Genomic DNA, 68,665 nt, shown 5'->3' with positions numbered 1-68,665 from the left:
TGTCCAGTTCCCAAAAATTTCATTCAAAATGCTATATACTGATGCCAAAATGCCTGAAATAGAAAATTTCACATGTAATTTCAGGGAAGTTATAGAGCTGTAATAACCTGGCTATAGGAATACAACTACATATTTAGGTAGCTGTAGAATAAGAGTTAATTATTGTTCTTAGGAATATGGGGGTTTTCCATTTGCAGAAATTTAAAGGATAAGTTCTTACGACTCTGTATGTGCCAAGCAAAAAGTTACAGCGCTATTAATATAATAGGTTTCCTCCAGCATACACACTTCCCTATGATTGCAAAAACATACTGCAACTTTTTAATTAAATGCTATTTTTGGTTATGTGTCAATGTAGAGCTTAAAAAAGGCTCTGGATTGCTAGCCTAGTGCACTGAAATCCTTATTTAGCCACAAAAACAAACAGTGCAGGAATAATGATTATAGCAAACTTCCTGGTGCTGTTTCACGGGTGAACCCCAGAGGGACCCAGAAGGTTATAATGTAGTTCAATTTCTTACATATTTCTCTGGAATATGTGGACTCTCCACCTATATCATGTTACCACAGTATTACTGCTCATACTGCTCAGCTGTTACTTAGGAGTAATTAGGCAGACAAGAAATCTTCTTATAAACAACACAGAAGAAAATACGTTACAAAAATTAATTTGGCTTCCCGCAGACAATGTAACTCCTATTCACTTATTTTATGCTCCAAATTTGTTTATTCTCTGTGGGTTTGGTCTGCTTTTAAGTTTCATAGTTTCTCAGAGGAAGTGGGCTTGGCATTTTATAGTTGCCTGGGAAGCATTGCCCATGCCTGTGATTCCGCAGAAATATTTTTAGTATGATGGAAGGCTCTCCTATGTTTATCACTAATAGCTGCTCATAAACCAGCTCCTTCATAACACTTGAAGTGTCCTCAGTTTCCTCCTGTCTAGGCACAGACCTAAGAACCCAGTTCCTCGCTTTCTTGAGAAACTCTTATCGTTAATGGGAAAAAAAAAAAAAAAAAGTCTGAGGTGTTTTTTTTCCCTACACTAACGTACTAAATCGATCCTAAAGAACACAGTCAAAGTCTCTAAGACACTCCAAAACACTGGTGTGAGCAGATGCCCAAGGACGCCCTCAGCCCGTTCCCGAACCTCCTGGGGCGTATCTCAGCGCCGGCTCCCTAACACCGCCTCTGATATACGGCCGAGTTACTGGGCGTTTATGCTTAGGACTCCCAAGCCTGTTTGCCACACCTCTTCCACGGGGCTCGGCACGACAGATTATATTATTATTATTTGCACCACAGAAAGCCACTGACCCCCTGACCGAGCAGCACCCCGGGCTGCCCCGGCCGCTTCCCGCGCCTTTGTCACCTCAGAACCCTCCTGCCGTCACCGCTCCCCCGCCCGCCCTTCCTCCTCTCCTCCCAGTCCTGCTCAGGCAAACGAGGCCTGTTACAAGCAGCCGGTGAGGAGAACAGCTCTTGTGATGCTGGAAGGAGAAATTAAAGTGTATCTAAAACTCCTAAAGCGCCCTGCGAGCCCCAAACACGCTACCGGGGTGCCGCCTCGCCTCCTCCCTCAGACCGGGCTGAGCGCAACTTGCCCACGCAGGAGAATGGACAGAAGTGCCTTCAGGATTTTACCTCAGGTCCACTCCTTTTACTTCGCAAACCTGCTTCTAGTGCTTTATAATGACCGCTTGCTGCTCTCCTTTTGGAGTATTGGCATTATTTTATAAAGAATAATTAACAACGTATAAGTGGGTTCCCCCTCGCCAGGCAATGGAACCGCCCGCCGGGTTCCTGGAGCCGAGGCTCCGAGTTTAACCCGTTTCCTGCCGAATCCCAAAGGCTCTGCCTGGTGGACGAAGGTGGGATCCTGCCTCGGGTTCTGCTGCCCTGGAACACCGCGGGCAGGTTCGGGTGGTGAGGACTGCTGCATACAGGCGTTGTGAAACGGGAGAGCGACCACCACATCCTCAAAACGGACTTAAATGCCATCAGGTAAAGTCATCTCACATGTTTTCTTTGTAGTGTTTGGAAACGTGTGACAATGCTCAAATAGTGATTGGGGAAACTGTTGTTTGTTTGTTTGTTTTTGGGTTTCGTGGGGGTTTTTTAATGATTGCCAGTGGAGAACTCTGTAGCCCCTGCACGGCACCTACCTGTCCCCCAGGTGAGCAATCTCCTCACCCCTGGAGATGGAGCATTGTCAGCCAGAGCAGCTGCTCCCATCAGGTGGGCTCAGTCACCTTTCAGAAACTTTTCTTTTTAGCAATATCTGCAGAAATTGAGGTGTCCTGGCCCTGAGACCTTATTGTCTTGACCTGCAGTCCTGGCCTGCATTTCTCAATTTAATGTCTAAGGTACGGATTTTGATATACAGTCTTTCCCAGTTGCAGTTGCTGAGAGACTACAGAAAATTGTAATAAATTACTTCTTAAAATAGTGTAATGCAAGGAGTCATTTAGCTCAAATTTCTCTTTCTTTGACTATTCCTCCATTTCTCTATTCCTTCTTCTCCTCAGTTTCAAGTGGCCATTCAATTCCTCAAAAATCTTCAGTTATACCAAACAAAAGTAAAAAAACTCTTTCAGTTCTTAGTCTCTTCGGTTTCTTGACTCTATTAAACACTAGAAACCCCATTTCCCTTCCTCAGTTTGTCTTCTAGGTTCATATCATTGGATCCTTTGGGAGTTTTCCCTGACCCTAATGCCTGCAATTAAATGTTTTTCTTTCAGTATCTTCCATCTTTGACATATTTTCCAGATGAAGGTTCCTTCTCAGAACCATGTTTTTTCTTTCCATTGTTTTATTCTCTGATTCCCACAGGATAATGCTCTGAACCGTAATGAACTGTATGGTAAGAGCCATTTACATATTTTAGGAAAAAGGGAGGTATATAGCATAAAGTAAATGCAGAAGAAAAATTGTTACTTTTACTCCAAGTTATTAAGGTTATTAGGCATGTATTGGTAGCAGGGAACATGTGGAAAGACTTAGGTCAGAAGAACTTCTGAAAGCAGCACTAGTGCAGGAGAACTTTTTCCAGAAGCTTCCCAAGTGATATGATAGATCTATGAATTACAGTTCCTTGTCTGCTTAAGGCCAAGCAAGGTCAGTTACTTGTGCTGGTGTTGGACAAATCATGAACATTGGTGTCATATTTCCTTTAACATACTAGGCATTAGAATATTTAAATTTACTGCAGTTGCATTGCCTGAAAAATGTTTTGTGCATTGGCTTGTATTTCGACATCAGGCCTACCTTTCTAATCTAGAAAGCACACATGGTGTACAACTGCAACCACAGCCTTCAAAAGTAAAAGGAGAAGGAAACGCATTTTGCAAAGTAACAACAGTAAATTGCAAGATTTTGTTTACACATTGCATATGAGAAATGTCTGCTTTTACTTACGGAACTTGGATGAGTTTTTAAAAAAAGGATAAACCAGGGGACTGTATTCACTCTGAATTTGCAGCACTGGGAACTTTTGAAGTGGTGTTGGATTCTGTTGACCTCCTGATCCACTGTCAAGTTAGAAAGGTCCTCTAACACTACAGTCATGCAAGATGGCTATGATTCTTTGTTGGTTTGAGTTTTGTTTTTTGTTTTGGGGTCTTTGAGTATGCTGGTTTTGGCTGGGGTAAAATTAGTTTTCTTCACGGTGGCTGGTATAGAGCTGTGTTTTGGATTTGTCCTGAACATAGTGATGGTAATAGAGAGGTTTTTGTAATTGATGAGCAGCAGTTTACACAGACACAAGGCTTTTTCTGCTTTACAGAGTGCCACACTGGCAAAGGAGGCTGGAGTGCATGGGAGGTTGGGAGAACATGCAACTGGGACAGGTGACCCCAGCTGGGGTGACCCCAAAGGGATACTCCATACCATACCACATTGTGCTTAATATATAAAGGTGGGGGGGAAGAAGAAGGAAAGAGAGCATGTTTGGAGTGATGACATTTATCTTCCCAAGTAACCATTACAGGTGATGGAGCCCTGCTCTCCTGGAAATGGCTGAACACCTGCCTGCTCATGGGAAGCAGGGAATGAATTCCTTATTTTGTTTCGTTTATGTGCATGGCTTTTACCTTCCCTACTAAACTGTCTTTACCTCAACCCACAAGTTTTCTAGCTTTTACCCTTCCATTTCTCTACCCAATCCCATTGGCAGGGGAAAGAGCAAGTGGCTGTGCAGGGTTTGGCTGCTGCCTGGGATTAAACCATGACACTGGGGTTTGTCAGTTTGGGGATTTTTTTGTTTGTTCGTTTGTTTGGGTTTTTTTTGTGGTTTTGGTTTTTTTGGTTGTTTTGGTTTTCGTTTGTTTTTGTTGTTGTTGTTGCAATCTACAGCTTTTTTCTCTTCCCTTAGAAACAAGCAAGGAGAGAATATAAGACCTCTGTTTCTGCTCTGGGTTCAGCCATTCAAAATAGCTATAAACCTTTCATTGAAGAAGGCACAATGGCTACTTTTACTTGATTTAATGTTGTCCATATTGACTTTTTTTTTTGCAGTGCATTAAACTGAATGCTCCTTGTGGCATCTGTCAACTTCTGTCAAGAAATTCGGAGTTGGGCCTGTTCAGCATTGAGAAGAGACAGCTGAGAGGGGACCTCATCAATGTCTATCGGTATCTGACAGGAGGGTGTCAAAGATGGAGCCAAGTTCTGCTCGGTGATGCTGAGCAATACGACAATACGGGCAGAACCTGATGCACAGGAAGCTCCACTTGGATATGAGGAAGAAATTCTTTACTGTATAGGTGCCTGTGCACTGGAACAGGTTGCCCGGAGAGGTTATGGAGTCTCCCTCATTGGAGATATTCAAGAATCTTCTGAATGCAGTCCTGTGCCGTGTGCTCTGGGATGGCCCTGCTTGAGTGGAGAGGTTGGACCAAATGACCCACTGTAGTCCTTTCCAACCTGACCCACTCGTGATTCTGTGATTATATTGAGGTGTGGAAACATAGGTCAGCAAAAGAACACCAAACACTATATTGACATATGAAGGTAAAAATTACATCCTTTAATAGTTGAAATCTATTGGAACCCCATACACTAAAATACCTCAGTCCCAGTAAAATTCTGCGAACAGTTACACGTCCCTCTGAAGTCCCTGAAAATATCAATATAGCTTTTAAATCTTAGCCCTACTGGATGTATAATTTGTCCTGGAACCAAATTTTTCTTTTACTATTTCATTATAGTTATTGCTTTAAAGTTGCATTAAGGGATAATGAGTGTTATAAATCTTCCTCTATTCTTTGAATGTTTACCCCATAGATGTGTTTTTTCCATTAGTGCCTTCTTGTTCTTGTTTCAGGAGTTGAGCAAATGGTGTCCAGTTGTTTTACTTCCCTAAAATAATATTACAAGTTTTGTGGCTCATTAATTTACAAGAAGCCTATTATGTCTAGTGAATCTTTATCCAATTAACAGTTAAGGAACCGTTTCTAAATTTTAACCTCCAAACATGAAATTTATGGTGGTCAAAAATATGCTGAATTTTTTGGTCCAAGGAGGTAAAACATTTAAAAAAGGTGATGTACCCAGAGATCTTAAGTTATTTTTTTAACATACTCTGATGTAACATTCAGCCTCCTATCTGGGAGTAAATTGTCTCGGGGCATAAAAACTTAGATAAAGCAGGTAATGTGTAATCTATCAGTTGGGGTGTTCAGTCAGGAACCTGCTCTCACACTCACAGAGCTCAGCTGCATTACTGGCAGTGGGGTTCTTCCCCACTAGATGGTGTCACTGGAGCAGCTATGACTTCCCTGTTTGAAGGGCATTCTCACTCATGAATAGTCTCTAAGATGTAAGAGGACAATTAAAAGTACTTTCAAACAAACTTCTTTCCTGTTTTGTAGAAAGCAAAGACTCCAATAAGATTATAAAGAAGGATAAACTTTACAAAGATAGAGGAAGTATTTGAGTCACTCAATGAATGTAAATATGTGTGGTGATAACACTAATATGCAAAACTTATTAGGACACTTTGGAAAAAGATCTGTTTTAGAAATTTGAGATTCTAAATGGTGGCAGTCATAATCTGTTGTCTAACTCAAAAAGAATGGTTTATTTCAGCACAAAGTAATCCATAATCCACATGGCATGAATGATTCTGTGGAAGACCTTAGTTGTATCAGAGGGATATCTGTGGAACTGCTTTTCATGTGTAAAGACAGCAGCAGAAGTTGAAGCTGTGAATATATTTAGAAAGACAAGTAGTTGTATCAAAAATACATGACATAAACATTAGGCAGCTGAATGTTCAGAGCTATGAGAAAGTAATGCTGCATATGAAAAGTAGCAATTCAAAGCCTCTCACTTCTTTTTCACCTGTGAAACTTCAGTTTCTTTAAAATAAACAGGCAAAATCCTCTTCAGTTGAGCAGTTTAATAAGTGTGGACTGCTTACAAAAGAATTACTCCACAGCTCTTACTCCTCCAGTAGTTTCTGTGTTTCTCCCTCTGATCCTCTACATGTTATCTCAGTGCTTACTCTCAAGGCCGGATACTTCTGAAAGGTGTGGGTTATCTGAGATGCAGACTGCAACCATGAAAATATAGCATGTTGAAAATAGGAGCATTAAATAATAAAGTTAATTTGTAAAGCTTTGTTTGTTAATCATTAGTGAAAATTTTTTACAGAAAGGCTAAGTGAATTGCTTAGAGTAGTTAAACAAGTAAAAAAATAGCTTCACTCCGTACACTGAAAAGTTTAAACTGGGCTTTGTAGCGTTCCTTGTCAGCATCCAGTTTTATTTTCTGAAATACTAAGTTGTGAAAATGTCCTGGTGCAAGTTGTTGCTATTAGAGATAGGCAGAAAGTGAGACATTTTAGGAAATAAGAGATTTTCCAGTATGGCATCTTTTGTTATCAGTATGATTATTAAAATTGGATACCAACACATCCTGGCTGAACCTTCTCAGTTCAGACCTTCCTTTTGACTTTCTTGACAGATACCTTGATATTGTCCTTCATTCCATCCTACTATATCCCTTGTGATTGTTCAAATGTTCTCTTCACAACACTGATAACCATCTCATTTTTACAGGCAGTAAAAAGTCTTTTTCTTGAGAAATCTCTGAGCTTTTTCCTCTATTACTATTGCCCTGAGTAGGACCAGATGACATAGTGATAATATCTCTAGCCTATACTGTAGAAACACCAGTAGAGTTGCATAAGTGTGTGAAAAATAAACAAATTAAACAAAGAGACATTTCATTAAGATTGTGGCATATGTTTGCTGGAATTTCTACATACAATTTTGTTTTCATTCTTACCTTGACTGATAAAAGTGCTTGGATACCAGCTATTTCAAAATGATCCTGTCCAACTTCCTTCTCTGGAAGGTCATTTTTCTAATGTCCTACCTGGTTCCCACAGTCATTTCTGCTTCTAATCCAGTTTCTGTCTTCATTTTTGCAACCTACCATAGTCTTGTATTTGAGAAAGAGAATTTCAAGAGACATCTAGATACCATTCATCAAAAAACAGATTAAATTAATGTTTCACAGTCTCACTGCTGAAGTAAATGATTTTTGGAACCAGAGATATACAAATTTGAAACAGATAGACTTAGCAAAGAAAAAAAGTAAAAAAGGGAAAAAAAGAAAGTAAATCTAAATTGTACAGCAGGTAGGTTAACAAAATGGTAAAGCAACAGCATTAAAAAATAACTAGCGTTGAGCAAAGAAGTGATTTTTCCATCTTTTAGTTATGCTTTCCACCTGCTGCCAAAATTGTTTGTGCCAGGATCTAGCTGACATTTGAAAGTATGTTGAGTATAATGTAAGAAATGGTATAGGAGCATTCTGTACATTAAGAGTGAGGGAGAGTTGGATCTGGGAAAATCACATATAATAGAAAAATTTAGAGCTGATGTGTAACTAGAGTGGTCCACAAGATTTGTGGAACATGATTTCTCTCTAAAAAGCCAAGTTTATGCTTTCCTCTTTGTTAGTATTTATCCATGGTTCCATTATTTGCGTGTTACATTGTTGTTTTTATCAATTTCCCTGCAGTGAACATCAGGCTTTCCAGCCTGCAGTTCCAGGTAAACTGGACAAATTTTAATAACAGTAATTTTATTTGATGATGGCTATATTCTGATACAGGAATTATGGAAGTTTTACAGTTAAGAAAAGGAAAAATTATTTACAGTTTTATCTTATAATAAAGCAGGTAACATCATTTTAATTGAAGTAATGAAAGTAACGACTTGACACAAAATTTACACAGAAATGCACTGAGAACCAAGACTTAGTCAAAGGCATTTAGTAGCAAATATACCAGTCATTGTGCTAGTTAGAATTGTTGTTATGTATTATAATCTATTATTATGTATTATGCATGCTCTGCTGCAATGTGATTTGAGTTCTGATTTTTAAGGCTGGCAAATGTGTGAGGTACTTTCTTCATATATTCTTAGGAATTCCATAAATAAAACTATGAATTAATTCTTCTCATGCAGTGCCTATTCTGTTTTACCTGACTATTTGCATGAATGAACAAATTTCCTTATCACGTTTCCCTCGTAATTAGGCTCAGTACATGACATTGCACACATAATAAGTTTTAATCAGTTAATAAAATCTGATAATCTATTGATTGTACAGTGTCTACAGTGATAAACACACATATTCTTCATTTCCATTTTGAATTAAAACACTTATTCATTAGTACTTTTTATTAACCTTGACTTGGTAAATTTTTCCATCTAAAAGAAGAAATGGATTTCGCTGAACGTAGAGGTACCTGTAAAATAACTGTGTCACAGTGTCTTTGTGATATTGCTGAACTGGCCACTGAGGAAAGGACATACTTTCGTTCAGACCCAGTCACTGTTTTCTGCTGTACAGTGTTAGCATAAAGCTTGGAATTTTCTTCCCAACAACATTTTGACTTGGGCAATTTCAAATATCTGGAATCTATATAATATCAGATTTATAGTTAGAAACATTCATCTCTGTTGAATGAAAGCGGTATTCACACTACAGTGAGTCACTCATATCTCATTTTCAACCCCTTATGTTCCTTCCAGACCTTTAACATGAGCTTAGTCAGTAATGCATCCATTTGTGCAGTGAGAACAAAAACAAATTAAGCAGATAAAAATAACTGTCCAAGATTAATTAAATTCAATTTAATACAAATTGGACTAATATTATACTTTATTTACAAACTGCCACTTTAAATTATTTCTTCTACCAAAGCATATCAAAGTAAAGAGCTGGAAATCTTATTGCTTTATCAAGATCATGATCTGTTTAGTCTAACAGTAATTTCATAAATCTCATGATTGAAATACAAATATAGAATGTGAAACCTTATTAGGAAGGACAGACAAAGAAGGTGAGTACAATATTACTCTTCAAGCACGCTTGCTCTGAGAGGCAGAGTCTGTCAGGAGATAAAGGTGTTTAAAATCTGTAGTCATGATAAAAGAGAAAAATCACAAAGGTGCTTTCATGGTTAGTCAGGATAAAACACCAATCAAAGGTGATGAGGTAGATGAAATAATTTTGGACTAGGCTGGACTTTGGTAGAAGTACAGCATGCAGCAGAATGCAAAATATTAACAAGTTCTTGGAATGTATTGGCCAAATTTGTTATTCCAACAGTAAGAAAGAAAACAGGATGAAATACATCTGATTATTGGTATAGAGAGGGAATTTGAAGGTGAAAAGCAACATTGATGATTGTGGTAATAAACTACAGATTTCATTATTTCTACGATGAAAATAAAAAATACCATTAGTAAAAAAAATCTCATAGGAAAGGATTCTAATGGAATAAAGAGCTCAGGAATGCTAGGAGCTCCTTAGAAAAAAATATTAAGGACATAGAAGAGAAATTTTTCAAAGTGAAGGAGGTTGGAATAATAAAATGAAAAATGCAGGATAGAGAATGACAGATTGGCAAAGAAAGGTCAGAGAGTATTAGTAGCTATCCTGAATATCTATCAGCATTGTCATCCTAGTGTCCAATAATCCAGCACAATGTTTAGATGCTTAAATAAGAATATCCTCAGTAAGATATATGAAGTAATACGTCCACTGCATTTGAAACTGATAAAGCGTAAAATTGAGTGGGTTTTTTTCAGTTTTGGTGACTGTATTTCGTTAAAGTTTTGGGCAACTGGAGAAAAGCTACAAAGGATGAGTAAAAACAGCCTACTGGAAAACTTGACACACCTGACAACTTGAACAAAATGAACTCAATAAAAATATGAATGAACAAAATAACCTAACAAAAAGAACTCAGGCTGTTCAGCCAAAAGTAGGAAGGCTTGTGTTCAAATATCCAAAGTGTTTCTGAAAATGGGAAGTACCAGTGTTTGCTCTGAAATAAGAAATAACAGCTCGGTTTGCAGGAAGAAAGATTTATGTTAAGCATCAAAGGGGAAAGCAAAACAAAACAAAACAAGCCCCCCAAACCACCAGTACTTTCACACTTGGGTAGTTAAATATTGAAGTAGATGGCCTGAAAGACTGCAGTATCTTTGACACTGAAGGTTTAAGGACAGGTAATGTAAATGGTTTAGATCTTGTCTTAGGGCAAGAGAATAGACTAAAGGTGTTTCCTTTCAATTATTTGTGATTCTTAGATTTTATACTTCCCTTTCAGAATTAAGACAGCTGTGAGAAAAAGGCTTATAGGTATCATGGTGAATGATCCTCTCATGCAAGAGAATGAAAATGAAAATTGAAAGTATGTAAGTAACAGTCACCTCTCATTTTTAAAATGTTTACCATTTGTATTTGCTCTTTGCCAAAGGCAGCCCCTTGGAGCAGCAGTCATTCCACAGAAATCAATACAGGTCTTTTATTTCATAGTTACTGAGAAATTCCAAGCTAACTTGTTTCCTTCAAAACAGCAAAGCAAAATGTTTGAGTGGGCCACAGAGTGCTGATGAAGAACCCTCTTGGCATGTGGAGTATTTTGCAACTGTTATATTGGTTTCCTGTGCACAATTCTTCTCATCCTTGGAACTCATACAGTGTTACATTACTTTTTCCTTTTCTCTACCTTGTTTTTTATCTCTCCTGCAACAACTGCTGCAGACGGTGTTTGCATACACTGGTGTGTGATTTGTTATTATGCCCCAGCTGAGCAGAATTGATAAATGGCTGTCATGGTCAGGAATAAGGATGTGGCTTTGTAAAGTCAGTGTGTATAGTTGTGATTTTAAGAGTGGTTAATCACAGCTTGTGGTTTGCACTGGAAATATGATAGATGTGTTCTGATATGATGAAATGGGGTTACGTATGAGAACAGTGCTTGTCAAGCTTCTAAAGCCTGGACCTTCACCATTTACTTTGAAGATTCAAGATAAATTTCTCTCACAAATTGTTATTCATTGCTATTCAATCTTCTGAGAAGTAGTGATGGAGTTTTGCCAGATCTCTTTACATCTACAAAATGTCTTGGGTGGTATCTTTAAACCAGTTTGTAAGAAAATTACTGACTTGCACAAGGAGGAACGAATCCTTTACAGGAACCTCTTCAGTATCTTTTATTGCGATTGAAAATAAATATTTTAGTTGTTCTAAGAGGAAAAAATTTCTTTATTAACATTTTCAAGCTATCACAGAATCAAAAGATCATCCAGGTTGCAAGAGACCTTCAAGATCATTGAGCACCATCATAATCACCCCTAAACCAGATCCCGAAGTGCCATATCCAGATGTGTCTTGAACGCCTCCAGAGATCATGATTCCATCACCTCCCCGGGCAACTTATTCCAATGTCTAACTGCTCTTTCAATGGGAAAAAAAAATTCTAATATGTAATCTGAGCCTCCAAACATTAACCTCAGAAAATAATGTTTAACAATATTCATAGGACACGCTGAATTCTAAAGATCAAAAGAAATTGCATCTAAATGCACTTAGTGCACTTATTTGGGATGATGTGGGACATCCTGGACTGCCCATTTGAAAAGCAAAGGACCTTTGCAATAAATCTGTGGAGCCTCTGAGCAGAGGATCTAAATTGAAGGTGTAATATACATTAATGCTGAATTTGAAATCATATTTTAAAAGGGTATCACCATTTCTTTAATGCTTGGACTGCATTTTGGTCTCTGTAAAGCTGTCATTTCTGTGTAGATATCCCTGAGATGTACCCAGCCATTTTCAGTGCTGAAGCTTTAGTGTTCTTAAGCTATTGATGTAAATCTGTGGAACTGAACAGGAATCCATGGACATACGCATCTCTGAGACTTGTACAAGTACAAAAGAAATTGCTTTCAAAGAATATATTTGAACTGAAGACAAAGGCAGTTTCAAAGTTGTTATATGATGAATTTAAATAATCAACCAAAGTATCTTTGAATTTCTGTGTAACAACTTTAAAAGGTTCTGCCTCTGTCACGCATCCCAGTGGGAGAAGCATTTCATGCATCCCATGTACTCCATTAGTTTGTCAAAATGGGACTATCTTATTTTGTTGCTAATTACTGGTTTCGGTTATGCAGTAACAAAGACATGTTTACATATGGTTTTTAAGTGGTTTACTCTTCCTCATAATCAGATGGCATGATTAAAATACACTTTATAGTATGTCACTGTTTCTCTCAAAGAGTAGCATTTAATATTGGGGTAGAAGAAGCTCATAAATTAATGGCAACCTGCTTTGATAGGATCATCCCATTAGTCAATTCCTATGATATCAAAAGGCCAATAATTTTTCTTTGTTCAGAAGTCACACTGTAAAAAGGCAATGTACATTTAAATAGTATACTGTAAGTCATTTGAGAACTTATAAAATGTATTTTAGGATGCAGACTTTATTATCATTGTCTTAGAAAACACAGTTTACTTATGGAACATAGGAAAATTCCTAGCACTGTCAGCTGGTTTACATGGATAGGTGTGTTCCCATGAATGACTAATTTTTTTGTATTTGGAACTACTTCAATATCAGGGATGAATGAAGGCATCTGTTAGGTAATCTTACTCATTGTCATCTATCATTACATTTGTATGTTTTTCAACATTCTTCATGTGCTATACACAAGATATTTAATTTCTCTCTCCCCCTTTTGCAGTAAAGTACTGTGCTTCATTTCAGACAAGATACTGTACCGCTGAAATACTAATGCAGATATATAGTACTTGGCTTGTCGACTAAGATTTCCAGACATTGATAACCTCTGATTCAGTTACCCTGTAGTGCAGACAATCTATAAACTTTTAGTTGATAATACGTTCATTGATACTTTTGTTATCAGAGGAGGAGCTGGCAGTGCAGAGGAAGGAGTTATGTCAGATTTTTCTCACTCATCAAGTGATTGGAAGGCATTCTAACAGTTAAGTAGATCTCAGAGAAAAGATGAGTGGGTGTCTAAGGAAAGAACTGATCCTGGTTTGCATGGCTGTGCTTGTATCCACCAGTGATTTCCTACAAGGCCTTGGGCATATCACACAAGGATGACAGCTGTAATACCTGTGAGAGTTTCTCACTAGGGTCCTAAGTTTGCTGTTCTGAGGGGGGTTAAGTGGGTTGTTGGCTGGAGAAAGCTGGATGGGGACAAGAAGCCAGTACATGGTTGTTTTCTGTTGCTCTTCTCATGATTCACGTGGTCCTTAGCAAATCTACTCCTTGCCTAATGTAGTCCTCTAAGAGTAACTCTGGAGGCCTTGTGGGCTCTTAAAGCCCTTATGTTCTTACCCCATCTCCACATCTGCAGGCCACATCTTTCAAAAGGCTGTGTAAAAGCACATGTCTAGCAGTCCACAAAGCAGTTCTTTTTAACCTGCATCTCTCAGAAGCTACAATGGCAGCACAAAGCAGTGTCACCTAAGAGAACTGATGTGTGATTAACATTTGTCTGGATTGGGTCTAGGTAAGGTCTCTCTACTGCTGGAAAAGTTCCCAGGCAATAGTAGGAAAATAGTGGGTTGAAGCTGTGCATCTTCACATAAACTGACAAATACCAAGTTCAGGAAACTCAAGGCTAGTATTATGTTTACTAAGAAGGTAAGAACTCATCTCACCTACCAGTTCAATGATAAGTTGTATGAGATACTCAGCAAGGAGCTGAGCTGGAACTTCTGACAGTTCAAAACCCATAAGAGACAAGCCACCGGAACACACATTGTCATCTTTTTCACTATCAGAGGCATTGGATAGTTTAGAACAAGTCAGTGGTCTACCAAAAGCCCATATTTAATGTGCTTTCTTAAACATGAATTATGGCATTCCAAATGCAGTCCTATTCAAGAGACCTAATCCTGGCAAGAGGATCTGGCGAGATACTGGTGCAGCAGGTAACTGTAGGTCAGTCAGGACAGACCAAGAAAATTAGAGCACGCTACTCCAAATCTGGTAGAACTAGGGAATTTATGTCAGATCACCTGTCACAATCAACTGGTCTCAAATATCAAATCTGTTTTCCAGAAGAGCATCTGAAGTAGCAGAAAGTTCTCAAACAATTAAGCTGGAAAGATGCAGGAAGGACCAGTCAGCATGGTATCTCATGGAGGACATCTCACATGGGAAGTTAGAAGTTATTTGTTTTCAGATAAACATGTAGACGAGATGAAATCCCTTCTACTGAGAGATATAAGATGAAACAAGTTTTCCATTACACTGAGAACCAGCTCTAGCTGGTGAAGCATAGAGAACCTTGTTTGTTCTTGGGAATTTTAAAGCTAAATACCTGTACCTGAGGTACCAATGTGGAGAAGATTATAACAGTTGTTGGAATCAACAATATGGATTACCAAACCTGGACATGTCTAAGGTACCCTGATACATGATGGGCTACAGTGGGACAAGCTTCCGTGTACTCAGGAGTGCTCATGATTCCCAGCCAAATTGTATAAGCAAACTTGAGTAGCAACAGCCTCAGAAGGAAGGTAACTGTTGACATCTTTTGCCGTGATCTCTTACACTAAATAAATTAATGACTCAATATTTTGAAACCTCTAAGATTTTTGAAATAAAATGGTTTCTCAAAAGGGAAATGTGTACAGACAGAATGAATTGAAAACTGCTTTTCTGAAATGCTGAAATCTGACAAATAATTTTGAATGAAGTTTCGTGTGAGACTTAGGTATCCATGTAAAAATATAATACATAAGAAAGATGAACATGAAATTGGAACTAACAGGTACTTGCAAGGATAATAAAAATTGTGTTTCACAAATAAAATTCTAAGAGCTATAAAAAAGAAGGAGTTAGTCTATTTAAAATAGAACATGAAAGAAGGATGATTGGATACACAAGGACAAACTTCTTTCATTAAAAGATCACAGCACAAAGCAGGGGTGTCAGGCAAGAGGGTTGTTATGTCACTCTTTCAATAAAAGGAACAGATGCAAAAACCCACCAGCTTTTCTCCAGGGTTTTGCAAGAACTGCAGAATTGTTGTTACTAAGCAATAGGACAAATCTCCAACAAGCCTGCAGCAATGAGGTCTTGGTTGGATTTCTTGAGAGATGTATAAAGTTTGACTTAAGAGTAGTTTGTGACTCCAGAAATAAACTAACTCTAACTGATGGTTTAAGTTGGCATAAGCCAACATTGCCAAAACACAATTGTCCTGCTTTCCTAATTCACTGCTGCTGTCAGCCCTTTGTCTATCCTAGCGCAGATGTTCAGACAGTCCAGTGAAGCTTCTCAGCTAGTGAACTAACACTGATTTTTGCCTGTGCCAGTTTTGGCAGGTGCTGTGGCTGGTAAAGCACCTGCGCTAGAGCAGAGAAAATGTTTCAGAGGTAGGAAGAACGAGAAGACTGCTTGTTCAGCATCATTACTTGGCTCTAGAAAAACAGTATTTATAGCCTGCATTTCCAGACAGGTATCCAATCACACAAAATAAGCAGAAATGGGAAGATTACAGTTGCTCCAAATTAAAAGGGTTGTTTTATACAGTGACAAAAAGACATCTGTGTCTCAAAAGGATTTAACTTGACTTCAGTGAAGAGATCCTTCACTTTTGAAAGGCTGGGGCAGTAAATTGAAGCATACGGTATTATCCCAGAATCAGCCAACAGACCTTGAATCTGCCTAATTGCACTGTACAGGATAAAAAAAGAAAAGTTTTAAAGACAGGATGACTTATATAAATCAGGATACATTACAGATGGTATCTTCTATCAACAAGGATCCAATAGATTATAATAAGAATTATGAATTACTGAACTTTCACATAACATTAAGAAATTAATTATATTATTTTCATAGAGTAGGAAGAAATTAAAACATCTCTGTGTTTCCCAAGACAGTGAGATTGTTATTAAACAAGTATGCTGCTAGATTACTAGACAATCATTATGATAAAAACAGATAAACGAAGAATTTTTATAGACCAGAGTAAGGTCCTTAATTTTTAGCGTTACCTGTTGAAAATTGCTTAGCAAAAATTTTCGACAGTATCAATTATATGTTAGAAAAAAACCTGAACACAAAAAGATGGCACTTCTCTTTGCTGTATTTCTGTTTATGTGACTTTTCTTCAGTACAGCTTGAGTAGTAAGGCACACAGATCTGGGTCTTTCAGAGAGAAAGCAAGTATCAGTGTGTTCTTGATTTGTGATGCACATGGTGACAATGGTGGGCTGTGTAATGCTCTGGTAAGTATGAAAGAAAAGAGCTTGTCCATGAAGAGGAGCAGATAGAGTCCAGATAAGACTAAATGAGACTAATTTGAGACTTGCTAAGTAAAAAAAGGCACAGGAGAAAGGTGAAGTGTATTGTACACATGGAAAATGAGAGATTGTAAAAGCTTCATGACAACAACTTATTTCAGTTAATTTATCCTTTATTTGCTAAAACTAAATGTTTCCCTCAAAATTTGCTAAAACTAAGTGTTTTCCTCAAAATTCTTTGGACTGGCTTTACAGACCGAAACAGGTGAGGAAGAGAAATGAGCGAAGAAATATTATTTTAAAAATTAACAACAGCAGTTTCTAATGAATGCTTCTAAATGACCCCTATAACCTTAATCAGTGTGAGCACGTGCTATACAAAACTTCTTCTTGTAACGTTGTCTAATTGTTTCTGTTTGCAGAACACTGAATAAATGTTTAAGAAAGACCGAAAGATGAAAAACTACAATTGTTAGGTTTTCATGTGGATTCTTGGATCTGAAGTCATTGGATTTCCATTATATTCATGTAAGGCACACTCTACATTTCAGAAAATGATAATACAACTACATAATTGATTGTTAAATCTGAAACGCAAGCACAGACCGGAATCGTGAGGCATATTTTTGACAAACAACAAATATTGAGAGCAAGGAATTGCTTGAACAGGATTCTAAAGGTAATATAGATTAAGACCCCCAAGTTTTTAGAGCAAATCTTAAAGGAAAACCGCTTAATGAACTAATCTGAAGATCTTTAGAGAGAAATTGTAGATAGTTGCTCAATAGAAAATTTTCCAAGCAGCTGGAAGCAGAGAAACGTGCTGGGGTTAATGAGATGAAATTACTTGCTACAATGGCATTCTGTACAAAGCAACATTCACATTCCACAATTCCCAGGAAATTGTTGTTAAGTCTATGTTTATACTCACTAACCACTTAAATTCCACCAGATTTAGATAGACAAGTCAGAAATTTTCTGCAACAATAAACAATTAGGATTTATTGGCCTGATTTGTCTAATGGATTCTTATCCCTTCTGACAATAAAACTTGGAAAACTACTATATCACTGTAATAAAGGTTTCTCTGTTCTCAAGGTGTGCTGCAAATTATTTATTATAATTTATGTTTGCGCTCTTCTGCCCAGGACAAAGGAAGTCAATCTGACTTGCAAGTTTCTGTGCTATAAATGTGCTTTTACAATTACCACTGGAGTACATTTACAGCAGTGACCCATTCCTCACGAACATGAAGGTCCTTTTCATTGTCAGGGTGTTGCTTAGAGGATTTTCTGAACATCAAAGTCATCCTTTTAACACCCAGTTTTGCCTTTGTTTGCAGTTTCTACACTATCTATTGTATATGACAGTATATTTGTATATATCTATGTATTACAGTATCTACAGACGTATCTGATGTTACTGAGATATGAGGAAGCCAGCAGGATTTATTGGCTCTTGTTTCTCTCTTTTTTTTTTTTTTAGATGAAAATGCCATTTTCCATTTGTTTAAATGGGATCTATACTGTGGTGAAGAACACTCAGTGGAAGAACACAGAGACTTTATTCTGGGCTATAAAGTACTCATTGCAAATCCTCTACTCACTTTTTCTCTCGACAGCAGTGTTGGAATGTGGGATCACTCCCCTTTCTCAAGTTTGCATTTCAGAAGTGTCAACTTCATTTTTCTCCTTATTTTTTAACTGTTTATTAGAAAATAAAAATGTTCTTGAGGAAGGTCATTCTTTGCCTGATGCCTTCCCTCTGGATGGCATGACACTATGACAGCAGGGTGGGGAAGCATTTCTGTATTTTGAATATATTAACTGCATCCTGCAGATTTTCATAGTTAAAGTGTTTGGAAAAATAGCTACAGAAATAACATATTGTTTCTACAGAGGGGGCATCAACTGCTGCTTTTTATTTTTCACAGCCATAGTGTATTATAGTACCAGTGTCTATATATATATAACACTCACCCCTGTCATTTTGTAAATTAAACGTTTATAAATTTAAAACCTTTAAGTATGTCAACATTTATTTAAATGGTAAACAGCCTACCATACCCATCATCCCTCCACAAAGGCAACATCTTAATATGCTGTACTTGGGACAGTTTGCAGTGAAATTTCTGCTCTCAGACACTGCTGCCATCTCTAGACAATGGAATGTGGTACTGTGATCACTGACCAGCCCAGATATTTGCAAGTCATTTGTGATAGGAGAGGAAGGCAGTTTCATCACCAGAGTGAATAATGAAAGAGATAAAATGTAATCTTGATAGATAATCCTTTTAAGAGGAAACTGAAAGGTGTTTAAACATCCTACTTGATACTAATAGGCTTTTCTATAGGATTATAAAGATTCCTGTGTACACTCAAAAGCCTCTCTGAGTCTTTTTTTGCAACTATATATTTTTTCCCCCTCTGATTATCAGAGTGAAATCACATACACTTTTAGCAAAAAATATGGGATTTTATTAAGGAAGGTTGAAAAATATTTCGTTTTATTTACTATTTCAAATACATAATTGATTTTTTTAAAAAAAGGTGACCTAACTAATGATTTTCATGAGAGTCAAAAAATGACTGGAATTTCTCTCTTTCTACCAGTTGTAATGAAGGCAAAGAGCCTTTCTTAGGGAACCAAATCCTCAGGTTGAAGCTAGGTTCTTTTTTACAGGTGAACAGAGGAAAAGTGGTTCAGGAGTTCTCCCTGCCTCAGGTGGCTCAGGAGTTCTCCCTGCCTCAGGTGGCTCAAGCAGAATTGCAGCCTTTTTGTGGATGGGGCTGGAAAGGGTTATTTTGCACGCCAGCTCTTTTCAGTGGAATGATGCAGAAACAATTAACTCTCAGTGCTACAACTATCTCCATACTTGATCTATACTAATAAAGAATTAGTAACTATGTAGAAATTACCTTCTTTTTCAATAAATTTTTTCACTCCTTACAAGAATAAATTCATGATTCAGTTGAAGTCTGAAGAGGAGAATGTAGACTTCAGATACTTGATGCAGCTGTTGGTCATGTAGATAAAGATATAGTTAAAAATAAATTACTTTGGGAGCAACAGGAAAAATCTGCTAGTTTTTCAGTCTGCTAGTTTTTGTGAGTCCTAATAAAGAAAGTAATTTTCACATTTTTACAAGTCTTTTTAAATAGCTTAGTGCAAAATTGAGAACTCTAGATTCATCAGAACAAATATGCTTGCTTACACTACCCGTAGTAAGTATTAGATTCTGTTATGGAACTCTGATAAATAGAACTTTGAAATATACACTTGAGATCAGGGTCACATTTTCAGAAGAACAGTCGTGCAATTTGAGCATTTGAATTTTGAAGAATAAAAATATCTATGCAATAATGTCCTGCGTATTGCAAGATCTGATTCAGTAGAAACATATGTACATATGTGAGTCCATGTACTTTAACTTATTGTTAGATAAAAATATTCATTTCACTTTGCCGGATTAAAGCCTGTGCTAAAAACAAAGCAATCAGGAGAGTCTCTGCAAAGTCAGGTTCTTAGGAGTGTAAGAGTTTCCTGCAGTAAGAATGTGAAGAATAAAGTGAGAGCTGTGGAAGAAAAGAGGGAGGTTGTTTTGAGTTTACAGCAGTTGTAGTTGATATCACATCAATATCCATATCCAACATGCATAGGCATAAGCATTAGTAGTGGAAAATATTAAGATACTGGAAATCAGGAAAAAGTCTGGAACAGAAGATCACAACATTAAGTGAAACTATTTGATACAAGAAAACACTGTATATATGACAAGTTAATGGAAGAATAATGTACGTATAGACATTACCGGTTTTGTCTTGCATTCATGATAGAAGCATTTTCTTCTCTTCCTCTTATTTTCTTCTACTTTTATGCTCCTTCCTGCTTTGCTTCTTTTTTCTTCTTATTTAATGTAAAAATTATTTTCCAGTGTGTGATTACTGTGGCATAATGTGCTCCACATATAGTCTTATTATTATATAAATAAATATATTAATATATTTATGTGCATTTTTACTGTGAATGAAAGGAGTAAAACATATATATTGAGAGATGGATGAGCACACTGGAAACTATTGTGAAATAGAAATTATTAGACTCTGAAGATCCTAGATGGGAAGGATGTTGTCAGCCTGCCGGGGGATACCTGCTTTCCTGAGGGAAAATAGCTGTGGGTCCTGAAACTAGAGAGCTACTATAGCGTTCTGCTTTGAAATAAGAGAGACAATACAGAATGCTTTTATGAGGTCAAGTGTTATGTTTCCTGCAGGCTTGAAAACAGAGAGGTATACCGGGATGAAGAGAACAGTGACAAAAATTGCGGAGCTTCAAAGAGGCAACACAGTATGTGTTTTTTTGTGATTGCAGCTACCCTGCACTTTCCCACAGAGGTTTGTGTGGAAATGACAATCTCTTCTCTCCTAAAAGCCTTTTGCAAACCAGAATAGAAACGGCCTTTTTCCTACCACTCTCCTCACCTTCTCCATGGAAAGCAAGATTTTTCCAAGCACTTGAGGCAACATGACAGCAATCACAGAATTTCAAAGAAGAAGGCACTAGGAAGAAGAGAAAAGCTTCAATAACACTGAAAAATGAATGCAAGTAGCTTACACTGACCTGTAGTAAAAAATAAGGTGCTTCAGCTTCCTCTATGATGTATTTTTAATTTCTGACTTCACGGTTTTTACTTCCGTAGCATAGAGCTACAGGGAGAAAAACAAAGCAGTGTATGCAACATCAGTGAAAATGTTACAGTTAAACATTTTATTTCATTGTGAAACAACTCATTCCTAACACATGACTTGAGATAACAACCTCCTCAGGGGTGATTCGAGAAGCTGCCATGCCTGATAGCTTTACCAGCTTGTTTCAATACTAAGAGTGGAGATGTTTGCTGCATAAGGGATCTGACACCCTCAGGGAAAATGGACACAGAGGCAAAGGGTAGGAGTCGGCTCAGGTTCTGAAAATTATTTGTTGAAAGCAACACTCTGAATCGTTCATGCTGATGTTCTAAAAGAAGACAATGTGGCGATCAATAACACCCACGAGGCGTTCACAGGTCGGAACACAGACCATGGGAGCAGTTTCTAGCAATACACAGCCTTGACACAGTGCAGTGCCAACACTCTCAAGTGGAGACAACATTGTACTGTTGGGTTTTCCTAGCAATATGTGCATAATTTCCCTATTTTTCATCTTAGCAAGGGTGAACTTATTTTTCCAAAATGCAAGGATTATGGCACTGTTATAATCTTCTACAGATTTTTTGACAGTGCGCGTACAAAGACAGCATGGAAATGTATATTCCTTTCTTCCACAGTGATCAGGGAAGATAATCTGGAGCTGGCTGGCGAAAACGTTTAATTTTTTTTTAGCTTTCCCTAGCCCTATAAAAGCCATATCAGACCAAATCCTTGGTAAGTCAAAACTGGCTTAGTTCCACTGAAATCAATGACATTACACAAAAGCCTTCTCTCCTGTATATAGATGTAGTGGGTCTGGCTGAGCAGGAATTTATTTCTCCATAGTAGCCCTCACAGTGCCGTGCTCTGCATTGGTAGCTAGAGCAGTGTTGATAACACACCCATATTTTGGCTACTGCTGAGCACAGCACTGTAACATTCCTTCTTCAGTCTAGAGCGAGATCCTGGGAGGGGACACAAGTAGGCCAGCTGACCCACACTGACCAAGGGGATACTCCAGACCATATGACGTCAATCCAGACATAAAAGCTGAGGCAAGGAGCAAGACCAGAGGCATTCATTGTCTCTGATGGCTGCCTGCTGACAACCATTAGGCTTGCTGGAGTCCTGCTTCTCAGAGAAGTGGCCGACCATGGCTGCTAGTATGGAGATTAACTGCGAGCTTCTGCTTTGTGCCTGCGCACACTGCTTTTATTTTCTTTTTTTGTGTCAATATAAACTGCCTTATTGCAACCCACGCTTTGTGTTGTTTTCTTTTCCCACCTTACTCTCTCCCCTGTCCGGCTGGGAAGGGGAGGAATAGAGCGGCTGGGTGGACACTTGGCGTTCAGCCAAGGTGAACCCACCACAACAGATATTGCCAAAGAGTCTGCAGTCTTGTTTAGTTGTTCCATGTTTTTTGCTTTCAGTGAGTGATATACATCATTTACTCTCTTCCGTGGACCCCAAGGTGGTCAACAGTGAACCTGCGCATTGCACCCAGTCCCTGAAACCAGAAACAGTGTGAACATGATGAAGAATGAAAGAATCTGGATCTTATCTAGTTTCAAACCAAAGACAAAATAAAATTAATTAATGCTGAAGATATTATGGAGATTCTAAAACACCTATTAGAGCATGACTATTCCAAAAACTTTTTTCAAGGGAGATAAGTAAGAGAAAATAAGCAGCAACTAATTCACTGAAATTATAGTTGAATGGAATATTTATTATTGTAGAATGAATCACATGAGAGAGTTTCAGAAGCAGAACTTGGGAATGGGTCTGTCTTCATACACTTGGTGATTTAATTGAATGTCCAATTGACTTCTAGACTTTAGGCAAGAAAAAAGGGGTCTATTTTTTTCACTAAATATATGAGAATAAGAAATTACAGAAATAAACATTTTGTTGTTTACTAATACTACAAAAACAAATTCTTCAATTGTCAATTAATCAGAAGAACCTGATGAAACAGGATGAAAATAACTGAAAAATTACTATCTGATATTAAGTCTGCAATAATTCAAATTATTATAAAAATAGTTTTTAATATTTGTTGGCCATAGACCTCATTCAGTACCCAAATCCTGTATTCAAAAAGGCATTTAGCTCTGTTGGACTTCAAATAAAATGTTAGCGAGTTAAGAGTGATGACATCAGCAAGGAATTTCAGTAAAATTCTTTCTTTCTTCACTTGAGAGATTTCTTTCCATAACTACAATAGCTCTTATACATATTGTTTCACCCATAGATCTTAGAGGATTTGAATAAAATTATTGCATGTAATTAATTGTGTGGAAGATATGCTTGGTCAAACACAAATTGCTGGGTTTAATGTAATGGTATTAAAAATCTTGGAATGTTTTTACTTAGTTTGCAAATGAAGCTACAGAGGATGGAAATTAGCAGAGAGAGATGCAGTAAAGCAGAACAGAAATGACACCTCTTTCTGCATTGAACACCCTCTGAAGCTCTTGAAGGATTTCATCAGAAATCAACTACTCTAGCAAAAGTTACCACCAAGACTAGGGCCTCTGAGTGTCTTAGGAAAAGTTAGAGTATATCTCCTTCTACTTAGCAAACTAGTAACTCAGAGGTTGACAGGCAGCACTTGTTACATTGAATTGTGGCAAAGACCATAATTGCTCGGAAGCCATTGCAGTCAGTGGATCAAATGAATATTGTTTACTGACAGGAGATGTTTTTATCTCATGTACCAAAGAGGATTGCATCACTGACTTTATAAAGCCCTCTGAACTGTAACAAGCTATCCTGTCAATGACAGCTGAATCATAATTTTGCTACTGTTCATATATACATGCATATTATACAGACTAAATAGGGTGCATTTTTAACAATAGGTCCTTGAGTTACACAGTGCCGCAGACAGTCACTTGCATGCAAGCGCTCCCCGTTACAGCTCTCTTCCCATTACTTTGCTAATTTTAACAGAGGAAATCCATGTTGCACCATATAGCAGCTTGTATCAAGACTGATACTAGATGCTTTATGACTAAAGGGGATAGTTCAGGTTTCATGGGTGTTTCAAGGTACAAACTTCAGATTGTCAGAAATGGTCAGTGCAGCAGGTGGGTTTACGTGTGCAGGTGTCTCACTTTTCCTCTTTGCTTTTCTACTAAGTACTGAAAATACACATGAGTCTCTTTTAGTTAATTCTTATTGTTTTTTTAATTAAACAAGAAGTAGCTATAATAGATACTAGCAACTTGCAAAGGAATGTCATGCAAAGTGATAAAAGCAACATAAAGTCTGCTAGAACACTGAAACTTAGTTGCTCCAGGAGATCCTAAATGATATGTAATTCAAGTAGTTTCCACTATTTTAAAAAAATACTATCAGCCTCTAATTTGAAAACAATTTTCTTAATAATTTTATATAATGTAAGGGGTTTTTTTCCTTTGTTTAAGGAAAGTACACAAAAATTTAAATAAATCACATATACATTTGCCCTTTTTCAAGTCAAATTCCTGTTCCAGTATTATCAAAATATGATCTGAGAAAAAAAAAAAGAGAAGTCTTTCACTGAGCTTAGATATCAACAAAACATATTGTCAATTCAGAAGACGTTAATATTGTTAAGTGGAGCTCTTTCGTGGCAGATAAATAAATAACAGCATCCTTTTTTGTCTGAATAGGAAATTGAGTATCTTAAAGTACTTGTGGTGGTTTGAAAAAGCCTTTTCTCTGAAGTAGTAATGGTTTGCCCCACTGATAATACTGGACCAATCAATAGTCCACGTGCGCCCTACGGAAATTACATGCCCACAGAAATGGAAGAGAAAGTGGTGAAGATAGTGTAGAAGGAGGTAGCCGTGATCTGAGCCACAAGGAGGCAGGGGACCAGTGAGCCCCTCTGGGGGCCAAGGGCCCCCAGCCCCAACTGAAGCCATGGGAGACCTGGTATAATGTCACAGCTGGACCGGGTCCCGTAATCAAGAGCTGGAAAAGTTTCCTTACTGTCAGCAGCAGCAGAAGACATTGAAAGTGGCAGCGGAGCAGTCCTGAACAGAGACAAGGGTGGCTAAAAGCCAAAAGATAGCCAGTAGCAATGAGATAACGTGAAGCTGAAAGACACAGAGATGTTCCTGCAGGAGGGAGAGCTGGCAACAAAACAGAGGAAAACTCAACAGAGCTGGTTTGGGGTAAGACTGTATTACTTTCCCAAAAACCAGAGACTCTCTGAAGAGGAGGGGTGGACTTCCAAACCCTTAGGGAGTCCCGAAATGCAGCAGCAGCTAGAGAGAGAGAGAGGGAGAAAGGAGCTGAAAACCCGGAGTTTGTCGTGAGAGCTGAGCCAGGATGGAATGTGGAGGAGGTGGCCGTGCCCTCTGCTGCTGCTGCTGCTGCTGCTTCTATCGGGCTGGCGAGCAGAGACAGAGCAGAAGAGCTTTGGTAAGACTGAACTGAAAGCTGCCTTCAATGTTCTAACCCAAGAGGAGTGAAGATCTACAAGGAAATCCCCCGAAGGCTCGGGCTCGGGGCTGGAATTTCTAAAAAGTAAGAACAAAAATCCTGACTGCCATACGTAAATCTGCTGCCTCAGGAAAATGAAGGACACTAACCAGTGCCACAAAAAACTGAAATGAAGGAACTGTGGCCTGAGAAGCAACAGAAAGACTTTTCTCTTTTCTTCTTACACTTTTATTGAAGGAAAAGAGGAATTTAATTCAATGTAGATATATATGTGTGTGTATAAATAAACCTTTGTAAATATTTTCCCCTTCCCCCAATAACGAATGGTTGTGTTTTGTCTGAAAACTCTCCACATGAGGTGAAAAAGATATCAAGTCCATACCATCACTAAACCCTCTCACAGGGGCAAACTGTGGGAGGGGGGCTTGAACTTAGACATTAGATCTTGGGAGTTTCAAACCACCACACTGATTTATCATAGGAGAGAGAGATAAGATTGTGTATATAATATATTATAATATTTATTTGTGTAGTGATTGTAATATAATTCCCTTCTCCCCATATTGAGTCTTGTGTTGTGTCTGGAAAACCCATCTCACACTGGGGTAAGATGTGGGAGGGAGGCTTGGACTCAGAAATTGGATTTCTGGGGGTCTCAAACTGACAAACTATTAAAATCTTAGTTTGTAGAAAAACAAGACTCTAAATTGTTTCATATTCACTAGATGCTAAAACATTTTGATTGCCATTGGCCTTCAGAGTACACTGCATTTAAAGAAAGGTCCAGTTTTAACTGTGATCTTCTATAGACATCCTGAACTCCTCACAACACGTTCCACTTTCAGCCCTTTTCTTTCAGCTCACAGGAATCTGATTTAAAGCAGCTTCTACTTCAAAGACTCATTATGCAATAGACACAATGATTATAGTACTATCAGTCTCATTCATTAGAATAAACTAAATAAGTTGCTTCCACAGCCTATGGACAATCTAATAAAATTAATGAAAAATATGGGAGGTCTACTTTCCATTTGGGTTGTGAAAAGAAACTGATTTCGAATTTTGTGTTATACAAAAAACAAGTTTAAACTTTCTTCAGAGCATAAAACCAATTAATAATAGGTGGCAGAACATCTAACATTTTCTCATTGTCAACAATGAGAAGTTTGTAATGTTCCTATGTAAAACCTAATACAGATGGATTTGAAGCAATTTTATTGATGTGACTAGAATTTGGAGAAAGATTTGAGCCAAGCATCTTTTCCAAGTAAGGCTTGAGAATGCACATTATAAACAAAAGAGACAAAAAATCTAATTAAGGTGGGCTGGGTGTTACGAATGAAAGTTTTGTATCTGTCCCTCAGCCTCTTCAGACATTGTGTTTTGCCTAAACATAAGTTCCATCACCTTAAGCAAAATTTTATTGAAAATAAAGCCATATTTAAACTCATACTGCCCCCTCTTCTACAATCAAGTTTAATTCTGAAAATCTCCTAATGCTCTAGAACAAGTTAAGCCTAACATAAGCTATATAAGTAGCATTAACCTAATTTTACATATCACTCCACCCTGACTTGTAGATTCTGAAGAGGTCATTTAAGCATCTCCAAAAAGTTCTCCTTATTTAGTCTTATATCCACTTGACAATAAGACAATTGAGTTTTGAGAACCACGTTTACATCCTCAAGTACATAAGACCATTAACCTTTCAAGTGGGATTTTAGTAAAACCTTAATTTTTCCCACACAGTCCCATGACATCAACACTGAGCATTCTTCATACTATGGCCTCAGGGAGGTGGGTAGTGAATCTGGATCACTCAGCTTGGATGCTCTATGATTTTCATGGTACAAAAGATCTGACATGGACAAGACATCTCCTACTGCTAATGTGTTTGAAGAAGTTGTTTCTTTAAATGAGTGACTAAATCTAGGAAGGTATTCCTAGGCAGGATTATTAGCTGACATGTGCTTCTCCACAGACTGAAAGTGTATGGTTACACTTCTCCAAAAAGGAGAATATTTGATTTTGCACTCACTAAACATTGAATTTGCTATACTAACCGTAGACTCTGATTTTTTTTAGCATAGAGGCTACTCTTCTACCAACTGCAATGTTTAAATTTCTTTATGAAACTGTCCCAGAGGACCTATTAAAAATTGAGTAAACTGCAAAATCAGGAAAAAAAACCAGCACCAAAACTCCACAACCCCCAAAACATCAGCACCAAAACAGAAGCAAAACAAAACCAATCAACCAACGAAAAAAGAAGATTCAAAAAAAAAAAAAAAAGGCAGAAAACACAACACAATAGAAAAACCCCATAACAAAATGAACAAAGGTAAGGTCCCAACACCACTGATACCTTTGTGATGGGTGGAATACAGGAAGTCCAAGTGTTGAGCAGATCAGATGATTATAGCTTAGAATTTTTTAATGTCGGGATTTTAAAAGAATGCTAGAAGTATATTAGGTATAGCCCCCACTGAATTTAATTAAGTAACTAATAATAGAGTGAGTCAATTATTAATCACACCTGTATTTCATAGCATTTAATGATATGATTTTATCACTGGTGAGAAATTAAGATTAAAGTGTCTTATTTTATATTTGCTATCTATATTTCAAAAGACCCTTCCTTTCCTCCTAGACCTTGACAGCTTTGTACAACCTCTCAGCCTAGACAGGTAAATAAAGAGAACGCTATTCCCAATATAGCATGTTTAAACTCAACTTTTTTGTTGATATTGCTTTGATAAATCTCAGCTGAAGGTTCTTTATGTGCAACTAGAATACAATGCCTAATTCAGCACTTGGTAGCACAAGCATAATATGTGATTTATTCCTCTGAGGTGAGAATCCATTCCAATGCATCAAAATGAACATTTCTACATTTAAACCAGAACATACTTCAATCATCATCCTCTGTTATTCTGATCTCGTTATTTACTCAAGTACCAGATATGAACATGTGCAAAACTCAGTAGTTTAGAAGCAAAAAAACTGCAGCACCAGAGCAAATATTCTTTTTTGAACTATGCTGTGTAAGAATATACAGAAACAAAAATACATGAAACATTAAGATTAGTAATAAAATAATTGCAAAGTCTAAGTTGAATTTGTGATAAGAAATTACTTATTTTACACATTACTTTGCAAGGCATTTTAGAAGCAAAACAAGATCATTGTACATTTTTCTGGCCATAAAGTCCTACACAACTGTGTATTAGAACACCTATGTAACAATCTTGCATCAGCTTTCTTTTGACATGCATTTTTTTCCAATTTTTGTTAAAAACTGATGAGCAAGGACATAAAAACCATTGTACAGTGATCTTTCACCAACAGGTTAACATCTGAATGATATGCACAGACAAGAAGTTTTTTGTAATAGATTCTAAGTAGGCAATTCTTATTCAAAGAGAAGCTTTGCCATAAAACCAGGCTAATTTATTATTGCTTACCTTAAAAAAAAATACATCTATTATCAAAAAGATGTAAATGACCTTTTCTCATAACCTATCTGTGTAAGTTTAGCCTTGCTTGCCTAAACTAACAAATTAAATTTGCTCTTGTATATATTATAATTCCTAGTATTATTGAGAAAGGCTATATCATCATAGGGAAAACGCTTTGCTCAGTTTCAAAGTCTCAGCACAATATTCAAAATTCCCATGAAGATGAGCAAGTGAGGTGAAGATTATAAAGAGCAGTTAAGACTAAATCAGAGCTATATTTAAGGCCCAGTATAGTACTCAGCAGATAAAAAAAAAAAATCAACCAAAAACCCCCCACAAAAACAATGAACCAACAAACCAAAAAAACCCACAGACCTTTTGTCTGAACTCTTAGCCACAGATCACTTAACTCAGACATAATGTCCTAAATAACACTGCACCAATGACATACTGTGTAGGGGAGACACGCTTCTACAGCTTTTGGAAAACCAAGCATCTCTTACAGCTCTATGGAGAGATGGGTTAAAAATCACTCTCACACGTACTGTTAGTAAGTTGGAAAAAAAATGTCCAGAATAAAGCTTAATGTTAAGCAACTTGATCAATCAATTTTTCTAACAAAGTTTGGAACCACAGCACAGAAAAGGAGACAAGCTCTAAATAGTACTTAACAAATTAAGTGTAACATACACAGGGCAATAATATTGACTTCAGAAGGCTGAACTGAGGAAAATAAAGTTGTTTTTCAGTCTCCCTTCAGTCAGTGACATTACCCATGGAAAGAAGTACACTGTGACATGACGCTTTGTACTAAACTTTCAAAAAAACACTAATGAAATACTAACTGGAAGACACTCCCCACAAGAACCAGAGATCAGAAACTACTTTATGCTCCATCCTGAGAGTCTGTATTCCCAGTTCTAACTCTTCTGTAGAGTGAAGTACTATTTGAAATACAGATTACAGAAATTTTACCTGTAATTGTATCCATCACCTTCTACAGGAAATTGAAGTAGTCTCATTTGACTGCCAATATCCAATAATCAGATCAGGCCAAAGTAATCCTAAACTGCACATGTAAATGCCCATCGATGTATTAAAACTATTGTCTGTTTATGCTGACTACAGCTTACAATCAGATGTATAAATGGATAAATAATTAGAGAAGTCAGTTGGCAGCATACGCTACTCTCTGTTTTGTACTTTAGCTACAGTCAGTAGACTATATTTTAAAATAAGCATGCTTATTTTATCAGTGATTCAGTGTCTCGGGTATCTCTAGCTTCACACCTACATGTGTATAATTTTACACAATAACATAGTTACACATTTACAGTAGGCACAAATCCAAACCAGTGAAGAAAACAGACGTCGGATCAGGTTTCCACTTTGAAAGATCCATTATGTTTATTTAGCTAATATTTTTAAACCCTTACTTGACCTGTAAGTATGCCGCTGTATTACAGAATTATAAGCAATTAAATGACCCAGTTATTTATAAAGTCATAGAAGAAAGCTGTGCTCTCAGTCACTTGAGAAGAATAATGATTGCATTTACATTACATTGACTGTTTAATTAGGAACTTCATTTACTCATTTACTAAAGATATACTTTTCACCTATTCCTTTTGTCCCATTTTTTCTTAGATGCAAGTTTAGGGCAGTGAATCACATACATGAGCACAGTTACTATGAATTTACATGCAGAAGTAAATATACTGGCATTGATAAAATATGGAAATGGACAAATTTTGCAGTAACTAGTGAAAGAACAGTTACTGGGTGTACACTTAAATTAAAATCAAATATATTCTTATTTTTAAAAACAGACAGATAGAATCTGCATATCTAAAGAAATCAGAAATTTAATTTGATACTGCTATTCCCATATTACAATGAAAAGAGAAATGTATGCTCTTATAAATATCTCGATTTTACTACATATTTTTGGTAGAAATTAGATTAGAATATATGCATTTTCTTAACTGCAATTTTAAAAGTGGATTCCCTTTTTGATGTACAATCAAATTCCATTAATATGAGTATTCCCATAATTAGGAAAATATATATGTTCCTCAATTTTATTTTTTTTTGGTTGGTATCCAAGAACAGAGAATACTAAAAAGGGTGCTAGTCTTCATATATTAAAAGATTGCTTCAAAAAGGAAAAGAAGAATCCTTTCTCCAGGTCTATGACAGGAAAGATGGGAAAAAACTAGTTTCAGTTGTACCAAGAATTATTTGGGGTAGACGCCAAGCAAAATTTCCCAGTCTTTTCCCACTGGGAAAAACATCCTATGTAAGTTGCAAAATGAATGTTCTCAGTGCAAGCTTTTTTTTTTTTTTTTTTTAATTGTTAAACAAGTCAAACAAGTCTGTCAGGAACAACTCAAGACTGTTGATTCTGCTTCAAAGCAATGATACAGAACGATTTCTTAATGTCACTTACAGTCATGCTTTTCTATGACTGGAAAATATCCCCTGTAAGAACTTATTTTGAGTGAAATAGACCTACAAAGACATTATAACTGTAGCCCTGCTTAGCATCCTCTGACAATGTAAAAATATTGCACTTTAGACAGGTTCATTTTGTTCCCAAAACGAAATTAAGTCAAAGATGACAAATTTTTTCCTCTGGAACACAAATTTCAGAATAGCTTGTGCCAAATGTGGGTAAGGTTATCTGCTTTTTTATTCCAGAAGCAAAAAGGTCTCAAGTGTACTGCAGAAAATCAAACTTTCAAAAAATGCTAAATTATTACCAGTTCCACTGCATAACCAGCATCTGTTCTCATATAAAAAAATAGTGTTCGCATTAAACTTTATTGCACCATCTTTTTTTTTTTAAAATATCCCCCATTTAAGTCAAATATTAAATTATTTTTATCAAACAAAATATAAGGTCTTCTTTAAAATAGCAAGTAGATACAGTGTAGGTGCTACACAGAAAAAGAAGTCTATGGGAATGATATACATCAAATCAGAAATGACAGAAAACAATCATTATGTTCTTTTCTATGATTAAAAAAAGATTGCAAAAAGATTGTGTAGGCTATTTATTGTGTGCATGAAAAGCATCCGTCCTCATTCAAGGTGTTGAAGCAGGCGACATCTTCAAGCTGTCAAGTGCCGCATGAATTCTGAAGTGCAACCTGGACTCCATAGAGTATTCTTTGTAGTTGTTTCTGCAAAACATACAAGTTATTTAAACAAAAAGATGCTTAAACTGGATTATTTCTGCTTCACACATGCAAGGAAGTAGCGAAGTTAACAGCCTTCATTCCTTCAAGAGGTAACAGAGGTTGACACAGATACAAGTTAAGAGACATTGAAAGCTTCATCCACAAATTGAGCAGATAAGCCTTATATCAGTAAAAAAATTAAACATCCTGATAAACTGAACCCATGTCTTACATCACTTTCACTTATTTTGATCCTTTTAACAGTCCTTCCAATTACTGAAGTTTGCTGTAAAAAGACAAGCCAAAATACTACAGAAAAGTAAGGCTGTTAACTGAAAGTGTATGTTCTGCCTCAAAACACAACTCAGCCAGAGTAATAAAACGCAGAGAAACCACATTATGTAAATGTACCTCCCATCCCACACCCTCCCCCCCAAAAAAACCCCAAAAGCAAATACAAACTGCACTGGACAAAAAACTATGTTTCTAAAAATGCTTTTGTTTCTAACTCACATTTACAACACCGTTGCATGATTGGTACACTTCTCTGTACACACAAGGGACATTCTACCCCACACTACAACCTACAGACGATGAAAACATGCTGCTCCTACAGTAAATTTAGCTTCAGCTGCTCTTCTGTGACAAGATGTGAAAGCAAAAAGGTGTGTGGTCAGATGTGTACTGGCTTTTAATCTACTTCTCTAACACCTTTAGCGCAGCAGGTTTAGGCTTTGCAGCTGCTCTCTGGGACAGAGTGGTACAGATCCTTTCTCTGGACTCTCCAGCTCCATCCCATGCATGCAGTGGAGCTTCAGCATCTCTGAAGCCCAAATGAAGAGGAAATATTTTCCCTTCATACTATGTCTTTTTTGATTCTCTCTACACTGTGTCTGAAGGAGAGAGTTTTATGAAAATGTAAAATTCAACTACACTGGACAAGTTCTCCAAACCAAGAACATGGATTTATAATGAGTTGTATTTTGTAAAGAAGCTGTCAGGAAGAAAAAAACCACACGCCTTCATTGCTACAAATATTCAGCTACTCTTAATTTACAGGGTAATAAAGAAAATAAATCCACTTACTTTGCAGTTTCTATGTATCTTATTGCCTTTTCTCTCTCATCCTGTTGTTTGTACAGAAGACCTAATTCATATAGGGTGAACGGCACCAAGTAACTATCGTATTTTATTTGCTTCTCACTAGAAACCAGAAAAATACAGAAATGGTTACTTACAACCTTGTCTCAAGCAACCAGTTAACTTCTAAATGCAATCACTGCCTCTAAGAGCGTGTAGCCAGAGAAAACTCTCTGGAACCTTTTTTACTGGTTAGCTCTGTACACAGTAATTATACTTCTACACAGTTGATGTAAAATACTGCCAACGTGATCTTCTAGGAGTACAAATCTATCTTTTCTACCTTACTTTTGTATTGTTGTATGTTACCCAAGCTACAACAAACAGAAGACTAGGATCCTATTGTGCGACATAACAGTTAAAAAAAACTCCCAACCATTCAAAGCCCTACCCTGAGATAAAAACATTCATTAGGTTATGCAGTATAATACAAATACTGTATTTCCACACAGAATTAAGACTGCTTTACTCTAGCTTGTCTGAACAAATTGCAGAGAAGTAAGGAAATTCACCTTTTCTTCAATATAAGAAATTTTCAGAATTACTGAAGGCATCTCTGAAGATCATCCAATCCAATCCCCTGCTCAAAGTAATGCCAACAGCACCAAACTGTCCAGGACTTTCAAATATATTCAAGGATGGAGACTCCAGTCTGGAGTCTGCGCAACCTGTGCCAGTGTTTGACCAACTTGACAGTAAACTAAAACAAACAAACAAACAAACCAAAACCCACCCCCTTATGTTTAAACAGTATTTCCTATATTTTAGTTCCTGCTCATTATCTCTTGTTCCATCACTGGGCATCACTGAAGAGAGTTCTCTCCCTCAGTCTTATGCACTCTTTTTAGGTCTTCTCTTCTCTAGGCTGAACACTCCCTGCTCTCTCAGCTTCTTATAAGACAAATGCTTCAATCCTTTAATCGTCATTGTTAGACTTGTTCTAGTGTGTACATGCCTCTCTTATAAGTAAGTCCAAGTCCCGAGATGGTACTCCAGATGTGGGTTCACCAGTGCTGAGATGGGAGGAGGATCACCACCGTGACCTCCTGAGGACAGTCTTCCTAATGCAACTCAGGACACTACATTGCAAAGGTACATTGCTGACTCATGGTCAGCTCCAGGTGGAATATGACACCCCAGATCCCTGAGTCATTTTCTGACAAGCTGCTCTCCAAGCAGTCAGCCCCCAGCCTGTGCTGGTGCATGGGGATATTGCTCCCCAGGGGTTGGAAATGATTCCCATTGTGGAACTTCATGATATTACTGGTAGCCTATTCCTCCAACCTGCCTAGGTTGCTCTGAATGGCAGCATATCCTTCTGGCTTATCAATTACTCCTCCCACTTTGTATCAACAGCACATTTGCTGAGCTTGCATTTTGTTCCATCATCAGCTTCTTAATGATGATGCTAAAAACTATTGGCCCCAGCACTGAACTCTGCATTGCTCCACTGGTGACTTCATGCTGCTTATCACAGCCCTTCAAAACCAGCAGTTCAGTCAGATTTCAACCCACCTCATCATCCACTTATCTAGTTGATATTTCCATCAGTTTCTTTGTGATGACATTGTAGGAGACTCTTAAAAACCTTTCTAAAGCCAAGATAAAGAACACCCACCATCTACTGAGTCATTCATCTTATTGTGGAAGACTATAAGGATGGTTAGGTATTATTTCCCTTTCATAAATCCATCCTGACTACTCCACCTTCCCAGGGACTGATGAGAATTTGATTGGCCTGAAGTTTCCCAGATCCTTCTTCTTGCCCTTCTTGAAGATAGAGGTGACATTTGTTTCCTTCTGGTCTCCATGAGCTTCCCCTAATTGCCATGACCTTCCAAAGATAATGGTGTCACAACGACACTGGCCAGCTCCCTCAGCACTCATGGATATATGCCAATGTCCTATATACTTAGATACATCCAGTTGCCATGGACATACATATGTCTAGTCTGTTCGCACTTCTCCTAACCTGACCCTCCTCCACCAAGGGTAATTCTTCCTTGTTCCAGACTTCCCCATGGGTTTCATGGATCTCAAACTCCTGATCTTGCCACTAGAGAATGAGGTGAAGAAGATTATCATGTATCTTGGCCTTTCCTGTGCCTTTTACAAGCAAATCTGATTCTTATCTGGACAGAACAGCATCAACCAATACTGCAGAACAAAAAAGTTCTTAACAAGTACTGGGAAAGCTCTCGATATTTTCAGCAGCACTTCTACAGAGGCACCTCATCCATCAAGACAAGTCTTGATGAACAGAAAGCATGTCTTTGAGCAGGGAGACTGCTGATGTGATAAATAGTCTTAAAGCACTGTAGCAGCCCTAGACATGTAGAAAGTAAAGTTGAACAAAATGTATTTAATTTACCAGAAACCTTCTCCTCCTCCCCATGCAAAACAAACACTTTATGAAGAACTGTTGTCTTTAATTTTTTTTTAATATCTCAGCTCTAAAAGCCTGCACATTGCTGACTACCTTTGGAACAAGATTTTCCAGGAATACCATTCCTTTAACTTGCAATCAGTCAAAACCCACTGCTTTGTAATTTGCAAAGTGTTTGACTAAACTCACACAGGATCTTAAAAATGGCAAAAGAAAACAAAATGGCAAGAAAATTAAAACATACAAGACAATTACACATAACAAATTCTCCTGAAGTATTAAATTTTGTAAATTACTTGTTAGAAAAATTGCTCACGTAAAAATGCTTTTTCAGCCCAAATACTTTAAAACCTATAAAAAGTTTACAACTACAACCAGCACATGACTCATGTTTTACAATGAGAAGTTATTACAGGAGACATGGATCTGACACCTAAAGTATTTCATAAATCTGTAACACAGGAAAATCAAGTTTTCAGCTGAAACAAGTAGCAACAACAACTTCTCATCCACACGGGGAAGCATTAACTACTAAATCCTGAGAAAAACCCCAGGAAACCTAAGTGAATTATCTTGACTTACTGATAGTTCTGCAAGTACAATTCCAAATACATTTGCATGTGTTACCCAACAGTTTGATTTATGTGGTCTAAAAAACAACATATATAAAGCTATATAAATGCTACATTGCTACAGAAAAATACTAGCAAAGTTTTGTGGTTCTCTGAATGCTTTCAGAGGTATTTTAATTTCAGGTCTTTAAAAGGATGCTGAAATTTAATTATTCAAAATTCTAACTTGACAGTTTCTAAGAGTATCAGAAATTTCACCAAAAGCTTTAAAATATAAAGATTTAAAGTATATTTCTGTTACTATTTTACCTTTGAATTACTTTACTGAAACACAGTTCAGCTTGCATGAGTCTTCCCAAGTGTTTCAGGCACAGGCCCTTCAGTAGCTGTAACATGCACACATCATCCACATAATACTCATTGGGATCTAACAGGAAAAGCAAGATATATCAAACAATTATAAGACACTGTGAAAAGGAAAATTAGATTTTCAGTAGGGAATATGTATTCAGACTCAGGATGTTGTTTCTTATGTTTTATACCCCAAAATGTACAAAATCTTCATGCATAATTTAAAATATTGTCTACTAAAGAAGATGTGCCCAAAACATCTGCATCTTTCTCTTTAAAGAGAGTCAAAGAATAAGAAGAAATTGAAACAGTCAACAAACAGGCACAGACTGGCATTAAAGATTTCTGTACTTGTAATATCTAAACCTACAGTGAGATAGGAACCACCACATTATCTTAATAGCTTCCCCTGTTACAAAGCACTTGCAGACCTCCAGTAGCACCAGTAACACGAAAAAGCACAAAATCACACTATGACTCTGTCCTATAGAGCTTTTCAGAAGCACTATTTTGCAGTACAAATTCAAGAAACCATAGTACTTCCATCATCTCTAATGATTAAGAAGATTCAGTATAATGAATAACATTTGAAAAATTCAGTGAAGTTTTACCTTCAATAAGACTAAAAATACCAGTTGAAAGAAGGTTTTTGAATCAATTCAAAATTTACTTAACAAGTGTGGTCCTTTTTTGTACCCTTAGTTTATAGCATTTGCTGTGTGCAAGGAGGGAAAAGAAAGGAAAGAAAACACATATGGATAGACAGATGGCGGCACATACATTAACAATTCAGGAAGCAAAACATTCTCCCTTCAGATCATGTTCTTTACAACTAATTACCAGCTCCCTAAGGTCACGTTAATTTTTTTCTTAATAGTCTGCCAAAGAAATCCTACGTAAACAGCTCTGAAACATGCAAGACTAACACATTTTAGGATTCAACAAAGTGCTTTACCACTACATTCAGGCTTATTTCTGTCTGTGTTTAAACCTAGAAAGTCTCAATAGATAGAAACTCACACACTGAGCTTTTAGTGGCATGCAGAAGCACAGCAGATAAGTACTTTCCATTCTCTCTAGCCTGTTTTGCTAGGCTAAGGTACTGACTTCATGTGACTGTCTCCTGAAGGACTTATTCATTGAAATTACTGAGGGCATGCACTCATGTCAGTAAAGGCTCGCCAGTCTTTAACAACTACAACTACTATCTCCCTGGTATTTCCCAAAAGAATAAAAGCTAATATGCCAAAACAATAACAATAAACGACAATAAATGCACAGATTTAGTACAGACAACCTAGCAATCAGCCTGGGAGAACCATCTTCTTGCGCGCCTCTACACCAGAGGAAGTATCACTATCCAAATTACTAAACAAGAAACTATTTAATTTTTCTTGGAGTTACATATTCCTTTTTTATACATTGGAAATTACAACAATGGAAAAATAAGATTTCAAGAAATCCTGAGGGGAAAAAATGAAAAAACTACATCTCTAATATCTTTCATCTGTTCCTTCTACCATCTCTATTTTCAGCTCTATACAACATAAAATTACTTGCAATCCTTGAGAGAATCCTTGCTGTGACTGTTCATGCGAAGCAAATGAAGTAAAAACAGCCCTGTCTAAGAAGTCTCAAACCCTAAATGACCTTTGTGTATAATCAACAAACTTTTTTACAACACTTTAGCAATCCTTCAACACTATCTAGTACTTAAAACTGTCCCTTAAAGTAATATTGTAACCTTGTCATGCTCTGCTAATAGCCTTAATCACTTTTGCTTTGGGTCTTAATTCAGCAGCAATTCTGGTAATTAGAGTCTTTATCTTGTCTGAGTCCGTATCTTTAAAAGCAAATCAGGGTCACATAAGCAAAGTCCAGAACAGAACTATATTTGGCTGAAGTTATTACTAAAAAAAGACACAGAAATTATACATGCTTACAGATTACATCCTATTTGCAAACAGTGTATTTCCACAAGAAAAACAATTGTTTTACTTTTGTCCTTTTATTTTGGTACCTTGTACATCTCTACTTAGGGATTTGAAAGGACATTTACTTTACCATTACAACTGATTAGTATTTATAGCACAAGCCTCTGTATGATACAGCACTGGATTCCCAAGAGGTTCTGTCAGAAGCCTCTATGCAGAACTCATGGAAACATTATTTTATTGGCAAATATCTTGCATATCACTATAGTTTTGTTTCACTATGACAACAGCAAAAAAAAGGCAAACCACTTGAGATTTAAGAGGGACACTACTGATTCTGCAGAGAAGCAAAGACCATAAAAAAGTTAAGGGACCCAATTCGATCATGGCCTTCCAAGTTACTCTCATTTGGTTTATTATACTATCAGGACTTTACCACTATGTATTTCTTGTATGTCCTTGTATAACTTTTTATGCATCACCTCAGTTTATACCGTAAATCATACCTAGATATATTTTATGAACCATAATTGATATTTTAACCATGTGGCAAAAGTAACTTGCTAAATTGTTGATAAGTGTGACTAAAATCTGGGTTAAATAGAAATTATTATTAATGAGTTATCATTTAAAAAGATAACATTTATTCATTCTAGAAAAACTCAAAGGAGTATTCTACCAAGAAGTTCACATGACAGATGACAGCACCCACCTGATAAAACCAGGTACTTGTGCACTAAACCTGTTTAAATAATGGAATTTAAATTCTTTTAAAAATAAGCTATGGGTTAATTCTCTAAACGTTAACCTGAACATCTATGCTTCAAACACATCAAGATGTAAAAAACTATGGTCAAATTTTAATTGCTAAGTATGTTTTATTTTACAATTAGCAATCATGTTTTATTTTCCCAGAAAGTAAAAAACCAAACAACAAACCAAACAACCCCAACAAACTCATTCATGCATAGCACTTCAGCATATCTTTTATACTTTGTCATATTCTACTCAGTATGTGTCCTCTGTAGTAAAGTTAAGTGTGGTGTAAATTGGCTTAGAAAAAGTATTTTTCAGACATTTAAGAAATTAGTGGACTATGCTCCAAGAACACTCAGAGACTGGAACAACTTAGCAAGAACCACCCATGTTCTGTTACCAATAACCTCACATTCATGAGTTTTCTGTATTCTTCTGCAGCATCAATGCAGCCAGATAAAGAACATATTGAAGAACCACTCCTAACTTTCACATGGCTCCAGACTTAATGGCACATTGCCCAAGTCAACACTTACCTCACAGAATATCATTATACAGAAGCACAGAAAAATGTCAGCATTTCTTATGGATTATTAATTCCACCTTAACTGATCACTTACTAGTTTCATTTTGTAGAGCAGTTTCTTCTTTTTCAATTGTTACCAGTAAGTTTTCAGTAAGGTCTGATCTTTTGCCCACAATCGCAAATCCATTCCAGACATACATCATTTCCTGACAAAAAAAAAAAAAAAAAAAAAAAAACCACCAAACAAAAAAAACCATAAGACAAATCATGGAATTGCATAAATATTTAACTAAAGAGAACCTCTGATAAGACTGTTCTGGAACAGAAAAACCCTATAGAAATTGTTTTAAACAGTACAAAAGGTCTACAAACAGGAGAGGAAAAATTACTTTGAATGTGTGTTGACAAAGTTAACGTGGGTTTCTAAGTTTTGAATGTTTTGATACCTTTCTAATGGATTCTACCGTCACATATTTTCACAGATCTTTAAAAATTACTGTCACCCAAGTAACACATCAGTAAAATTGTGTATTTTAAGTTTAATTCGTGGCCTTTACCATAGGAACTAAAGAAACAGCTGAAAGTAGTTATAGGTAAACTTGGTATGCATTTCAGTGTGTGCATGTATACATTTATATGCATGCACCCGAACACACACTCCTGTGTTTATATATATATATAGATGCTCTAATCTGTAGACTGTTACCTTCCATAGAGCAAAAAAAGGTGGCTCTATAAAAATCTGAAGTAGCGTTATTGACACCATCAACTACATCATGGTGGATTTGTTTCAGTTCTGCAGTCCTGTCTAATTTATGCTTACTGCAATAAACCATACACTATGCTTAGTTCTGTCAAACCCATAATGAAAAAAGTTCTTAAATTAAAAGATATTGGATTTGATGGCAAGACCAAACATATGTATACTCACAACTGCCAAGAACTGTGCTGTACAAACCCAGGACAACTTTATTACTTAGTCCTTGACATGCAATTTAGTATAGAATGTAATTTAGAACTGTTAGATAAATTTTCTTTGGACTCCTCTTTCTATATCAATGAGCTTTAATGTAAGAATCTCATCAAATTATATTTTCCATCTACAGTTGTTGGTAAATTATGCATGTACAAAGACTTTAGTATACACATATGAAAAGTATCATTGCTGTGCACATATGAACAGAACACTAATGCCTCTGAAGTGAAAATATGGAAAATTAGAAGAGCATTAGTAACGTTTCTTTAACTTCTGCACATTTTACTCAGACTCAATATAAGATAAAAAAACCAAAAACCAACCATCACTCTTCATTTTCATCAGAAGAATACAAAGTACTGAAGTACTCCTTAACCTCCTAATGAGTCTAGAAGACAAGGACTTAAATCCTGCCAACTTAATAACATGAACACAGGTTTCTAACTGAAAGATGACTTCTGGCCTCATGTGGCAACAGCAACCAATTCTCTGCAAGACTGAACTTCCATGTGAAAAAACTGGCTCTGGTTTTGGACTACTATTAGTTGTAGCATGATCCAGTCTCTAGTACATTTCACAAAAATTCCATTGCATGAATGCCGCACATTATTTTAAAAAAATAATTATAAAATGCAGACACATAATACCCTGTATAATGAAATATACTGTTTTCTTTTCTGTTTGAAAAGGATGAAAACAAAGCAAGAACAAATACCAAGGCAGGTAATATCAGCTTCACTGGTTGAGCACTTGCATAGCGTCGAGCTTTCCTCACTGCAAACTTCTCAGTTGGGATAGATTTTCCTGCAATTCTCTGTTTTAGACCATCCACTTGTCTACAAGAAGGGAAAACAGAAAACAAAAATTACAAAAAGCAACTTCTATTTCATCTCATTTCATTTAGTAAGATTTACTGTTTGCTCTGAAGTCCAACATCTTAAATTGTTCCACATCACTCAGACCACAGTTATAGAACGTGTGTTTGCTGAATAGCATTTTAAATATTCTGATGCTAAAAGTAAAGAGAAAAACTGAAAAGTTTATGGTTATACGCAGGAAGTAAGTCATGCAAGACAAAGACGTGGGGGGAAAAAGACTGCACATCTAGTTGCTTTATAAACTTTTACCTGAATAAAGACACGACGTCCTCACCAGTCCTCTTCAAATCATCCTCTGGAAGCATACATAGAATTGCTGCCTTCTGGAATACATATATTGCCTATTTCAAAAAGAAATAGCAACATATTATCACATCTAACCCACTGTTTTCAGTCAGTACACTAAGGACTCGAATCTCTCACCCCAATTGCTGCAGCAAAGTGTTTCCAGTAATTCTCAGGCATGGTGAACTATAAAGTCTAGCATTCCCTTTGTCACAAGATTTACGCTATAATTTTATTTTCAATGTATTTATTAATATTTTAAGTTAGTGAGTCAGAAAGTTGAAGGTGTCTCCTGAAAAGAACAGGAGAATTTATTATGCAAACCACTGTTAAAGAGATGAGGTTAAATGATGTAACTATTCTAAAGTTCATTACTGTTACTACATGATCTATTACATGTAGAGACATGCCTGAAAAAATCCAAAAGAAAATATCTGAGTACTGACTCAAGGAAAGTTTAATAACTGGGTTTTCCAGAGAAAAAGAAAGAAACATCCATAATTCTATCCAAGACATTTGCACTTCCTGTTTAACATACTATTCTCTTCCTCTTTTCTCACGAATTGGATGTACACCCTTTTTCATTAAGCCTAATAAAACTGTAGTCTAGATAGGAACAGACAACAATAATTCATCAAGAATTATTGACACATAGTGCTTGGTTCATACTTTGAGAAACATTTTTACAAATAAAAAGCTGATACCTCAACTTCCTCAAGAGACCCTGTCTCCAGCAGCTTACTCATGTCACAAAGCATCTGCTGAGTAGGTGTGCTCTTTGTTTATAATTAACCAACAAACGCAGTTTCTTCAGCCAAGTTTTACTAGTGAGTGTTAGAACTTGACTTGAGATTCAAGTCCCATACATCATCTTTTTCACAGCTCTGGTAAGCACCTCCATTTCTGGAGAGGCCAAAACACTGCTGCTTATGGCTCTGGTGCTTCAATAAGTGAAAGAAAAATTCCTCCTTAACCACCCAGTTAAATCTACCATTTTGGTTCCATTGTGCCTTTACTTATGAGTTTTACAAGAAGGCAAAAATTACACTTATTCTGCAAACTGATAAGTAAATTTAACTGTAGAGAGACCACTGGTATATCACAACAATGTCCACCTGCCCATTTACCTTAGACCACCTGCTCTCTCTGCTGAGCAGGTCTGCATATCGATATGCTTGAAGCCAGTCCTGCTGGAAGGTGTAGCACCACATCAGTTCCCAGTAGCAGAGATGATGAATCTGTTTCCACTCTTGCTGGGCTGCTATGCAGTCTTGGAATCTTAACTGTGCCTACAATGTAGTTAAGTAAGAATGATGAAAACTGGCTCAATTACAGCTCCATGGGAAAGCCATGTCTAATCACAGGGCAAATTCTTAGTTAACACTCAAGTGGAGAACACCTGATAGTAAAATGAGATAAACCTCCCTTTCAGTCTCACTTACAGAGAGAGGGCTGGAATCAACATTGACAGCGAACACGAACTGAGTATAATTATCAGTCCAACTAAAAGAAGCTACTTAGATGAATTAGTTAATTTTCCTCCTCAGTCTGAACACTAAACAAACAAAAACCTTAAAAAGAAAAAATTTATTTACCTTTTCAAAATTTCCTTTCAGTATATCTATTCTAGCAGCATAAAACAGAATAATGGAACCCTTCAAAGGAGATGAAAAAAATAACCAGTTAGGATTTCAAGCTTAGGGAATTACATTGCTCTTATAAAATTTATTGAAAATACACACATTTGGAAATTTCTGGAGGTAGGGTTCAAGAAGACTTTCTGCTTCCTGAAGATTGGCTTCTCCTGTACCTAGAAAACACAAAAAAACCAACCTCACTCAATGCACTTAAAAAATCCAAGTTCATAGAATAAGATTTTTTTCCAAATTATATTATGACTGCAATAGATCAATGGATTACTGCTTTTATGAAAAAGCAGAATTATTTCATCATACTGTGTTTCTATAAAACTAAATTCTTGTCCCAAAGGTACTAAGTGCTTTTAAGATACTAAGTGTCTGTAAGTAGAAACAGACTAGAATTATAGGAATATTCTTTAAACTGTTCCATTATAGATTCTAGTTATATTTTTAAATCCCTGTAATTGCTTTAGCAAGCCAGGAAAACACTCCTCAGGTGCCTCTTTTCCTAATTTTGAGCTCAGTAATGAAGTACAAGTGATACGGAAAGAAATGAAGTTCTCCTTAATTTCCTGATGAGCCTGAGGGACAAGGACTAAAATACTTAAAAATGAAAGAACATGAAAATATATGGCAAAAAAGCACATAGAATTAATTATGACTTTTAGCTCTATGTGGCAAAAGCAATTACTTCTCTACATGTATGTACTTCCAAGTAAATTGTTTGGGTGTAGAGGCTTTTTTTCTGGACATAGTTTTCACAATATCTGATGTTAATTTATGCATAATGACTTCTCTTAGCTTAAAACTGTTTTGCAATATTTTGCTGTCACATGTTGAGACAGCCCTGCAAATGGAGCAAGATGTTGGTATAATGTTATCTATCTGCACTGTTTCTGCAGACATAGCTTTGTCAAGGATATTAATTTCAGATCATAATTAAATACATATCAATCTCCACAATTTTGAAATTCAGTTCTAAAATTAAATCACAATATCTATTACAAGGTGTAGCATGACTGAAAAGCTACACAGTGGGTCTCACCAAGGATTAAGGAGACGTAAGTATGATAAACCAACAGGGTGAAAGTACACAGAATGGCCCTCAAACTGCTGCCAGATGCGCCTTCCCGTAGTTGGCAGAGGCCCAACTCCTAAGAAATATCACAAACACATGCAGAATTAACTATCAGTATACAGAATTACTACTTTGTTTCTGGATAACCAAAATCCAGCTTTCCTTTCATATATAAGTATTCATAATTCAGCATTTTATCATTGCAAATCCAACACAACCCACTACCAAAACAATTCTGTCACAGCTAACAGCACTCAGGAAGGAGAAGACTAATCTAATTCTGAATAAAATTACCCATGCACTTCAGTGCTATGGTGAAATGAGAACACCACATGAATCATGCAGACACACAGGTCTACATCCCTTCCCCATTATTTTCTGGCTATGATCCTGTCAGAACAACATTAAGTCTATGTTCAGTGAGAACCTCTCCCAACTGTTCTAATGCAACTTGTTGGTGTGAGTCTTCCTTCACAGAGAACCCTGGTTATCTTCCATTTTCTTCCACCAAGTCAGCCACTATTTTGAGGTTATGATCAAAATACTAGCTCTGCTGATACATCAGTGTCTAAACAGAGATCCAGATTCATGGAGACTTAATCAGCAGTAACACATGAAACCTGTTCCACTGCTTTCCAGTTTAGGCCAATTACACGACAGCTTCACTGCTTGGGGGGTGTAGAGACAAGCTCAGAGTTCCCCTGCTCAAGAGCAAGCAACTCTTCAGAAACTTATCAGAATTTAAAAATTTTGCCTCAAAACAAATATTAACATATCAGTTCTATTGCATAGCAGCTTGATGAGTTAAAGGAGAATTCAAGTACTACACAAAAAAATGTGGTGATATTCCAAATTTGTTTGTTCTTTTCCTTTCAGCTTTTACTGCCTTTTCAGTTAGGGCAAACATGTTATGGAAGAGCTTCAGCATGAACCAGGTCTTTCAGAGGAAGAAATGAACAGGTCTCTACAGAAGTCTAATTTTACAAAAGGAGAGCCATGTTGTGGACAAGCTAACAGAATAAGACCATATGGTGGCTCTGTAGCATTAATAACTTGAAGTTTAGTTATGTATAATTCTATGGGTTGTTTTGATAGGGTTCTTTTACTTTTTTTTTTTTTAATTTCTTATGGGCACCAAAAAGAGTTTTAAAGAGCTGTACAAAACAAGGCTAGGTTTAGAAAACAAGGCTATGGTTACAAATACTTTGCTCATCCATGAGAAAAAGATGTACCTAGACTTCAGGGTGGCATATGATATTAAGAAAATTTTTTTTCCAAAGGAATGGGCTGGGATTTTGGATGGAAAAATGTAGAACTGTGATTCTTCCCTCAGTTACTGGTATGAGGAACATTAATTTCTGACTGAATCAACTAGAAAAGAAGGCTGATGTCCTCTACTTAAGGATCAGTAAAAGGAAAGAAAATTGCAATCTGAAAAATCCTCTCTGAAGCAGACTGGTCATTTCCCATGGTTGTTAAAGAGCCAGGTATCACCATATGTGCTTTTATGCCTCTTAATATCTAGTCCATTTGTCTTTTTAACAACACTAAAAGACTGATAAGCAATAGTGATCATGATACTTTTACTGTGAAATACATGACATTAAATCCATCCAGTCTTTATCTCAGAAAAGGTTAATTTGAAAAGGCAAGTATCAGATCAAATACCCTATTGCCAGAAAATCCAATAAATTCTAAAAGTCGAAGGATCCTTCCTGGTAGAAGTGACAGCATCTGAAATAAATTAGAAAAAAAAAAGATAAATAAAACCATATACATTTCAAAAAAAGTTAAAATCATTATAAACTTGAACCAAAAAGGTCAGCTACTATGTTACATGCTATTACATATGAGAAAAAAAAGTAAAACACAAAAGAATTTGAAAGGGGACACGCATGCTCAGAGTTTAGATGAACATCCAGCATGAAAAAAGCAGAACAGAGACCAGCTGTGTTTGTTCAGATAATGACAGAGTTTTCTGTCTTCAGCTGATCAGAATTGTTTGAAAATTGTGTGTCACTCAGAATGAAAGTATTATCTATTTTGGTAGTACTTACAACCTACAATTGTCATCTTCCTTTACTTCCAATAAAATGGTATCAGGGAAGTCCTACTTGCTTCTACCATGGGAGCACTGAATTAGCAGACCAGTAAGCATAACTGTTTTAGAAATACTACCTATTGTTATCATCCTTAATCCTCTATCATATGCATTTTTGTTCCCCTGTTCAGAGAATATGCATTCTCTACATCCTACACAACAGAAAAAAGATCATAACCACATTTTCAATGAGCATTCCAAGAAGGTCTACTTGGAGATACCACTTTAAAAGCTCCATTCACCCTAATACATTCTGCCAAGCAGAGACTCCTGTTAAGCTTTCTACTGAGGAGACTACGCGAACAATGGGAAAGGTCAGAACATTTATGAACAGACATCTACCAGTTGCTTGAATTTTAAAGGCTGGTGCAGATAGACCTGAGTTCTTCTGACCATACTGAAAATTGGCCAGCTCCAGTTCAGAATGATACAGAGATGAACATACCAGCAGAAATCAACTCTCACCATTGCCATGATGGATGTGAAAGGGTAATCATAATAAATTGTGAGGAAAACACAGTCTTCACAGTCTTCTTTTGCATAAACTCAGTAAACTACTGTTCATTCTTCTAAGTGTAATTATGTATGCAAATCTACAGTACCACTGAAGCAAAATAATGGTATATATGGGGGAGTTATATATAAACAGTCATTCCAGGTATCCTGTAACCAACAGCATAAGCATCTTAAAAATTACTGCTATAGACAAGTAGACTTATGTAGCAGCACTTCTACTTCAGAAATACATATATTAGTTACTTCAAGAGAATGAAACACAGTTCAGAAGAAACTAGTAGAAACATCCTAGAGAGCATGCATGCCAGAAGTCTCTGCTATTTTCCTATTGCATAAAACCTCCAAGGCTTGCATCTCCATTTTACAAATGGGCAAATGTTAAAACAGAGTTAAAGTACTGCATATGCAAAGAAAGAGACTCCTACAGAATTATCCCAACAGCCTTTCCGTAGTGTGAGAAAGTCATACCAAGTTGAATGCTCCAATTCCAAGTTTTACTCCTCCTTCAAACTGGTAATAAGTTTCATTTCTGCTTTTGTTCCCCTGAGTCATCTGTAGCACCTGATGACATTCTCTTTTGATGCAGGAAAAAAAAGGAAAGGGGAAACATGACTTAGAAATTATATGGAATATAATCAATATAATTGCTATAAAAATATTTTGTTTTATTTTGGGGGCATTAATGACACTCCAACTGCTTATATCAGCGTTGAAACTAAGTGTTTTCTAATGGCTTACTTGTATATTTGGTAACTTGTCCTAATTTTGAGTCCACCTTTGATAAAGTTGATCATATTTTCATCCTGGAAGAAAAAAATTTAATTGTACAAAATAGTGCATTCAGCAATCACACATAACACATACATAAAAATCTTCCATCTTTTATTTGTATCTTAATAGTCATTGGAAACATTAAAAATGCTTTTTAGTTACTAGACTCTTTTCTAAGACCAATGTTAACACTTGCTTTAAGTTGTCAGGGAAACACTTCTCTGGCGCATGTTACAACTTTTAAAACTTAAGAGGGAGGTGAAAAAGAGTCAAAGAGTTACTTTTAACAGAATTTCCAATGCATATAGAGAAAGCTTTCCACCAGATGGTGCTGTAGGAACTTTTTACAAAATTTCGAATTAGCAATTCTCTCACACACACAAGCAAGCCCACACAGAACCTGGAAAAAGACAAACCGAAGAATCCCCTGAACAGATGAAGTCCCATTGCTGATCAACATAAACCACATGTACTATCCAGTATATATGTTTACTAATCTCTAGAAGAAGCAAAACAAAGCCACAATGTAATAGCCATCAAAACTCAACACCTGAAAAGCAAGACAGCTAACAGTTCAACAAGATGTAATTTTTTCTCTTAGAATTCACACAGAAAGGGAACATGTGCAGGCATTTCAGAAATGCATATTTAAATACTCAGGGACAGCATATATGATATGGAAAATGAAAAAGCACTAAAAAAGAAAAAAGGCTTAGAACCATCAACCAAAGGAAATTCTGGCTTCCATAAAAGGGTCACCATTTCAAAAGACCTCATCTGTTTTGTCTGCAAGTCTAAACACTCAAATGCAAGTATTTTAGTACAAGCATTTTAGTTCTGCCTTTCTGAGTGGTTACAGTTTTGTTCTCATCATTGTTCTCAGTGGAATCAAGGTCAGCCAAGGATGAAACATATGGGGCAGGACTACAATCAGCAGAGTGCGGTACTATAGTTAGCAGCAATAGAGAGCTGCTGCTTTAGAGAAAATACATATCTAAGGGTTTTTAGAATTTATTTTATACATTCCTAAAGTCATCTACTTCAACAACTGTTTGAAAATTCCTTTCGTGCTTAAAAAACCCTCACCCACACAATAAAAATAAAAAGGGTTGCTTCCATCTGGTTGGTAAAGGAGAAAGCCAGGAAGCCAGGAGAAAGCCAGTTATAGGCATTCCATTAATACTATTTCCTGACACTTCTGGCCAAAGTACTGTATTAAGCGGTTTATAAATATCTGCCTAATGAACTTATCTGATCTTAGTGCCTTGCTCCTTTCGCATAATTTATATCGGATTATCTAAAATATATTCAATAAATTTGTAAAACACTCACATATGTAAAAAACCTCTGATTAATAACTCCTGTTTTCAGCCATCAAATTTCAAATCAAATTTGAAAACACTGTAGCATGAAGTCCCTTAAACACAATCTAAACCAGTAACACTAGATTGTATTAAAGACCAGATCTTTCTGTGGACTGAACTGTTAGCTCAGCAATGCTAAAGTATGCTCATTTTATAATCATTCCTTACCATATTATTCCTGACACCATGTCAAAAGTGCATAGAGAGCAAGACTGAATTGGAAATGACAAGTGTGCATCAGCTAAAGTTTTGTTAGTTGGGAAACATTCTATCCTTTTGTGCAAAGAAAAGACTTGCACTTTCAAACAAGACTCTTCCTCATACTTGAACATATTTTTACAGAAGCACTGGACACTGTACAGTGTGATGCAAGTCATTTAAACATAACACCTGTATAAACACTACAATATACCTCGGTGATACCTTGGTACCTGGATATTAATAACACCTTTGGTTATTTGTATAAACAAAGAGAGGGCTTTGCTGAGTAGCACAGCATTTACCATACTTTCAATCACTGCCATGAAATAACATTGACTAGCAAAAGGTTTGGTTTTTAAATACCATATCTAGTGTTGGAATGACATTATACAAATACTAATCTCTCTCCAGTACACTGCTACACAGAGACACAAAATCAAAAATTGACTTTACCTGTACAAAGGTGAGAGCTGCTTTCTGTAATAAGCATTCAGCATAGCAGATTTCGGCATGCATTTCCTCTATATAAGAAAGAAAAGTTATTTAGTATCAGCAAAATTACTGTCAGCATTTTCTTCTTGGGGTCAATGGAACAAATAAAATGCTGCCAAGACAAGGAAAAAAAAAAAGGCAAGATTCTGCTGTTGCCATTTCGATAACTGCTGAAGAGTAGCTGTAATACACAAACCCCAACAAAAGTCTTCTATTTCCCTTCTTCTCAGACAAAAACTTTGAACTTGACAGAGCTGACTTTGGTCTATGGGAAAAGCTACTTGTCATTCCGGTAGATTGTCTCCTGTACTTTTCATTGATCCTAAGCTTAACAGCCTACAGCAACTAAGTCTTCCAACCCTCCTTCCACGTCTTAGAAGAAACTTTTTCAGGATAATGGTAACCCTCACTGAGGTTCAGACTTTTCATACATCTAGTAAGACATTATGAACAGGTTTTCACCAAGTCATGCTCAACAAACTGAAAGCCCCAGGCAGACTTTCTGTCTTCATGCAGCACTAAAGTACACTTGATTTAACACACATGACACGAGTTACTCTGCACCCATGCTGCAAGACCAGCCACATGCACAAGGCTGCTGTATGTACAGTGCATACGTGGTGAGTTTGATGTGTCCAAGTATTAAAGAGGATTCTTGTGCCAGGTTAGAAAAAAATGCATACTTGATTCTGCCTGAATCAGAAATAGGAGATCAGCATTTTCAGAGCCATGAACAATGTACTGATACCATTTCCCAAAACACCTTAAGGCAAAACAGACAAGCACAAAACTTGTTAATATATTCAGATTCCAATGCAACTAATGATAAGGACGTATTCCACTGCATCAATGATTCTTAAACTTTTGGGAGCTGTCCTATAATGTGTTGTGAAAGGCATTCCTTCCTTGATTCATGCATGCTCAGAGCAAAAAAAAAAATTAGGCTGAATTCCCCACTTTGAGAAGCTTTATGTTCAAATTTAAGATGACCACATAGGTGGTTTGTACGTTTATTTGTTACTGTAAGACACTGGTCAAGTTACAGAGTCACGCATTGGTAAGGTAGTTTTGAGCTTTTCCCTTTTTAATTTTAACTGTGTTATAAACCACTTACCTTCACTCAACTGATCCACTGACTGTTTCAAAACTAGATTGGACAAAGATTCCACCACTGTGCTTCTTTTCCTGAATCTAAATCATTTGTGCATGGAAGAAAAGAAACCCACATATTTCAACACAAAACTGACCTTAATTATTGGAATTCTTAACCATTTCCAACTAAAATTAATAGAAATTACCAACAGTTTCAATTCTTTGAGAAGTCTAAACACTTTTATGCTTCTAGGCTCATAAGCCCATCCAACCTTAAATGCATGCTCACAGCATCAATTAACCTACTTTAAGTGTATAATAGCTTCAACCTCACTTCCACCCACCAGCTGCAGAAGTGTCTCTGATCCTGAGCAAGACACCTGAACAGGACTTCTAAGTTTCACAAATTGCTTTTTTCTGTTTCTTAAACTTGCACACAGAATTGGAATAAAAAACATCAAATGGTGCTCTTTTTTCAACATAAATGCTACAGTATTTAATGGTGGTTTATGCCAGATAAAATACCAAAACAATCACATATTTTACTTCCAAAGGACCTCAACTGTACATTATAATTCCAAAAATTAGTTTGTTAACTATTTACAGACAACTCAGCTTTATGAAGAAGCTAAAGAAACAATTCTACATTCAGAAAAGGAGTGCATTTTGTAAGCCAGGGAGTCACTGATTATAAACACTAAGCATTAGCTTATCATTTGTTTACACTATTCTGCACATTGACAAGCGCAAGATCCTGACAACAAGATTATGACACTACAGGTTAACATAATAAATACAAGAAAAGAGTCAGGGAACATGTAGTTCTGGCAATTCTTCACATGTGAATGTTTGATTGCCTTTGTCTTGCATTTTTATGAGTTTTGCGACAGACTAGACCAGAGTACTTATGCATTAGCGTTCATATCCTGCAGAGATGAAATCCCGTAGGAAGCTGTCTAAACTACAGGAGCATCTAATCTTCAGACATACTAAACAACCAATTCAGATGAAACTGCAAATTGATAGCACATCTGAAAAAGATGCAGAAACTTTTATTTTCTTCAGATAGTATCTGATAATTTCATCCCATTTCCTTTTCTTTTTTTGTCATTGCTAAGATGATGATGTTAAACATCTAAACTGACATGTGGCAGTCATATCCTTGGAGACCACTTTTGATAAATTATGGCCTAACCAATATGATGAAGAACCAGTACAGTAGAATTAATTTCTATTTTTGTCAGAGCCTTGTTAAACACTTCAGCTTTTACAAGCCATGTAATGTCTGCTTACGGGTAGGTCTACAAAGTCAACCAACCATTTAACTTTAGCAGCTATTAATATCCAGCCACAACAAGTCTGTTGTTTCCACGATACTCTGTGGAAAAATATTCTCACCAGTAATAATTGTGTAGTAGGACTTACTCCACATTTACAAATTTAGGCCACTATCATACTGATAGGAATCAGTTTTAAAAGCATAGAGAGAGCTGGGGTACCTTACAAAGAACACTTAGTGGATTAAGTATCTCATAAATGTTCAGTGCTTGGGCATACCTTTGGCAGGTTTGCAAAGCCTCCTTCATTGTAGAAATTCCCATTTGTATATCCTGCTGTTCAAAGGTCATAGCAGCTTGCATAACTAAAATAGTGCTGTATCCAAGTGCATGGTACATGCTATCTTTGGACCTAGGGAAAACATAAATCTTGTGCATTTAAGCAACACTTTACATTACAATACAAAACTAAATGCAGAGACACTTGCGTTAATTTTGAAAAGACAGAAGAATGAAGCAGGGAAGTAATAGACATGAGAACATAAACTAGTAAGAAAGCAAGTATCATTTTCCATTGGGTGCTACAAGTCTGCCGTCACAAGAAGTTCCACTTGAGTTACACAAACATTTGCACCTAATTAAATACCATTTATAGTCTGCTGGTATATCTTTTTAATTTAGTTAACTAAGCCTTGACATAAATACTCATTTGTATGCTTTCACTCGACGTAAGTAAGAACCTCCTTCTAACATTACTATGTGATCCAAAGACAAAAATCTGTATTTGTGTCATAGAAATGTCAGTACACAAATGCTCAGTTCTACATAAAAGACTACACTGAACTAGTCTGGCTTTCACAACATAAATTATACCATTACAAAAAAATTGTTGGAAAGTGCCTACAGACTCAAACATACTAAGTGCAACAAACAGCACTATTGCTAACATCATGTCAGGCTAACCTAACCAAGTTTCAAGAACCTCAAGTAAATGAAGACTGCATACTCCTTTGGCAGCCTCTCCGGTACTGTACTAGCCAGTGACCAGTTTGAACCTCCTCAGTCTCAACTTGTGGTGACTGACTCTTGTTTTACCACCTGATACTATGGAGAATGGTGCCTCTGTCTTTGTAACTTCCCTTCAACAGATTCAGACCACTACTGGATTAATGCCCAAGTCTCCTTTCTGTCAAACTAAAACAAACCCTTCTGAATAAATCGTTCGTTCTAGCCTTCTAGATAGGCTTCTAGTTCTTTGTTGGATGATCTCTAGTTTCCCTAACATTTTTTCTTCCTTTTAAATCAAGGAGCCAACTACCAAATGTAGTTTTGAAGACAGAAATCCTAAGCAGAGTCAAGAAAGATGACCTTTGGGCTAAGTCTTTATTTCTCAAATCTATCAAAACTTATCCTAAAATTTTTACATTATTTAAGGACTTAAGTTTAACTTTCAATAAAAGGCTATTTTTCAATAAAACAATCAGGCTATTTTTTTTAATAGGCAACTTTTTTGTTTTTTGCAATAGGTCAGCATTTGCAATGTGCTATATAATAAGCTCAAAGTTTATTAGCAAACATCAACTACAAACAAACAATTTGCTGTACATAAAAACACCATGACAAAATAAGGGGTTTTTTTTGTTTTACAATGCAAAATGAAATATATATCATATGCACAAAAAACATTTTGGCAATATGTGTATGCGTGTATTTAGCAATACACTCATGCACAATCCTTGCAGGTAGAACTTATTATTTTGCAATATTACCTAAAAATAGTTTTAGCATACACTCAAGTGCAGGTGGGCCTTCTCAAAGCATTTCTCTATTTCAAATAACACTATACAATGCTCAGAGAAGAGAGCTGGAGAGTAAATATAGCTAATTTTAAAAGCCCTCCATACTACTAAAGTATGAGAGCTCTCCATACTACTAAAAGCAAACGCTTGATAGTTGTGTCATCCTTCTGAAGTTTCATTTAATGGTGTTCTTGAACTCATCCATATAACACCAACCCATCACTCTTAATCCATTCTTTCTAGCACTAAACTGCAGATCAAGAACCTTACCTCGCTCTACTAACATAGGCTACAGATCCCTCTTGCCAAAACATCCCTCAACATCATACGCATCTTTGAGACACAGGTAAGAGAAGAATAGTGAATGGGATTCAGATCCCAGTCCTGAAGATCAGCCACCCAGACTGCCTCCCCACAAAGTCACAGATAAGCTAGATTTGCTCTATGAACCTCTTCGTATTCTTTAATTCCTTACATCTGCACTGCCATGCTTTTCTTCTCAGTGGAGGAAAGGCAACAGGGAAACAAGCAGAATTAGTCAGAAGATCAAAAGATGCGCTTTAAATGTGTGACTCAAACGTAATATAAAAAACAACAAAAAGAGTATTCTGGAGTTTTGTTCCAGATTTTCCCTCTTGTCAAAAGCAGTTCCACTGTACAAATTCTCTAATCAAAGATACATCGGATAAGGTCTTGCTTCCCTGCTTTCCCCCTTCACATGAGGAAAGACAGTTCGAATGATTAACAGAACAATTCAGTGGTTCATCAACAGGTTTTGAGATGGCCTTAGAGAGACAAGCACACTGCTAAAACCCCAATATATGGATAAATGCTTTTGGACAAAAGGGAATAAATGAAAACCACTATCTTCAGAGGCCTTAAATAATCTTCAGGTACTAGGTAGCATACTTTACGCTATTTGTTTACAGTAAATTCAGCAAAAAACAGGACCTCACCACGGACGAAGTAGTTCCAGAGCTTCGGAGAACTTATTGTTTAGAAATAAGTTCAGTGCCATTGAACATTCTTCCAGAGCACACTTGAGATCCATCTTGGAAGCCCTAAAAAAGATTCTTAGTTTACTCAAACTGTACATATAAACACAAAATGAAAACATAGCTTTTCCTTATATAACATTTAAGGTCTTTTATAGCAATTTTATTGTTTTCAGAATCTACCTTTTCAAAAACAGTTTATATGCTTAACACTTTATCCATGTTACACAAGTGTGCCCCCTTTACTTATTTAAGTGATGATTATGGCTTAGCTCTTCTTTTCTTACTAGACCAATTCTCAAAACTTATCACTGTGCCCAAGCTCTCAATTCTCCCCATCAATACACTGTTTAGACTCTGTATTCATATATGAATCGCAAAGAGGTGACAAAATATTTTCATCCAAAAAAGTATTAAACAGATGCTCCCTCTGCAAACAGCTATGCTAAAAATAGTCCTGTCAGAAGTCTGTAGCTATGCCAAAAGCCTTTGTTCTTCCTAATTCACTACAAATAAAATCACTTGCACTTGCTTAAGTGGAAGTCATCTTAACAAAACTGCTTCTTTGGCCAGTTTTGCGTGAAAGACTCAGAAGCGTTCACAAATTGCTCCATGGGCAGACCTAGGGACAAACTGGACAATCATGGTACTGACTAACAGCTAGAAGCTACACAGCCATCAATATGCACAGCTGGAGCTGGAAAAGATAATCTCTCTACAGCTTTAAAACAGGTTTAAACTTGATAATGGGCTTTATCCAAGTAAGGTTAAGCAGTGGTAAGCAACAGATCTTGTCAATGAGATAAATATTTAAGAATTAACCAGAAGAGAAAAACTCAGAAGGAGGAATTTAAGAAGAGTGTGATAGTTTTCACCCTAGGCCTTCCTGGAGACCAGCTTGTAACCAGGAAGGAACTAGGAAGGTGACCCAGGAAGTATTCCATGCTATTCCTTTACGTAACCTGGGGTATAAATAAGGTACAGATAAGAGAGCTTGCTCTCNTGTTGCTGCTGAGAAAAGAAGAGGAAGAGCCCTTCAGGGTAAATAGAGGAGACTTTCCAGTAGGGAGAAACTTCCTCTTTTGTATTCCAACGACAACAGAGGGTTTTGTCTTGAATCTCTGTGTCAGCAGCTGCAGAAATGCTGAGAAGTTGTATTTGGTCATCACGAGGAGGATATGAACAACCCAGATTTTTACTGCTCTGAAATCCAGAGGCTTTAGGCAGTGACATGACCTTCTGCAGGAATATGGAGACAAAAATAGAACCACATACGCCAATGTCCAACAACAAATATCAAAACTTCTTCTGAACTATTAAATATCAGGAATTCCCCAGTGCTCATATTTGGGGAATTGACAGTAAATCTGACCATAGCTGTGTCAATTCACACTGAATCCAGTGCAGCCTGACCAACAGACACCAAAAACCTGTGGAAGAACATCTAAGTCATAAAGCAGCACATGACTCACTGTAGGTTGAAGGACAAGTCAATGCTGAAAGATGAGCACTGTTGAGGTGGTGGTTGCATCCCCAGGTTTAACAAAAGAGGAGGTTCTAGAGGCTTTTTCTACATTCAGGTACAGGTAGTTGTTCCCATCTCTCCACTCTGTTGCATCTACACAGTGTTAATACAGCTCTATGCTGAGCAGGGCAAGGGACTGATGGAACTGGAAAACAGCCTGGAAAAACTGAGTGATGAATATGACCCTCTACTTTAAAAATATGGCCTTAGAACAACTCAGGGTGGAAGGGACCTCAGAAGATCATGTGGTCCAATTTTTTGGTGGAAAGGCAGGGAGCCTTTTTAGATTATCCAGAACCCTGTCCAATGCATCTTGAAAACCTCCAGCAATGGGGAGTCTTACCACATCCCTGGGGAAGTTGTTCTAGCAAATACTTGTTCTTACTGTAAAAAATTTCTTTCTTGTGTTGACATGAAACCCTCCAGGGTTACTTGTTTGTGTTGCTCCTTGTTTTCTCCATGTGTCTCTTTGTGAGTAGAGATCCTCCACCCTCTTTGTAGCTCCCTTATATGTACCAGAGTAATGTGGTTAAGGTCCCTCTCAAGCCTTGGGTTCTCCAGGGAGGAAAAACATGACTGCTTTACTCTTCCTTATAACGTAGGAACATATGGTTCAAGAGATATTTGGAAGAAGCAAAAATGGAAATGGAGAAACAATCAAAAAAAGGAAAAGGAAACTGAAATGAAAAAAAAAAAAAAAAAAAAAAAAAAAAAAAAAGAGAGAGGAAGAAAATTATCCCTAATGATACTTTTTAGAAGTCTACCAAAAGTTTCTGACAGTTAGATACCAGTACAGCTGCCAGCACAGAAATAGGAGCAATTATTTCTGCAGTGAGAACTTTATCTGTTGTGGTAACTGTTCTTCACTGTTCAGGCTCCATTCAGACGCAGTGACTTGTTTGTAAATCATCCAGTTGTGCTTCTTTTCAAAATGGACTGATTGACACAAAATGTGGTTATCAGTTTCCCTTGGATAAAGCAGAATAAGCCTCTTCCTGATTGAACTGACTGAGTGGAGAAGAGACGTGTTCTAAAAACTGCATAAGGCTAGAAGACTTCCATCACTCTCTTTAGTTGTATCACAGTGTAAGAATGTGATTCTGCTGCAAAGTTTGGACAATTGCTTACAAACTAATGACCTTTTTTAATCTATGCTTAGATCTGAACATAATTTATTTAAGTCTTAGAGAAAATATTTAAAGACAAAACCAGTTTAAACTATATGTCTTCTACGATCTCAACTTAATTGTTTTCTTAGCAAAATGGCAGGGATTTTGTCCTTTAAAATAAAAACAAACACATACAAAAGATTGTCTTTTCTCTCTACACAAAATGTAGATTTCTCCCCTCTTTGGAAAGTAAAGAATATTTACATTTGTCTTCATAGATTTTTGAGAAGTGAAATTAAAATACTGATATGTTGTTGTGATAGTTTTCACCCTAGGCCTTCCTGGAGACCAGCTTGTAACCAGAAAGGAACTAGAAAAGTGACCAAAGAAGTATTCCATGCTATTTCATGCTATAAATAAGGTGTAGATAAGAGAGCTCGCTCTCTTCCTTTCCAGTGAGGTTCAAGAACGGTGGGTCCCTGTCTCGGTCTGGCTTATCTGGAGCTGAGGCCTGCAGTGACTGCTGTTGTCTGCCACACGTGAGGGGAGAGTGCTGGGCCATGTCCAGCCATCCTGCTTCTCTCAAGGGAAGTGGTGAGATTTTACCAGTTCTTTATTTTGCTGGTTACTGGGTTTTTAGATTGTGCATACCTGTTTTGTTTCTATCCCTTTGCATCCTTTTTTAGTCCTTTTTCCCTTCTCCCTTCCCCTCTTCCTTTTTAGGAAGCTATTTGGGGTTTCTGGGGTTATATGTATATAGTATTCTCACTGTATATATCTGTTTTATATGTAATATATATATATTTTGCTATAGCTTTGGCTGTTTGGTTTTTTTTTCTTCCCTCTCTGGGAAGCAGACTTTTGCTGAGCATTGGAGATTTTGGCAGGGAGCCAGCTCAAACTTGCTCAGTTATAATTTGAGGAGCCAACATTGTTTGGGTAATAGAAGGATCCATTTTTACTCAAAGAGAAAGAGAAGGGCCTAAATATTTCACACATTTACATGTCCTCAGCTTGGTCTCACCACTTGAAAATGTCATTTCAGCTTTCACTGTGTTGGTCACGCAATCCCGTGTCACTGTTTCTGAAATGGATATTTGTTCATGCTATTATGAAATAGGCTCATACTATTCAAGAGGCTCATACTATTCAAAAGTTGTTATAAACTCAGCAATAAAACTGTACCTTTTGCAAAACAATATGTCCTTTTAAAAATGTCTATTGTTATCTGAATTAAACACAAAAATTGTAATGAAAAGAGAAAAAAAACAACTCCATGGTTTGCACATAGTCCATTAATTATGTTGTATTATCATTAATAATTTGATTACAAAAACACTGTAATTTTCACTGGCACCATTAAAAAGGCACAGCACAAATTCTATAAGGCACTTTGGAATCAGGATCTGGATGTCCTCCAGCAACCACTGAGCTAGGTTTGGATTTCAATGATGCTGTAGTGATTTGTACTAGCTGAGTTTCTAGCTTATCCTCTTTTGTAATCTAGCTGTGTCTGCAATTTCCATGTTAATTAATTTCATCCTAAAGAGTTTCCTCGATACGCCTTTCTGCAAAATTCAGCTGCTAATCAGCATTAATGCAAAGTTATCACTTTCACCAGTGGATTTCTTGGAATCTTGTGTAGTTCTAATCATTCTATGTTTAAATACTCACCCCAGATCTTTCAACAACCTGCTTACTTTAAAAAAAGAACCCAAGAACACTGAACAAGTATTCATAACTGTTTTGAAAAATCAGCTTTTATTATATTTATTTTAATGAATTATATTTATATTTATTTTAATGAATATAGTTATGCTCTGTATGGGCTTGATGATGATCCTTATCCTATCTTCTCTGATACAGAACAACTACAATTCTTTGCAGATTTCTTGCATCTTTTCAAATGCAAATATTATGCATATTCTTCCCTTTCATCCTGACCATAGGATAAGAAGAGATAGTAAACAACTATAAATTTCTTACTTGTCGCTGTTAAAGTCGGGGATGGCCAATACAACATAGGGATGGCCAATACAACTTTCTTCCAAAGTAGGGACAGGATTACAAGAAGGCTGCAATCACTTTATAGTAACAGGTTGCAAACATTTATACTTTTCACACATCACACATGTTAACTTTCTATTGGTGCCTTCATAGATCAGGCCACACACACATGTCGCTTTCTATTGGTACACATACATCAGGCCATCAGGCCATCCACATGTCAACCTGCTACTGGTACTTTCATGTATACACACACCAGGATTGGTTGCAAAATAGTAAACACAGTTTTTGTCGAGTCATCCTGACTTGCAGAAAGTACAGGAAGTCCATTTCTGTTTTCCATCTTCTTCCTTTTTGAAAGTTGCCCATATTCCTCTGCATGCTGTGTTCTCCTCCTTTCAGGGGTATACTGTAATCCGATTTATGTCCACTGCTTCATTGATAAATGCTAGGCTGCTGACAAGCTTGCTGTCAACCCTGACACTTACTCTGATAAAAATATCAAACAGAAAGACTAGATTCAAATTCTGTTATTTTGTTACTAAATTATATCAGAATCAATAAATCAGGGAAGGTTTAAAATATTACTACAAGACCAGAATATATCTATGTGCACACATCTCTGTCTTCTGCACTTAAACTCAGGTTTCTGAGACATATTCATTTAGCAGTCTTGCAATTCAGAGTTGTGCTTCAGATTTGTGTTTTGTTGAGCAGTTTTGTAAATGTCAGCCTGACAACCTGCAGGTCAGGGTTACACACCTGAATTTACAAGTCTGCAGTACCAGGCTGAACTGGACCCCTGAAATCACTCACCACATCTGGTTTTGCCTTTCCCTTTTTGCTAAAGAGCAAATAAAAAATAAAATATGACTTTCAGACTGAACCATCAGTAGCCTATTGTGTACAAAAGCCATCCCTCAAACTGCAGATCTACTTCACACCTGGAAACAAACCATTTAAGTCCATTTTAATATTTTTAATTTGCACTGCTCAGGTGGTAACTTACAAGCAAAAACATGGCAGAAGCAAGATAGAAAAAAAGGATACCTAAGGCTGAATTCTCTTCTGTTTTCAGCTGCAACACTTAAGAAAACACGATGAAACACATCTGGCATTAAACAGATTAAGTCTGTAGGATTTTTTTTTTAAATAAGGAAAAGTAGTTAATCTACACTGCCTTTGTTTTTGTTCCTCTGCCTAAGCACCATTGAAATGTGAGAGTCCAAAAGGGTGAGCTTTCTCCTCCCAACACTTCCCTGCTGTTCTGGTAATTTATGGATTGGGATTGGCTTCCTTTCGGAGATTATTCAGTGAAACCAATTCCACACACACTGGAGTTCTGCATATCATCTAGAATCACTTGACTATCACAGACTACCTGCCAGTGCTGAGGAAATAGAAAACCAAGGAAAAACAAGAACTTGTGTCTCTGTAGCTGTCTAAAAGCAGTGAGAAAAAAGACCATCTGATAATCGGAAGGATTTAGCCCTCAGTGCAGCCAGGTTCCTGCTCCTCCCCTCCCTGGAATTGTCAGATTAATTACTTTTAATATTCCCAAGGTATTAATGGTTCAGACTGGGGACTGTTCATGTGCCATAACTGTTTTTCATAAATGTTTTAAAGGATGGGGACGCAATTCCACTGAGGTCAATTAGAAGCTTCCAAACAAACTCTTCCTTCCCCTCCTGGCACTCGTGTGCAGGTTGTCAGAAGCTGACACTGGGTTTTTATCTTAAAATTATATGAAAAGTGATTTTCCTGTGGGAAGAACTGTCACTGGAGAATTGGTGGGTTATACTGAATGGGATGAGACTCAGGTGAAAAAATTTATTTAGGGCCTAATTTTCAGACCTGTTGAACACAATTCTGCCTGAAGTTAAACAGGTTTTGGTGGTCATTAACTCCAAAAACAAACCCAGAATTGGTCACAGCTCTCATTTTGCCTCAGGCTGATGTTGACCAGAATTAGGTTTAGAGGAGTGCGGAAGTGCATTGCGAAGTGGTTTTTTTCTGCAAAGTGTGTAACAAAATGAAGTGGTATGTTATGATAAAGAATGTTCTGGTTTATTTATGTCTTAACCTCATGCTCAGGGAGTGTCTGACTTAAATAAAATTCATTTTACATAGACCTTAAACTTTAAATATCTCAAAGCATCTTTCTTCACAGCAAAAATATAGTAAGTCTTTTGTGTCGAAAATGCAGAATGAGTTGTAAAATACCTGGGGAAATGTGGATTTGTTTGTTTTTTCCCATTCTGGATGACCAGCAGATAAATACCACTGTGGTTTGGTGTAGAAACCCATTTCAAATTTCAGTTGTACCTCTGAACTTGCAATGTGGTTTGATGTTTGTTGTTTTCATGACAATAAAGAAAAACGAGTTCTGTCTTTTTGAGGTGGGGCTGTGTGGTGGGTTTTGGTGTTTTTTGGCTTTTTAATTTATTTTATTTTTATTTTTTATGACTCTCACATCTTACACCTTATTAATAGTAGCACCATATAATTAAATCAAATCTTTAACTGCAATGTGGAAGTTACAAATTTGACAGCTGATTGCTACTGTCCTGTTCTGTGTAACATTGCTCTGTGTGGAGCCTCTATTGCCAGGGGTCCCTATTTCACTGTCTGTGGAGATTCAATTGCATGGCTCACATGTCAGAAAGAGAGTGTTCATTACAATTAAATTTATTGCCTGAGCTTTTCTAGTCCAAGTACTTGAAGCATGTTTTCTGACATTGTTGGATTTTCTCAGCTTCTGTTGATATTTGTTATTTTATAACCAAATGTTCCCAGATCTGATTTCACAAGATTTTGTAACTGGCCTCGTATTTTTCTCATGGCTTTTTTGATCATGTGGCAGAACTGAAGGCAGCATATTTGGGTGAGGAATGTCGTGGTTGCTTTACTTAGAAAGTGCGAGGGGAGGGAGAAGCCAAAGGCTGAGAGCTAAAATCCCCTGAGGAGATTCAGCATCAGTTTCAAGGGTGGATTCGAGTCCCTGGTGAAATTCCTGCAGGGCATCTTGGAAGCAGGGTCGAGGGGGAAGTGAGGGGGTTTTTTTGTTGATTTTTTTTTTTAGCTCGTAAAAGGGGGTTCAAGTCCCTCCTAGTGCTTGGAAGGATGGGACATAACCCTGGCACGGCGAAGGGGCTGCCACTGGCAGAGGCTGTGCAGAGGAGGGAGGGGGTGTCCAATGGGGCCACAGCGTTGTCCCGGGAACCGCAGCGTTATCCCAGGGGCTGCAGTCCCACTGTGCAGGAGGGATGCTCCTGGATGCTCACCCGGAGCAGAATGCTCACCTAGAGCAGGATGATCCATGTTGCTCCAGGTTGCTCACCTGAAGCGGCAGTTCCACATAGCGATGCTCTCCCAGGATCTGCCAATGGATTGCAGCAATTCCCATTCCTGCAGCAGTGCCTGGCGAGTGGATTCCCCGGTCTCAGGTACTATGGGTCTGTGGGAAGGATGGCATCAGGCATGTGGGAACAGTGTGGATGCGACCGGCCGGCCCCATCCTTTGGGAACAAGGAGTATGGAAAATCGTGTGCTGTGTGGTGTGAAAGAGACGGTGTTTAATGTAGGGTGGTTCCTTCAAGTCACTTGAACCTAAAAGTTGATTTAAACTTTTTTTTTTTTAATGGGCTTCTGAAAAGATTTTCATGTTTTGCAGCTCCCAAACAGCCCCGTCAGACCCTGACACTGGGAACACAAACACCCACAGAGTAAGCTGGTCCCTCTAGGTTGTGTAATGCTGAGACTCCTCAAAATGGGGGATTCAGGAAGATCTGCTCATAGAAGCACACTCAGCTTCCACATGTGTGTTATTTATGTCTTTTTTTTTTCCCCTGGAAAAATTAACTTTATGTGAACTCATATTTACTTGTGACTATTTGCAGCATGGCAAGGAAGCTTTCCTCAAATGAAAAATATTTGTTTAAGACCCTTGTGATTTTCCAAAATGCATGTTGTGACTCGACGGTCTGTGGAGACTGACTTTCTTCTTTAGCGCAGGTCCACCCATCAAAGATGGGCGATTGCCACTGTGTGTCATAAAACTTCATCTGATTGATGCCTATGGATTTTTTTGATTTTTAGCTTCTTGTAGATTTTTAGGACTAGCTATAGTTAGCTCACCCTTTAGCACAGTAGTTTACACATTTACCCAACCCTATTACCCCATTTCATGTTCAAATTTCTAAATTCCTTTCACTTGCTTAGACTTCCCTCAAGATAGGCCTTCTTTCTGTTTAAGAACATTTGCACTCTGGCTTGAACAACAAGATACATCATAGTCAAAGCATCCCTCAAAACCCAGAACTTTGGAGGAGCTCCAAGGACTAGACGTGCTGTGATGAAGAGGAAGATGAGGAAGAGGGGGTCCCCGAACCCCTTGCCTCAATTTCCAGAAGGGTGTGCCAGGGGGAGGACCTGGGGGGTGGATAAATCTAAGATTGGATGGAATAATACCTTAAATTGTGGAATGCCCTGGACACGTGTGCACAATAGGGGAAGGCCCTCTATTAAAACTGCTCTGTTATCTTATCTCTACTAATAATTGCCTGGTGAGTAATTTTTTTGCTCCCAATCTTAAGGCAGCAGTTAAAACCAACTCCATGGCAAAATAATGGCATCTCCAAAGGGCAATAATTCTTCATTTCCCTTTCTTACATATTTAAGGAGCTTGGATTTTCTCAAAAAGACAAAGGACTACTGAAGCTTTCCCCAGTTCTTTCTTAGTTTTAAAAACTCTTTTCTGATGTTCAGGGAAGATCGTCTCTACCAGCTAAAAATATGTAGGATTGAGACACCTGTCTGTGCTAAACAGATAATGGGAATTAAGTGGCTCAATACCTTTGAGGTGCTGGATTTTTCATTAAACCTTAGGGCTGGATTTTTCCTTTCTTTCTATATTTTTGTTTTAAAATTGTAGTTGCACTGGAGATGGCAGGTGCAGCTCTTCTATTCCATGGAGTGTTTGTGCATTGATCAGAAAACAATTACCATTGAATGATGACAAGGGCACTGAGGGCACTAAGCTGAGTGAAGGGCTTCACCTTCTTAACTGCAGGGCAATACCTGGCCTCTTTTTTTAAACGTTTTTCCTAGTCTTGTGTGCCTTGCACTTCTAGTTGCCACAGCCATAACGTGCTGGATGCCACTTCTCTTCTATGGAAATAGGGGAATATCTGTAGTTAAGGCATCAACCTGGACAGAAGGCCACGTGAGGCTAAATTCATAGAATCATAGAATCATAGAATCAGCTGGGTTGGAAAGGACCTCTGAGATCATCAAGTCCAACCCTTGATCCACTACCACCATGCTTACTAGACCATGGCACTAAGTGCCACATCCAGTCTCATCTTAAAAACCTCCAGCGATGGAGAATCCACCACTTCCCTGGGCAGCCCATTCCAATGCCTCATTACCCTCTCTGTAAAGAACTTCTTCCTAATATCCAACCTAAATCTCCCCTGGCAGAGCTTAAGACCATGCCCTCTTGTCCTACTGCTGGTTGCCTGGGAGAAGAGACCAACCCCCACCTGGCTACAACCTGCTTTCAGGGAGTTGTAGAGAGTGAGGAGGTCTCCCCTGAGCCTCCTCTTCTCCGGGCTAAGCAACCCCAGCTCCTTCAGTCTCTCCTCATTCTTCCTAGCAGAACATGAAGGAATCTCTGTGTTCAGTGCTGCTTGGAAAAACCAGCAGGATTTTATAGAGTTTTGATGCAGAATATTCTCAGACCAGAAAATACAGGCCTGGTTGTGTTGCTTATAATTTTAAATTTAATACAATTTAAATTTAAATTTTATTAATACCATTTAAATTAATTATAATAATTATATTAAAAATTTAGTATCATTAAATACAATTTAATAGAATTTTAATTTAAACAAATACAACTTCTGTTTTAAAAGTAGACCTACTCTTAGGGGTTTCTGCCACCCAAACAGGGGCAGCTGAGCACGACTTGTCCCAGCCCCAGTTGCTGCCTGGCATGGTCAAGCAGATGAGAACAGCTACAGGGTTACTGCCAGGTTTTATGGCAGATCGGGAGATGCAGAACATGACAATGGGCTGTCCCTGCTGGGAAGGAACATGCCAGGCAGCACAGAAGGGGCAGGGGATGGAAATGTAGACACTGCTCTCCCTGCAACCCGGAGCAGAGGACATCAGCGCTCTGCCACTTGTGTCCCTGCTCTTGTCTTGGTGCTGAAAACCTGTACCTCAGTGGTCTTCACAACAACACGTGGCCTAAATCCTACTAGGATCAACATTTTTTGGAGGGATTGGAGTTTCCTGAGAAATGGTTTATGCTCCTCATCTTTTTTGACAACTAAAATAGCCCATGTCTGCAGAAAAAAGGAACCTGAGCAAGCATTTTGAGTTTCCCAAAAGGAACAAATCTCTTGGACAGGAAGAAGCATTCCCACAGAACTAGTAGGGCAAGAATCCCAGTTATCTGAAGACACCTTGATAATGGATTCAGGGGAATATGGGCCACATCTGCCTGAGATTGCAAGGTCCTGGGCATGATCATGTAGGTGCAGATGGTCCTCTCAGTCCTATTTCTGTGTATTTCTGGGAACTGGAGAAATCCTGCTTGAGCCTGTGAGGAACTGAGTTTGGGAAGTAAAAGTTCATCTCTTTTTTTTTTTCCTTTGGGCAGCATCTATTTGTAACATCAGCCAAGCCTACCTCCAGCCTGATGCCTCTGATCATTGCAGCGAAACAATTTATGACAGTCAGGAGAAATCAGCCCTTCCAGAAGGTTTTGTCCAGTGTTAGCTGTGAGTGGGACTCAGAATAAAACCATTATAAAACCTCAACCACATTGGTAGACTCCCTTCCTTTTCACCCTGTAAATAAGTTCTGCCTTCACTTCTGAATTGTCAGTTGTTCCTTAAGAATGGAGAGTCCTTTTTATGTTTTGGTTGGTTTTTTATTTTATATCATTTGGAATTGGGGAAGGGTCTCCTTCATTCACCAACTCCAGACCACACTGCCTTTGGAATATCACCCACTGACTGTATTTTTCCAGCCTTGGTACTTCTAGATGAGGAAGAAAGTGCAATTGCATTTCCAGCCAAAACCAAATGAAGAGTGGGGCAGTCAGAAGATCCTGTGCAGATGCAAGCTTTCAGCTCGAACTATAGAGCATTTGGGTTCCTGCCGAGGGGATTTGTATCACTTATTGCAATCTCTTTGCCTGGATGAGACTCTTACGCAGCTGAAAAAGCAGAAAGATCAGTGAGTGTGCACCAAAAGAGCCATCACACCTTTTCTATTTTGTTCAATCTGCTTTAAGTATGCAACTAAATGTACATCTTTGGTTGAGCTGACAAGGGAAAAGAAGAGGCTCAGGGAACCACGTCAGGGCTGCCATGAAATGACAGAAGTCATTTGCATATGTTTCACAGAGTTCTCTCAATCTTAATGAAGTATTGCAGTCCTGGTTTAAAATAGACAGGTATGAGACAACTTTGACAGAAATAGACTAAAATAGCTAATGGATTTTTTTAAGAATTAAGAAAATTACCCAAAATGTGTTGTTTTGTAACATTAAAAAACATACTACATAAAAATTAACTGCAATAAATAAAACTTAAAAAATAACTGTTTCAGGGTACAGAGAAAGAGAAGCAGAGAAATGTGAAGATATTAATGCGTATTTTCATAAAAATATAAAATTACGGACAAAAACCACACAGACACCAAACTACAACTCCAAGGTAGTTGCTAGATTATATTTTAATTACATCATTTTACACTAACACATTTTTTTCCTTCTAAAGGGGAAGCTGACATATAGCTAAGGGAAATTGACATAGCTAAGACTCTGAAAATTGATTTCCTTCTGTTTTTCTAGTACTGGATAAGACATTCTGGCTGAAAGACCTGATTGAAGGCAGCGAACTAGATCTGTTTGGTATCACACTGGAGTATGTGTCCATTGAAGACCCACCACCAAACTGGTGTGGTCTCACAAAGAAGAATGCATCCACTGAAGGCCCAGAACTGATTCTGTCCATCAACACACCAGAGGATATGTCTGAAGACCCAGTACCAATACCAGTTCTGTGTGGTATCACATTGGAGGATAAGTTTCTCGCAGACACAATAAAGGTTCTGCTCCGCCTCACACCAGAGGATATGTCCAGTGAAGAGCCAGTAGCAGCTCTGTCCGGTAGCACATGGGAGGATATGTCCAGCGAAGAGCCAGTACCGGCTCTATCCGGTAACACATGGGAGGATATGTCCAGCGAAGAGCCAGTACCGGCTCTTTCCGGTAATACATGGGAGGATATGTCCAGTGAAGAGCCAGTACCGGCTCTTTCCGGTAATACATGGGAGGATATGTCCAGTGAAGAGCCAGTACCGGCTCTTTCCGGTAACACATGGGAGGATATGTCCAGCGAAGAGCCAGTACCGGCTCTTTCCGGTAACACATGGGAGGATATGTTCAGCGAAGAGCCAGTACCATCTCTTTCCGGTAACACATGGGAGGATATGTTCAGCGAAGAGC

At 37.4% G+C, this 68,665-nt stretch overlaps 2 protein-coding genes across 7 annotated transcripts in view; both read right to left on the bottom strand.

Moving 5' to 3' along the window:
- Nucleotides 1-30,575: 30,575 nt before the first annotated feature.
- LOC108501596 (tetratricopeptide repeat protein 39B-like) lies at nt 30,576-58,486 on the bottom strand. 3 transcript variants are annotated; one of them, XM_017823656.1, is made up of 18 exons: nt 58,465-58,486; nt 55,462-55,566; nt 52,987-53,118; nt 51,452-51,528; nt 50,299-50,366; nt 48,248-48,312; nt 47,978-48,083; nt 46,561-46,626; nt 44,860-44,968; nt 43,917-43,984; nt 43,770-43,829; nt 43,302-43,463; nt 42,139-42,230; nt 41,727-41,847; nt 40,130-40,241; nt 36,778-36,895; nt 33,457-33,573; nt 30,576-32,373 (listed from the first exon to the last, which is right to left on the bottom strand). In XM_017823656.1, exons 2-18 carry the CDS (start codon nt 55,554-55,556, stop codon nt 32,277-32,279), a joined length of 1,665 nt encoding a protein of 554 aa, XP_017679145.1. In that variant the 5' UTR covers nt 55,557-55,566; nt 58,465-58,486; the 3' UTR covers nt 30,576-32,276. The 3 variants fall into 3 exon arrangements, with proteins under 3 accessions (XP_017679145.1, XP_017679146.1, XP_017679147.1); XM_017823657.1 differs by lacking the exon at nt 58,465-58,486 and adding an exon at nt 56,463-56,480; XM_017823658.1 differs by having other exon boundaries at nt 32,281-32,373; nt 33,453-33,573.
- Nucleotides 58,487-67,853: 9,367 nt separating this feature from the next.
- LOC108501595 (coiled-coil domain-containing protein 171-like) overlaps nt 67,854-68,665 on the bottom strand; it is a 46,570-nt gene continuing 45,758 nt past the window's right edge. For 3 of the 4 annotated variants that reach the window (XM_017823653.1, XM_017823652.1, XM_017823655.1), the window contains one exon: nt 67,855-68,082. In XM_017823653.1, coding sequence (XP_017679142.1) covers nt 67,971-68,082 — 112 coding nt within the window. In that variant the 3' untranslated portion in view covers nt 67,855-67,970. Of the gene's footprint in view, nt 68,083-68,665 lie in introns of all 4 variants that reach the window. The other variant, XM_017823654.1, reaches the window with a different exon arrangement.

The sequence above is a fragment of the Lepidothrix coronata genome, unplaced genomic scaffold (assembly GCF_001604755.1).
Source record: "Lepidothrix coronata isolate B3197 unplaced genomic scaffold, Lepidothrix_coronata-1.0 Scaffold104, whole genome shotgun sequence".
Classification (NCBI taxonomy): Eukaryota; Metazoa; Chordata; class Aves; order Passeriformes; family Pipridae; genus Lepidothrix; species Lepidothrix coronata.
Note: the sequence above shows the minus strand (reverse complement) of the source record. Positions and strands in the feature narration are given on the sequence as shown.

Coding starts and splice junctions, on each gene's coding strand:
- LOC108501596 (XM_017823656.1), bottom strand. CDS start 55,556: ATGGATCTCAAGTGTGCTCTGGAAGAATGTTCAATGGCACTGAACTTA. Junction 40,242..41,726: donor AGCTGATATTACCTGCCTTG/GTATTTGTTCTT, acceptor TTTTTTTGTCAG/GAAATGATGTATGTCTGGAA. Junction 33,574..36,777: donor TTCAGTAAAGTAATTCAAAG/GTAAAATAGTAA, acceptor TCTGGTTTCTAG/TGAGAAGCAAATAAAATACG.